Raw genomic sequence first — 72,089 nt, 5'->3', positions numbered from 1 at the left:
TCTTCAGTAATGATTTTCTGCCTTGGACTTCACATAGCACCTTGCTTTGCACCTCCATAACATACTTAGCATGCAACATGGTAGGTATATGGTAGTTCCCTGTGTTGTGTGTCCTAATAATATCAGTACTGCCATTGCTACTGGAAAATAGCATTTCACTGCCTTATTGCTCTACTCATAATCCTTGTGACTCTCTCAATTAAAACGACCTTCCACCATTCCCCTCACTGGAACGTAATCTCTTTGAGAACAGAGACTGTCTCACTTCAGTAATTCTTGTCCTAGAACCTAGCTCAGTGCCTGGCACATAGAGGACACTTGAAAATGATTTTTTCATTTGTTCATTCACGCATTCATTCTCCTACTAGATGATAAACTCCATAAGGGCATGAATTTTATCTTATGTAAACTTTATACTTTCCCCAGCACCTAGCACTACGTTCTGCAAACAGCAGTCCCTTAATAATCAAATGGGATAATATTTGTAAAGTACTTAGTACTGCGGTTGGTAAAAAGTAGGTGCTTAATAAATGCTTATTCACTTCCTTCCCCTTTTAATGTTCATTTAATTTATGTCTCTCCAATTACCAAAAAATAAAAAAGAAATCACTCCCTTCACCTACCTCACCAAATGCCCAAAATTTCTACCACTGAGTATATCATCTTTGGGTTTGGGAAGCAAGACTGATTCTTTGTCAGACCCTGCTGACAAATAATCCTGGAGTTAATGCTTCAGAAATTCAAAAGCAGATTCTGGGAAGATACTCAAGTCAGTCACCCTCAAGGATGGGAGAAAAATGGCGAGCTTCAAAGGGGAGCTCAACTGAGGAACGGGCTGAGGACACAGAGCTCTGAGACAGCTGGCATTTGCCTAGGGCCACTCTTGCTTGGTTTTTCTCCCCCAAAAGTGGTCTGCATGCTAGAGAATTATCGTTCTGTGCAGATTGAGATCTGAACCTACCAAATGTATTTCATCAAGGACTTTGATTTAAAACCTGGGTTTAAAACCACATTTCTGAAGGGGAAAGGTCATTTTCTCTTTTATGCAATGACTCATTGTACAGCACAAAATTGAGTTCACAGATTACTGGGGAGAGCATTTACTAGTAATTTGCAACACATTATCATGTGAGGATCAGATTACCACTAAGGATCCCCTCGTAAAACAAGCCTTAACTTTTATTGCATTTCATTTTTTTTTACCAAAATATTTGTTCTCTTTCTCTGTGTGGATGCAGTCACATGCCCTGGGGAGCACATGGGGGGAAGGGAGTGCAGCATTTAGTGAGGGAAGGGTTGGCATTTAAGCCACTTTAAGGTTACAAAGATAAGTCAGTCCAGTATGTAGTCCTTGTCCAAGGGGATTAGCATCCCAATTAGTGGCGACAGAATGTGGGTGTTCATAGAAGCAGCTGTGAGGATGGAGCACTGGAGGGTGGGTGGGGGCCAGAAAAGCAGGCTAGGAGTTGGGAATTCATTGGCATTACTCCCTTCTATCTTCAGCAGGGCTATGGTTTTCCTGCCTCTGGGATCTCTTGGTTACTCTAGCTGCTAATTCCAGACTCTGCTACCAAAGGGCTCCTGACCAAAAGCCATATTTGCTGTTCTTATTCTAAGCAGTGAATGTACTTCATCCCTTACTGAAGGACTGGGTTTTTTGTGTTGTTCAGTCATGTCTGACTCTTCGTGACCCTATTTGGTGTTTTCTTGGCAAAGATACTGGAGTGGTTTGCCATTTCCTTCTCCAACTCAGGGTGAAGTGACTTGTCCAGGTACATCTGTCTTATCACTTAGTATAAGTGGTCCCCAAATCTTGATGTAATGGGGAAAGTGTTGGATTGGAAAAAAGAAGACCTAGGTTTAAATTATGTCTTTCTCTCACTTGCTATGGGGACCTTGAACAAATCACTTAAGTTCTGTGGGCATGTCTCCTCATCAGTAAAATAAGGTTGTTGAACTAGATGAATTTTATGGTTCCTTCTATATGTGTATGTAGGTATATATGTATTCATATATGTTCCACATATATTACCTTAAGAATTTAAATTAAAATGTATTATGTTCATATTATGTTCAGAGTATTGTGAATGAGTAAATGAATGAATGAATGAATGAAATAGTACATACTAAACACTTACTCTGTGCCAGGCACTGCGCTATGAGATGGAAAGACAAATATAAGGAAACAAGAGAGTATAGCCCTCAAGGATCACATATATGTATGTATGTATAGATATATGTGTGTACATATATAGGCAACATTTAATTCAATTTTTATTTTAAATTTATTTTTAAAAATTCTTAAAGAATAAAATTAGAATTTCTATAGACATAGAAGAATAGAATTATGTATAAAAATTCAAATCTCTTACACATGGCTTGCTTTTCCTTTCAGTACATCACAGAATCATGGAATTAGAGAATTGGAAGGGCCCTTGACGACCATCTAGTTCACTCAGTCCATAAAAGGAATCATCTCTAATAAATAAATAACAAATTGAACATGCAGCTTTCAAAAATTTCCTGTTTGTCTCTGTTTCCTTAGAGCCTTCCTCCTATTCTCTTCTGAGCACTTTTTTACATGCTTCAATAACCCCCTTTTCTTTCTTTTCTTTTTTTTATTTTCTCCACCTAACCTTCTCCAAATGAAAAATAAAACCTTCATATGAACAAATTTCTACATTAGCATATTTAAAAATATGCCTTATTCTTCACCTTGAATCTATTGCCTCTCTGTTCTGAGGTGAATAGCATGTTTCCTTATCAATTCACTGGAATTGCGGTTGGTCAGTTCATTGGACGCAGTACTTAAGTCTCTCACTCAAGTGATTTTGATTTATGATGTTATTGTTATCACATAAATTGTTCTCTGGGTTTTGAATGGAGCCTAGATCCTAATAGGAGAATCAAGTACATCTAGACAAGGGGAGTGGTAGCCAAAGAGGAGTGTTTTCAGCAGGCAAGTCAGAGCCAGTGTTAAGGCAAATTATTAGCATGTGCTTTCCAAGAATGGTAGTGTTGACTTGATTACTGTTCTCAAAGTCTGAGTTAGAAAGCTGAGAGGGTGTGGTGGGGACCAAAGGGGAAGGAAGGTGATATACTTCAAAGAGTGTGGAGATGGTTTCCAAGTTGCTTGATAAATTTGAGAATAAGCAAGATAAGGTGATTTTAGAACCATAGAAGTAGGGAACTTCAATGTTAGCGGTAGAGACTTCAGGCACAGACAAAGTTTGCATACAGAAAAACATTTAAGTCAACTATTAAAGTATATAAGATATTGCTGTTGTTATAGATGAATATTTGGGTGTCTAAAAGGAACTTTGGTTTGATAAAATCTGTTAAAATATGTGTATGAAAAAATGCAACTTTCAGATGGGATTTGAGCAGTTTGGGGCAAAGGATGAACTATGGTATAACTAGAGACTCTAATCACCTTATAAAGATAGTGCCTCATGTGTAGGTTGGTTTAAAAGGGCAAAGAAAGAATATTTATTTATTAAAAACTAGACAAAGAAACAGAGTTTCAAGGACACAAAATGGTTTGGAGAATTGTCTTGGGAACTTAGAGCTGCAGAACATTATGGCTGCTCAGCTCATTTGAATAGAATTGTTTTAAGACTACAGAGGGAAAGAGAAAGGGGGTGGGTATAGAAGGGAAAGAGAAGGGAGAGAAGAAGAAGAAAAGAAGAAGAGAGAATTCATACACACATGTGCAGACTGAAGGACAATCTTTAAAATTCATCAGTTTCATTTGGGTGAGTTGTTATCTTTTTAAGTGAAAGGTGAGTCACTGAAAGACAGTAGGCTCTGATTTAGGTCATTGAAAGATATGGGGGTAATAGGAGGTAGAGAAATACAGGAGTTTGAGGATAAAGAGGGAAGAACCTGGTAAATGAAGGCTGAAGAAAAACACAGTCAGAAAAGAAGCTTGTTAAAGTTGAAGGACCAAGTCATCAACCATCTGATTTGTAATTGAATGAATGAAGGCTGAAATTTCAGGTATTACTTTAGCTCCACCTCAAGTTTACCTAGAGTGAAACTGCTGCTAAGTGTGTATTGGGGACACCCTATCAGTGGGTGGGGGCAAATCTCGTAATTAAGAATTTCATAAAGACTTTGACAAGGAAGATCATAACAGTTGAGGTCAACCTTCTAATACTATTGAAAATGTCAAGGCCAAGATAAAAGATAAGGAAGGCATTTCCCCTGATTAACAAACGCTGATTTTTTTTTTTTTTTGGTGCCAAGCAACTGTAAGATGGATGGACTTTGACTACAACATGCAGAAAGAGTCTACCCTTTATCTTGTGCTGAGACTTTGAGGTAGTGTCAAGAAGAGAAAAGGAAATTTTAACACCACTTCCCCACAAAAAAAAAAAAATAAGCATGAGAGAGAGAGGAAAAAAAATTAACCTTATTCTACTACATGGGTGATGAGAATGTCAAGATTAACCACCTGTGTAGAAAGTACCCTTCTGAAGAATAGTTATGGTAACAATAGCTAATATTTGTATAGCACTTTAAGGTTTGGAAACCGCTTTAGAAATATCCCAGTGAAAATGTATTTAATAGGAATGTATGTGTAGAACCTATATAAGATGGCATGCTGTCTCGGGGAGGGAGAGGAAAGGGAAAAATCTAAGATATACGGAAGTGATTGTAGAACACTGAAAACAAATAAAATAATTTTTAAAAAAAGAAAATTAAGGACAAAAAAAAAGAAATATCTCAACTCATTGTCACAATCACCCCAAGAGGTACTATTGTAGGTACTACTACTATCCCCTTTTTATAGATGAGGAAACTGGTACGGCAGATAGAGTTTAAGTGACTTGCCCAAAGTCATATAGGTAGTGCGTATCTGAATAAGAATTTTAATCCAGATCTTCCTGACTGCCAGTCCAGCATTCCATCCATTGCACTGCCTAAGTATGGAAATAGCCACACCACACATCTGTCACATTTAGATAAGCATTTTCCCTGCCCTCATGGAGATTTAATCTATTGGGGGTACAGATACTCAAATAGTAATATAAAATACTTCAAAAGTATGTGTAAGCAAAGCATTATGTGAGAGTCAGTGGGGAAGACATAATTATAATGAATACTTTGGGGTTTGAAATATACTCAAAGAATCATAAATACTGGAAGGAGGGGACATATGGTATAGTTTTTCCTATAAAGACAAAAGGCAGTAAAAGAAATTTTGAAACAAAAGAGAAAATTAAGTTTGTTTTCATAAAGAAAATGTTATGTGTAACAAGTACTTTTGATATATACATAATTTTATATGTAACATTTGTGAGAATAAAATATTGCTAGCTTTGACATTTTTCCACAGAATCTTTATTCACATGATAAATAACCAGTTTGCAAATGCTGGCCTAACATTACAAATTGTGACTTTGGCACCAGGGAATATCTGGCTCATTCTTATCAAGGGGCTCTAAGACCCTAGAGAAGGCAAGGTATTTCATTATTATTCAGCCATGAAAACAGGCAAGATCCCATACTCCAGGCTTAAAGGAAAGCAGGCAATAGAACTAATGAAAATCAGGCATCATGAAAAAAGTCCTATTCTCATCTTTGATCATCACCTTTCCCCCCAGGGCCAGCTCTAATTCCTGCCTTCTCTTTGTCTGGTATGGCACCACAATTGTTCTAGTCACAAGTTCAAAATCCCAGTTATACTGATCTCCCTCTCCCTTGCCCCTTACATCCAAAGCATTTCCACATTCTGTGTATCCTTTCTTGGAAATTTTCCTCATGCCAGTTGCTTCTTTTCCCTTCCCACTGGCACCACCCTGTTTCAGATCCCCTTTAAGTTTTGAATATAAGCGTGACATTGTCAGAATTTCACTTTCAAGGTATCAGCTGTGAGCTAAATGAATTGGAGAGGGAAAAGAATGGAAGTTGAGAGCCCAGTATGGAAACTATTGCAGTAGTTCTGATGAGAGTTGATAACATCTGACTAGAATCTTAGGGCTAATTTATTCGACAAATTTCTGCCTAGTTGATATTTCCCTTGCCCTATATCTAGCAAAGTTGAATCTCATTTCCATCATCTAGGTCAATCAAAACCACTACCTCCTCTAGCTAAAATCTTTTTCCTGATATCCTCCTAAAACTCTAGTCTCTATCCATCCATTTGTCCAACTTACTCTTCCCCCAATCCTTCCTCTCCATGGTCTACCCTTCCTCTATAACCTCAAGCAGACCATTCTATTAATAACAACTGTCCCATTCATCTTCAGACTCTTCCTTTTCACATACCTTCCATCTCATGGCACTAAATGAAAACTAATTTTTTTTTCTGATGTTGGTATATCTCATGTTCTATATGAGGTCAATGTAAACTTGTTTTTCTAGAAGCAGGTTCCTTTGCCCTTTTGTTTTTTTGTTGATAACAACTCTCCAGTTTAATTTCAACCCACACTCTTGACCAATCCCAATTGTTCTCATCCAATTAACAAATTTTCCTCTCTTTAGTACCTTGACAGTCACACCCAACTTCCTTTCTCTTTTCTTACCAGTTTGTATTCCTTTCTGTTACTCTTCACTTTCTCTGTCCTCCTTTTATTTTAGCTAAAATTCATCTTTCTCATTTTTCTCGAGTCCTTTTCTTCCTCTAACTTGAGCAATTCTCCTTCTCGTTCAGTTTTCTCTTGAACTCTACTAAATTTCATCCTCTCTTGGTCAATCTCTAATTTTCACAACTGCTTCTCTTTCTTATCCTTTTTTTTCTTCCAGACCTTCACCTGCTCCTTTTCTTCCACAAACATCTTCTCACTGAAGTAGGAAGTAGAATTCAGGTCAGTTGGCTCACAAAGTATAACTTCCCAACCTATATATTTCTTCCTCTTTGCATAGCTCTGCTTTGTTTAATCCAATTCATGTAAGTCCAGACCTCACCCTCAAGATGCCATTGGTCCTCTTCAAGTATGATGGACAAGCAACAATGATCCATCCAAATACACACCCTATGTGTTTCCCTTTGTTTTATTTTATACATTTGTCTCTTTTTTCCCCACATTGTTTCTAATGTTTTAATCTTCCAAGAGTGATTTTACCTCAGACATTTTGAAATGATCTAATTATAAATCATTGTTCCTAAGAAGCAAATGTTTTGAGCAGTAACATGCCTGTGAGACTCAGCCTCCCACTGGGACTTATGGATTCACTATTATTACGAGGGAGTCACCCCTTCTGAGAGAGACAATGACCCTGATCCCAGAATAAAGACACCAGAGTCCTCACAGGGATTCCTCAAGTCTGTCTGCAAACATTCTCCTGACAGAGAATGATGAGATGCATGATGGGAGAGTATGGGGCTTATGCAAACAGGATTGAGTCTACCACTTTCTCCTCTCTTGCTTTTCTTTGGGCTTTATCATCTTCAGAGAATGACAGTCTCAGAGTTGGATGTCACCTCAAAGGCCCTCTAATCCCCCCTATACCTTCTACACTAGCCTAGACAACTAGCTGATCATCTAGACAGAGAATAAAGAGTCCCAACGCTGAGGAACTCCTTACTTTCTAAGGCAGATCATCCCTCTTTTGAGTAGCTTTCACTCCAAAGGAAGTAGTTCAGGATTTGTAGAATTCAGTGATATAGGCTTCCTGGCCTTTACTTACTATGTTTAATTTGGTGAATGGAAACCTTGGTGTGCTGCTGCCTTCACCTGAGCCCATATTACTCTCTTTAAAGTAGAAATTTGATTCCATAAAGAAGTAGAGACAGGTAGGTTGGGGGAGGAGGGAAGGAAAAGAAGGGAAGGAAGGAACTCAGCTTGAACAAATAAAAAAAAGAATAGAACAGTTTTCTCCCTCCTGCCAAAAAAATAAGGCATGAAAAGATGTGGAAAAAAGGAGAAGGAATTAATGAAATAGTAAAGGAGTATACTATTAGTTTAGGCTTATGGGAGAGAAAAAGGCAGGTCATGATTTATCTATTAGATGTTAATGGAATTCTAGTTGTAACAGAAGCAGCACTGTATAGGGTTAAGGTTTCTTTGTTTTTAAGCAATGGGGTAAGAGTAAGAAGATCTAGGTTCTAGTCTTTCTTCTACCATTAACTCACTACATGGGTTGAGGCAAGTCAATTTCCCTCTGATCCTCAGTTTCCTCATTTGTGAAATGAAGAGGATGGCCTAGATGATCATTATAAATACTTTAAGCTCCATGATTCTGAGTAGATACATCATAGTCCTACAGAGTGTAGACTGACAATATATAGCACACATAGCAAAAAATGGTGGCCAATTGCTACTGCCCTATTGCTTCTGAGAGTGGCTATTGTTGCTGTCTCAAAGAGGATAAATGACAGTATGGGGTGGAATCTTGACTAGTGCATGAACTGGATCTAAGTGAAACAGAGCTGCACAAAGTTGTTGGCCTCACGCTCTCTTCTACAGTCATTGAAGTCCATTGGCAAGACAAAAGTCAAGATGACTGGCACTAACCCAAGATACAATGGATGACTCTGACATCTTCGATGTCTGACCAAGCTCTAAGCACTCAACAGAGCTTGCTTCAGGTTTCATGGCAAAAGGAAAAAATTGTTCTCATACACTCATTCTGCCAGGGAAAGTCTTCACAGGCCTGAGGTATACATCCCCCTAACTCACCCACAGGTTTAAGGTTGATGGTTCTCCTTAACCTGGTTTGGTCCATCTGCTAAGGGTGTGGCCACTTTGCAGGCAAAAGCTTTTTGGAACTACAGATAAGAGTTGAGGGGTGGGTGGACACCAGCAGCCCCCACACCAGAGATGCTAGTCCTTCCTGAACACCCCATATGCCCCAAGAGTAGATGTACAGTAATATGAGCAATGCTTCCTATTAGTCTGTGAATCCAAAGTCAGTCACCCTGTGACCCAATCTACCCCCAGTACATGCCTGAAGAGTGAAGATCACCAAATCAGCACCCCCAAGCACACTTCTGGAAATTTAATGACCCTTGTAGTGAAATGTCCCTTTTGGGGAATTCAGTTCTAACTACAACTCTACGCTATCTCTGAGGTTTCCCTAGAATTGGCATGCTTGACTTGCATAGAAAACATTTCCAAACATGCTCTGGATCCACTGAATGTTATGATGTGTTAATAAAACTGTCACTTGAAGTGCATTGGAACCATCTCTGGCTTTTGGTTTAATATTATGCTAATGTAGGGTGAAGATACATTACTAGTGTAATCATAAATTCATTTTAAGACATGTTAAAAAAGACATTTTCCCAAGATGCTCACTTCAGCTCAATGTTCCCTAAAGACTAAATATTTTTCATAGTCCCTTAGAGGCCCATAATGAATAATGAAAAATGCAATATGGTACTCTCATGCAAAAACTCAAATATAGTGGGGATTTTATACATATGTGTGCATGTATTATATGTATGTATGCCAACATCAACTAGGAGAATTATATACATATACAAAATATCTGTGTGTATCTTTAAAAATAGACTTTATTGCAATGTTTTGTTTTCATGTCACCTACATTTCCCACAGTATGTCTTTCTCAGCCCTTCCCAGAGAGTCATCCCTTATAATAAAAAAGGTCAACAAAACCAGTCACCATACCCCCAAGTCTGATATTATATGAATATATGTATATATATATATACATATATATAAACACAACTTTGTTATGAGGTCTTTTCCCATCCCTGTTATCATCTCAATGGAATTAATACAACTAGATTTCCAGAGTTTTGCAAAAATAGCCAACATACTATAAAAAGGCTGACATCATATGCAATATGCATATACACATATACACAATACACATATACACATAAGCAAATACACACACATATTATTAGATCTTTCCTACTCCTTTAATTGCTATTACCCTCTCTAGGTGATAAATGGCTTTTCAAAGAAGATTGTTATTCAAAAAAAATACTCATACTTCTATGCAAATTTCCATAGACCCTTTTCCCAAGATTAGAGCCCTCCAAAGAGATCAGATTTACATATCCTGTTGCTCAGGCAAGCATGTGAGAACCTGAAAATAGAGATGGAGGAAAAGAATACCATCAAGTTAAGTCAAAGAACATTAAGTACCTACTATGTGCCACATATCCATCTACTTAACCAAAGGACTGTTCAGAGTCCCTTGCAGTTTTCAGTTTATCTATGGATGGATTTCAATCTTCACTGGCTAAGGAATTTCTACAAGTATCTGATACCCAATATGGAATTTGTTATTTTAAATTTGGTACATCTCTAATTAGAGAGTCTTTTCCCTTTCCTCTTTTAATACTGTTTACAGGCAATGAGGTAGCACAGGGGATAAAGGACCAGGTCTGTCAGGAAGATTCATCTTCCTGAGTTCAAATCTGGCCTCAGACACTTACTAGCTGTGTGACTCTGAGCAAGTCACTTTAAACTGTTTGTCTCAGTTTCCTCATATGTAAAATGAGTTAGAGAAGAAAATGGCAAACTACTCCAGTATCTCTGCCAAGAAATCCCCAAATGATGTCACAAAGAGTTAGACATGACTGAAACGACTGAACAACATAGTCCTACCTGTACCAGCTACTTCAGGTGATTTGATCCACAATCTCCATTCACACTAAGCACAGTGAAGGATAATTTAACTCTTTTGTGTATGTCACTGGGGAGCCACTTAGTCCACATGAATTGAAATTTGCTAAGTGGTTATTTACTAAGTGACCTGAGTCAGCGTTCCTCCCCATGACTAAGCTGATAAGATTACACTTCAGGATTAGCTAACTCACCCATGATACCAACACATCTGGGAGGGGGGGAGGGGGCTGGGGAGGAGGGGGTTACCAGATGAAACAGATGCTCTGTTAGAATCAGTGGGACATTGGGATGCATCAAAATCTCCATGAACACAGTATGCCTTTGATGCTGGCTTTTAATATCATGCCCAGCTGGAGTCTGTTCTTACACTACCCAAGTTTCTGCTGTTTTAATCACAACCAGGAACACGTGGAAGATTTCAGCTCCAGACAGATGGTATGACAAGCTACCAATAATAGATAGCAACTGCTCTAATATTACCATGATTTTTTTTATTTAAAAAGATATATTCTTGTGGAAGTGTTCTGCTGCCTTGATCCAAATCTTGCCTTAAGCAAGATGTCCCAGTATCTGATACCCAGTTCTAGAAATTGAGTATTTTGAAAACTAGTAATGGCACCATGTCTCTCCAATAAAAAAAAAAATTACCAAAAGGAGTTTGAGTCAGATACTTGATGAGTTAGAGAGCTCAAGAGAGAATGATAAACTGAAACCCATCATCTTTGTGTAACAGCAAGCACCCTAGTACACCCAGGATGACCTGCTAGCACAGGTTCTTGGATTTACTTTTCTTAAAGGAAACCAACTTTTAAAGGGTCAACAATCTTATTTAATTACATTTACTAGTTCAAGGGAAAAGTCAGCACCCTGACAGTCAGAGAAAATACAGAGAAATTAGCATAAAGACTAACAGATAGGACTCTGACTGCCTGAATCAAGGCAATATTGTTATATACTTTACATACACCACTAGATCGAGAGAACCTTTACATCTGAGCAGTCGGGAGTCCTGAACATATGACTACTCAGAGTCTCAACTAGGGAATAAAACAGTCCTTTTCACAAGCAAACCCCCAAAGCAAAATAGTAATTCAGAGTATATATACATGTCTCAGAACCAGAAGGCATCCCAACCCTCATAACTCAGTGCCTAATCAACTTAGTACCAAAAGATGTGGAAGCCTTCCTACAAGCTTTCCTCCCTCTAAGCAAGCTCCTCCTTAGGCAAGTCCTTCCCCCAATGGACTCCATATGAGGCCTATTAATGAATGGGAAAGATCTTATTATCACATTAACACTGTACCTTGTCAATATGATAAAGGCGGAAGGTAGAGAAGAAGAGAGGGAAGTTCCTCACAATCACTTCCTTTTCCAACTTCAGGCATATTTCCTAACTTTCATGAGTTTTGAGTTCTTATCTATGAAACAGAAACATATCCTACTTAAGAAGGCAGTGAGCTGTTTTCTGTGATTCCCTTCATTTGTCAGTGCCTTCACCTACCCTACCCCTAAATATCTTTTTATATCCTCTGCATAGCTCTTGTTTTTACTCATTTGTACGCATGCTGTATATCCCATCAAAGTAGAATAAAAGCTCCTTGAAGGGAGAAACCATTGACAAATTGTTTCTGTTTCCCCGTCACCTAGAATATACCTGCAGTGCTGTTGTTCAGTTGTGTCTAACTCTTCATGACCCCATTGACCATAGCCCTTTATCTTCCACTATCTCTCAAAATCTGTCAAAGTTCATGTTTGCTGTTTCCTTGACACTAATCATTTCATCTTCTACCATCCCCTTTTCCTTTTGCCTTCAATCTTTCCCCAAGAATAGGGTTTTTTCCAATGACTCCCATCTTCTCATTATGTGGTCAAAGTATTTATGTATGATATTAATGAATCTTTGTCGAATTTTTGAATTCATTTAAAGTGAATTGGATATTTATTTGTGCAATAATTGTGTAGGGACCTCTGTACTTAACTCCCTGGGGAGTCTTATTGATTTGGGGGGATTTTTTGTTGTTTTTTTTTTTTTAAGTCAGGACTTCTCGTACTTGACTTGGTTAACTTTCTACTCTGATGAAATAAACAGTCAATGTAATCAAAATACATAGGATATAAAAATAACAAAGAATATGACTACAACCAGTTATAGCAAATCAATACTACCATTCGTTGTGGAGAGTGAAAATCCACTTACTTTCCTATTATTCTAATCACTAGCTCCATGATTCTAATCACAGTTCCTATGACAAAACATTTTCCCTCAGTTATCATTCTCCTTTACCTTATCTTTCCCCCTCAGAATGTAGGCTTCTTGAAGGCAGGAACTATGTCAACTTTCTGTTTTTTCCTCAGAATGAGTACCATACTTAGCACATAGTGAGCACTTAGTAAAAGTTTTTCCATGCATTTGAAGAGATGTAAGAAAATTAGAATACTGGAGTAACTAGAATTGTGTATGAATTAGTGTGGGAAGGCTTTAGGGAAGAAATGAACTTTGGGCTATGGAAGAGAGTAATTAATAGGAAGGAGGAGGAATAGTTACATGAAATCACTTTATTTTTCTATCTTCATAAATAGGATACACAGCAGACTAAATTTCCTGAGTGAATTATTTTCTCCTAGAATTTCCAAGGCTTTATGTCCAAATCACCCAATTTTTATATTCTTTAGCTTTTCCCTCTGTCACTAGCCTAAAGAAAAATAAATTCCTTATAGGAATAAGTTCCTCTGAGACAGAAAAGGGGCAGTGAATCAAATTTGTTAATATCTCCTGCCTAATTTCCCATGAGACTGAAATTTTTTATGCTCTGGGCATGTGGACAAGAGAGCGATTTCTAGCCTGGACTACACAACATAGATACAAAGCAGGAATTTCTGATTAATGCACTCCGATAGAAGGATAAATTCAGGAGAGAAAAGTAAGGAGATAACCAAATTCTGTTGAATAAATGGAGAATGGACAAAAACCCCTATAATTTCTGGGTTTTCCTTTTTAATTTTCCTTAGAAAATTCACCTTCCTTGGGACCTGACAGGAAAGTGAACAAGAAAGAAATAACTCAAAGATAAGAGTCGACTATGTGAAATTATATCTTAACTGAGCAGGATCTCTGAGGCACCATTTTTTGAAACAAGGGATTCTATGTCCTTCAAAGAAAACTTTGGAGAGAAGAGATGGAAAATTACAATCTCAACTGAAATAGGAGAGAGTAGAAATTGAAAAGTAAAGAGGGTGAAATATCTATTTTAGAAAAAATTAGGAAAATTGTATGATGTAAAGGTAAAAGTAACATTGGTGCCAGAGTCAGGAAGATCTGAATCACAATTCAGCCTGCAATACTTACTAGCTGTGTGACTCTGGGCAAGTCTCTTAACCTGTTGCCTCCTAATCTGTAAAATAGTGATAATGATACTTACCTCTAAGGATTGTGGGGAGGATAAAATAAGATATCATTTGTACAGCACTTTGCAAATTTTGAAGCACTATGTTGTTACTATTATCATCAAAAGGGAAGACCTAAAATTTTCCATTTTGATTTCTCTAGTTACAGTTCAGAAACACCAATAAGAAGGTCTTTCTAGATTTCCTAGGACTTTTTATTTGTACTTCAGTTCGACATTACTAATTCTTAACTGATTTTGACTTGTCTGCTTGGTTAGGAACTAGAGGCAGACAGCTGGTAGAAGACATAGTCCAATATGAAAAAAAAGCAGCCAGGACAGAATAATAACAACACTACAAGAAAAAACATTTTTCAAGGTAAAAGGACAGATATTTTAGGAGTAAAGTGATGACTAGCCAGTCATTACTGATACAAAAGAGCAAAGAGCTTTTCACAGAGCAGGAGAAAATGGGTTTTCTGGTTTTCAGTTTTCAGTCAATTCAACTCTGTGGTCAAGATTTGACTGCTTATACAGGTGTGATGAATTGTAGTCCTTCCACACTAAACATCAGGGTTTTCTTGTTCTACCTAAGTTCTCCTCCCTTGGACCAATTCCATGTGGTAAAACCCAAATGAAACAGAGAATGATAAACTTGTCTGTATTCACTGCTAAACCAGACGTAGGAAAGATGGCCCACAGAAAAGATATTGCTCACTTTATCACTGTCAGTGATCAACATTAAAATCAGCAATTGTTCACACTTCAAGTGTTCTGAGCTTTTTTATTCGTTGTTTTTCCTTCTAGGGGCCAGAGATGAGGAAGAGAGAGTAATGTAGCAACATGTACAAAGGCAGTTGGTAGAGAGTGAAGGAACCTCTTTCAGGATGATCTGGGGCTTCAAGTTTGGAAACAGAATAAAATAAGACACTCTCTGACTATCCAACAATTAACAAAAGGTTGATTTAGGAATAGTACGAAAAGGATTTTCAACAAGGATATACCACTGACTCAGTTGGGCACAGATACCTTGCCTCCATGTTGGTGATACTGAGGTACCAATCAGGCCCCAAGGAGAGCCATTCTCCCAGTCTCCTGAAGAAAATTACGATCAGCTTCTACTATTAACTGGTAGAGGGTTAGATATTAGCAGGTTTGTTGTTGTTCAGTTGTTTCAGTCATGTCTGACTCTTTGGGATCCCTTTTGAGGTTCTCTTAGCAAAGATACTGGGATGGTTTACTATTTCCTCCTCCAATTCATTTTACAGATGAGAAAATTGAGGCAAGTGACTTTCCCAGGGTCACACAGCTAATAAGTGACTGAAGCCAAATTTGAACTCCAGGCCTGGCACTCTATCCAATGTGCCACCTAGCTGCCCTGGTTAGCAGGTTGCTTGAGACTAATTTGAATTGAGCAGCAGAAACAGGGAGGGTATCCTCAGCCCTTCCATAGCATAGTTTCTTCCTTTTAGGGGTCCAGGTCCCAAAACCCTATCATTAGTATCTTTCCTAAAATGATGTGCCCACGGTAATAACTAACTAGCATTTATATATCACTTTGAGGTTTACAAAGCACTTTCCAAATATTTCATTTCATCCTCACAACAAGTCTGGGAGATAGGTGCCATTATCATCCGCAATTTACAGAGGAGGAAACTGAGGAAAACAGAGGTTAAGTAACACAGCTACTAAGTTTCTGCTTCAGCATTTGAACTCAGGTCTTCCAAAATCCAAGTCCAATGCTTTAAACAACTATACCCCTAGCTCCAAAAATCCTCTGAAACAGGTAGTACAAATATTAAGATCATAAAATGTGATTCCCAGAGCTAAGCACAGTGAACCAGATGTGGCCTAATCAGGGAGGAGTATAGCTAGAGCAGTTACTTCCCTCACTTCGGATATTATGCAGTATAAAACAGAATTAGCTTTCTAGGTTGCCATATTATACCATTCACTCATATTCAAGTAGCAAACACTCACACAGTTGTCATACACACTCTGAATAGCCAGGGCTCTTATATGTTATATCCATAAAGCTGACATTTTGAAACAAAGCATAGAATTTGACATTTACCTCTGCTAAATGTTACTGCATTCTATTTGGCCCTTCAATCTAGAATGTCAAGATCTTTTGGAGTCCTGGACTCTGTTCTCCAACATGTTAGCTCTCCCTCTAAACTTTGCATCATCTGCATACCTGATAAGTATTTCATCTTTGTTTTTATATAAGTCATTAATAAAAAATGTCCAACTGGGCCAAAACACAAAACCCTGAGACATTTAACAAGAGATTTCTTCCAAGATGACATAAAATCATTAATGGGTATCCTTGAGGTCTAGTCATTCAAGCAATTCCAAATAAACTTAATTGTACTATTAGCTGCAGTGTTTCTTCATCTTGTCCTCAAGTATATGGTATAAACACATATATGATATTTATATATTTCTCTTTGAGAGAAATTAAAATTATATCATAATATTATGTGTAACTGATTATTCATTTGAGATCCATCCTTTAAAGTTCTATTTCTGTTAAAACTCTACTTCTAGAAAGGTCAGTCAGACTCTGAAGGGCATGACTGAGTGATAAGATTACTCTTAGACTTCAAGGCACATGCTCCTTACCTAGTCTGGGGGGTAGATGGGGGGGAAACCATCCAACTCAGAAACCTGATTTTTGTTTAGAGTATGAACAGAATCCAGTCAAGGCAAGTCTTTTGCTGGGGAAAGGAACTATTGTCCTTAATCCCCTCCGTAAGAGTTTAAGGATGATCCAGCTTATAAAGGAGAACACCAGTCAGAGAGATGGGGATATAAATGACTTCCTCTATACTAATGCCAGGAGGCTGAGGCTCAGGATCAAACCACATTCTCAAAAAGAAAAACTGAAGACTTTTAGTCTATCTCCTCATTAAATGTTCACCAATCAGGATTGAGTTTCATTTATGAGGGGAATTCCCTATTAAAAGGTACACACATGATTTAAGGTGATTCAGAAGGTTCCTTGGTGTCTTAGGTTACTGAGAGAAACCACTGACCACATATTGGTTATTAGCTAGACTAATTAATAAACTGATTATTAATTACCTGGAAACTGTCTTTGGAGGGTATTATTCACTACGTCCTGATCTCCCAATCTAATCACTCTGTCAAAAGAAAAATGTGATTGTTCTGGGATGAGACCTTTTTGGTATTGCTGTGTTGGCTCTTAATTATCACTGCGTCTCTTCTAAAGGATTAAAAAATCAGTCACTTAATAATGTGCCATAGAATTCTACCAGGAACAGAAGCCAATCTCAGCTGTTTCAGAATACAGCTCCTCTCTTTATCATTTTTTGAAAATTGTAACCTACACCCTTGTCTGATCCTTTACATGACATGGCACCTCTCCCATTCTCTAAGACCTTCAAGAGATAAAAGACAGTAGCACAGAAATCATATCCAGTAGTGCTTTCAGGATTCAGAAATACAAAAGTTAGGAAGCAGAACATGAGTGTCTCTAGGCAGTTCCCATTTATTATCTCCTCTATTCTTTCTGAATAAAATTTACCTTCCTGGAACCAAATTCCAGTCATGATTCATATCTCAAATAAGTATTTATTTGACCTACAAGTACTTCCTTGCACTAGGAACTCTGTTTTATTCTGCTTGTCATCCACATTTTGTGTGTTTGTATAGAAACATCTAAGGTTTTGAGTTTTATTACTGGCTATCTTCTCAGATATAGTTGCCAATAAATTATTGGTTTTGTCTTATTTTAGCTCAAAACTCTTCAAAATACATCAGCATAGGAAAGCCAGAGTATTTCACTGTAATATAGAAGTATCCTATGCTCTGCTCTATAGACATACTGTCACATAATTTTGCAAAGGACCTTCTTTTTAATGATTTTTTTAAAATTAATTAATTAAATTTAAGATTTAAAAGCTGATTATTCTTAGAACCATGTTTAAAATGTCTCAATGGATGTGATTGTCTGGTAGATATATAAAGTATTTAAAATTGCATGAGAGGGCCACATTTTTAATGAGAACTTGAAGACCTGCATTTCATCTTCATATGAATTGAGCCCTGTGGGAAGTAAGAAAGTTCTGTTTTTCACATTCCTAGGTGATAAGGGCTGTGACCTAGCATGGACAGGTTAGAGGTCAGAAACTAATGCGCAGGCTCAAGGAGCTGTGTGAGGAAGAGCCTATAAGAGAGGGGAACATGGAGTCACATGGCCAGGGACAGTATCTTGGGAGATCCAAAGTTCAGAAAACTGTACAAGAAGCCCCATCTTTCTGCACATGTTGTAGTCATCCTGCAGTCTTACTGGGGAAGCTACCCGGCCATTCATGGGGAATGGATGTAAAGATTAATAAAGACTTTCCTGATTTCACAACAGGTATTGTTCTTTGTTTAAGGTGAGTCGGTTTCTCAGTGTTGAGGCTTGTTAGACAGGCTCATTTCTAACAATTCTTGGGGGCTCATCTGGGATCTTTAGCATCAGAAAGATTAGGATGGAATCTTCCTTGTGGGGAATGAGAGCATACCCATTGATTTTTCAGTGGCCCAGACACCCACAGGCATGTTGCCCCTCTTCTAACTGCTAACTTCTCTGAGACTATTTGGAATTGTTGCGAACTCAAGAATGCAGCTAAAACAATGGCTTAAAAGGCTGGAGGTAGCCTAACTCAGGGACCTGAGCAACAGCAGGAAAATGAGTGGCTAAGTACTGCCTTGTCTGCCTTGGGATCTTAAGTACAACCAGTCCTTGGGGACCTTCAGAGCGTAAGTCCTAAGATGGGCAGTGAGCACTCTTAAGATAATGATACCAGGGAGGGGATGAATAATTCTCTGGGTATTCCTTCAGAAGCCCACTTGAAGGAATGTTGGCTATATTCCTTCCCCAGTCTGCTCTGGAGAGAGAGCAGAGAGAAAGAGGGGTGAGAATCTAGATTCTGGGAAGGATCTTTTTGAAATTGACTGGGAATCAGTACGTAAATAGTTGAATTTTGACCGATCTAATCTAAAATTAGTTTATTTCCTAAAAAGAGAGGAATGTATTGCTCTATCTGTTCTGTGTTAGTCTGTGTGTTTGTGAAGTGTACTGTTAAATTGTAAATGCAGTCATGCAGCCAGCCAGAGCAAGGGCTATAGCTGGAATTCTGCTATCTCTTAATATCCCCCTCTCCTTCTTTCCCTCATTACAGCAGCCTCACAGGAGTGAGTGGGCTGGAGAGAGAGAAAAAGATGTTTTACTGGTTGGCTTGATAATGGTGTTAATAGAGTTTGAAAATTTTTAAGAAGTTGTTTTCAAAAATCTTTCTTTCTACATTCTAGACCCTGGCCATATTTTTTGAATGTGAAAAATGAGATAAGGGAAAATGAACCTGAGGCAGTTTCAGGGAAAAGTTGAATTTTGATTTAATGAGATCTCAAAGCTAAAATCTGTACTTTATGTTTAAATTAAATAAATATATCTGATACCAGAAGAGAGCATTTAAAATTGCTAATTCACTTTAGGATTTCAGTTTTTTCTTTTAGAAGCATTAACTCTGTCCATGTGCTCAGACCACGTGGACAAGGGGAAGATTACCCCCTCCCCCCAATATGATTTAAAAGCTGGAATGAGACTGGGAGAGCTTGTCTGGTGGGCCTTGGAGCGGGAGGGGAGCTGGAAGATGGTGTTTCAGCTCTTTAAGGCAGTAGAGCAAAAAAAAAAAAAGAGAGATTTTAAGTTATAAATAAAGTTTTCTTTAAAGTAGCAAAAATATTTGATTTTTAAAAAGAGGGCTTAAATATTTATCATTAGTGATTATGAATCCAGATTTGATAAGATTGAAGTCTAAATCTGTCTTGACAGAATAATAAGCAGCATCTGAGAATGCTCTTCCTATCAGGATTAAGCAGAAAAAGATATTTTTATTCAACATTTATGATGGTAAAGTGCTTAATATAAGGATTGGGTACATGTTAGATGCAACATTAATCTAACGTAATTGTCACACAAATTTTAAATTTGGAGTTTGTTATATATAAATTGGGGTTTTAAAAGTACGTGATAGAAATTTAATAATTTGAAACTTATGTTTGATTATAAATAAGTAGTGAAAATGCTCATGTTTGCTATGTAGTGGTACAGTTAACTTTTCTGCTTTATTTAAGCTAGAATGAGAATCCAGTGCAGATAGTTATGGTTAAGATGTGGAGGAACTGGATAATCTGAGTAACAAGATTGAGAGATTTGGAAAGATGAATAAGGGTTTTGATTGAAAATATGAAAGGCAGATAAGAAGGTTTGAATAGTTCTGGATGAGTTAGTTTCAGGTGGTTTCAGTAAGTAGTAAGGATATGAAGAAGTATTTTAAGAAGACAGAAAAATCATGTAACTTGATTTGATAATTAATAGCTCAATCAAATTTGAGATAACTCTATCTGAAAGGATATCAGGTGACAGAGTGTGCCTATGTGGTGGTAAAGAGATGAATTACTGTGCAAGGTGATATGGAAATGCATTCAGCTGAATGGGTTAATGGTTTATTTTAAGTTTTAAGTAAATTTAAACAGTTTTAGATTTTTAAGAAAATCTAAATGTTGTTATATTAGGAATTGCATTGTTAAATTAATGATGAATTTGTTTTTAAAAAAGCTGTTATGAATTCTGTGTAAGAGTTTCTGTTGTAGAATTCTTATTAAAAATGATAATCTTTTAATATATATGTGTGTGCATATGTGTGTGTATGTGTGATTTTCAAGTCTGTTCCATCTAAGGATGTATTAAGTATGTCTAAAAAGTTTATTTCTGCTGTTAAGAAGGAAGTTCTAACTAAAATTGTTTTTACTGTGAATCAAGCATTTACAAAAGTACGTTTGTAAAAGGAAGCTTATGGGAAAATGCGCAAAGGCCTTGGTTTTATATTTTGTAATTTTTGCTAATTAGGTTCATGAGAGTTTTGTGATAAATTGTAAACTTTTCTTAAAAGAGGAAGATATTTGTTGTATGAAGAAATGTTTGGTAAAATTTTTTGTATGATTTTTGAAAGGCCCACCTATCAAATATAGATTTGTAAGCTAATTTATTATAATAACTAAATGTTTTATGGAGGGGGAGTGGTTTGGAAGATAAGGGACAAGATAAGGGAGACCAGGGATTTTATGGTTCCAGGAAGCTCTGTGATAAATTTTAAGACAATCTCTTGGCCCCATCCCCCTTTCCTTTTGAAATCCAGTCATTATAGAAGGACTCCTTAGGATCTAATCTGAACTGGAGATGCTCAGAGGAGAGATGTTAACTATTTCCTATTGCAAAGGAAAGGAGTGGCCCCAGTCCCACCCAGGGTCCCTAAGACTTGAAAGAATTTAAAATGATCACCCAAGTGGTGTGGCCCCTCACTTTGTTAAAGCTGTAATCTCTTATATAAAGTGTAAACTGTTTGTATGTGGAGTTCCTAAACAAGGAATTTGTGGTGGTGATAAATAATCTCTAGTGATTGGTTTTTAGGACAAATTTAAGATTAAAATGTAAGTCCTGATAAAATTTTTGATTAGTGAAACCTGCCATTTGATAAAAACCTCTGGGACCATTACTTATTGTGTCCTCAGCCTGGGATGGGATCCTTCTGGCTCAGTTTCCCCATTGTGTTCTTTTGAAAAGGAATGTTTTCCCACTTGACTATTTCTGAGTCTGACTGTAAGGTGGAGATGCTATCTAATTAGGTCCTTGCTTTTCATCTTCATGGCATGTTGCTGTAGTCAAAGCAGATAGTTTAAGATGTAAGCACAATGAAAGTAGTGAAATCTTGCTGTTTTCAATTAATTGGGTAAATGATACTCTGTAATGAAAGATAAAATCCCTAAAATAGATGAGGCTTTCTGAGTGTAACGGGAAATCAGGTAAAGAAAAGGAGACCAAAGTATAAACGTGATGTTGTATCATTGTTCCATAGAACAACATTGGGCGTTAAAGTTAAATGTAATTGTATGGAATTGTTGAGGTTAGGGGTACTTGGGACCCTCCTCAAAAAAAAAAAATAGTAACACGCTGGGTCCTGCTCAATGAATTCAATCCAAGTCTTCTTTCTGCCAAAGAAGGTCAAAGTTTGTTATCTTATCTACAGAGGGACTGAGGAAGGAGTTCCTAACTGAGGAAGGGCAGCCCCAGGTGGTCTGGGGGTTCCAGGAATGGTCTTGATAGGAGTGGCTACTAGCCTGGAGATTTGGATTGATAGGGCATAGTGATAGGGAAAAGCTCATGGGCCTCAGGAGAGCCAGATCAAGTGGGGAAAACCAAGGAGTTTTCAAGGTGAAGTTTTCAAGGGCCCTTTTAGACAAATGGGACTAAAACTCTTTTGGGTGAGGGACAAAGGTCCCAACTCAGAATAAGGTCTTTACATGTTACAAAAATCAATTGGGTAAATACAGTTGACTGAATTAGTTACTGAAACTAAATAAGAGACATCTTTAGTTTGGGAAAAAGAATTTCAGTCTAAGTTTCTTAGGGGCAGGTAACCTCTGGTAATATTTGGCAATGATGGAAAAGTTAAATATTTCCATTTTGATCTGAATTCATTTCATGAACATAAGTTAAAGTTAGTGTTTGAACTTATCATACATATAACTCATTCTTTTAGATTGAGCAGGGTTAGAAAGGGAAAGAGTAGTTTGGGAAACAGATGTAGCTGTATTCGAGCAATATCTTATGGTTTTAATGGTAAATTTGATTTTATGATTGTTATTTCATCAGGAACTAGAAAAGTATAGAAAGATATGCAAGCCTTCAGACTTGCTTCAAAAGATGTTCCTTGGCCAATGTGAAATTATAGTCATATCTGAAACTTGATTATTGGAGCTTGCTATTTTAAAATTTTATGGGACTGTTAACTGACTGTTCTTCTGAGTCTAACTCCAGGTATGGATAGCAAGAAAGGCAGTCTGAGTCACTGATCCATGATGCCAGTAAGCCTGTGAGATGCTGGTATGAACTGCAAAGGGGTGATCTCATGGGAAGGTTGGGAGAGCAGTTGTTCAACCTGGGCTGAGGTAGGATTCTCCTGACTTAATTTCCCCACTGACACCTGGCAGATTTTAAGCCTGGTTGATTGCCAAATGACAATCTACTCCTACCTGGAACTGACATGAAGTTAGGGAGATGTTGTTTCCCTGAACTGTCCCTACTCTTAGTAGCAATTTCCAATAATCAAAAGCTTCATAAATAAAATATCAGATCTATTAAACAACAGATTGTTGGTAGGGGAACATCTGAAGTTAAGTCAAAAATTAAGCTATTAGACTTGGGATTTTAGACCAACAACAAGAAGTTAGGGTCCTTTAATTCTTAGTAATAGTGTGGAGACAATCAGGTCTCACAAGGGCTTGTGAGGTTAGCATACATAGTTATTATTATTTTTGTCTCAGTTGGTTAATGTTAAAAGAAAAATGGTTTGTGGTCTATATTGTAAATGCTTTAAAAGAAGCATCACATGACCAGAAGTTGGAATTGTTTCATGAAGTGATATGTATTGTGTAAAATGATTATTTATTATATTTATGTAAGTACTGAAGCCTGGTATTGACTCTTTAGTGAAATCTCATCTTCTTGATGGGGGAAACGAATAGTGAATTCATGTAAAATGTAAAAATTGAGTTCTAATGTGATGTGAATTTCTTAAACATGACAATTGACCGAAGTTCCAATTTTGATTTTGTAAGAATGATAGGAATGATAAGAAACTGAAGCTGACAGAGATTAGGTGAATTCCCCATGGTCACCCAGCTAGTAAGTGTCTGAGGCTAGCTTTGAACTCCAAGTTTATTGCTCTGTCCACTGTGCACCACCTGGGTGCCTCTATATAGCAGGTACTTCTTTTGACTTTCACAAAAAAATTATTTCACGCTGTTTCTACACTTCAAACTGCAGCAAGTAGCTCCATGATACAAATCATCTGTGTCACAAATTTATGCCAAATGACAATAATGGTGGCAAAGGACTCCGGTGTCAGTACCTGAGAATTGGTAAGTAATGGCTCAAATTAGATGGTATTCTCACATGTTACATAATTGCTCTGCTGTTCTTGCTTCATTTGTAGACTGTATGAGGCCCATTTTTCTTGATTTTAATAAGGTTTATTTCGAAAAAAAGTGAATCAATAGCCAATAGTTCTGGCAAGGTTTTGGGCCATCCTTTTACCTTCACCTCCCCCATCCTTTTACATCTGTCCTCTGGGGTAGAAGGTAGAACACGGCCCACAGTATTGGGGAACTCCCTGTTCCGCCTATTATTAGGAAAATATTAATAACTGCCTGTTATTAGGAAACACACAGAGACACAAACACAGGGACACACACACACACTCACACACACACTCACATACCCACACCCACACACACACACAAACCCACAGTCACGCACACGTACACTCACACACACATACACACACTCATACGTGCATACACACCCTCCTCTCTGTTTTATATCCCTGAAGGTTCCTGGTCTGTTTGACCTTCCTTTTCTGTGTCAGGCTCTTCTACTCTCCCAACTCAGACACAGGTCAGTATGCTCTCTGCCTCCAGATTCTTTTTCTTCTTTGCTTTTCTTTTGAAGATCATCTTTCATTCTTCCAAATGCTTCACAGCATTTAAGAGGGGAAATCATTGTTAGACACGAGTCCTGCATAGACAGATGAAGCTTTCATCTTCACCCCTCTTCTCCCCACCACCACCTTGACTCCGCATGCCTGGTATTGAGCACAGAACCACAGAAAACAAAAGAAGGTAGTGAGGAAACTCTACTGCTTTTCAAGCATTTAAGAAAGGGAAAAAAATGTTACATACAAGAAAGAATTCCTAAAAGAAAAATAGTTCTGAGAACCCTAAGCTAGCTAGGTCTTTCAGATTTTCACGTGAGACACATGAAAATATTTCCCCTGGGAATGGTAAGTATCCTTAACACTTCTTAATTTCAATGTATATAAGTGAGGACTTTTCCCAACTTAATTTGTTAGGGCTGAGACAGAGCAGCATGGAAATTATGAAGAGGAGTGAGCAGAATCCTTCCCTGGCCTCTTTCCATACTCACACACCTAGAGGATGGGAAGTTTGCCATAGACTCAAACAATCCCTAGCTACAAATGCTGGTGGGTCTGTGTTCTATAAAAGAAGATAGCGGCTACTGTGTAGTCTGAGGCAGATCGAGGTTTATTTTTCCTTTGTATGTCTGTAAATAAATGGTTTTAATTTTGGAAAACATACATCTGGAGTGTAGTTGTATTGCCAAACAGACAGAGCCTCGTCACAATGTGTCAACAGCATCCAGAAGGTTGTCTGTCTTCCATGAAATTTTGCATAAGAGGTAGCTGGTGTCTTGAAGCTCACTGCCAAGGTTGTCCATGTAACAGGTCACTTCAACGTATGGGCATAGCTTCATTCTTTCAGAGGCAAGGAAAAAAGCATGATCTCCGGGTGAGGGGGCAAATCTCATCAGGAGTTAAGATTACTGAGTTCTTTTTTGTGGTCATGTGAGCTAAGCTTAAGGATCCTTTTTAACCTGTCCCAAAAATAAAGAGCCATTCCCACATGGATAGAGCAGCCCAGTGCCAAGCACTCAGGACAGCTGTGCCTCATTTTAAGCAAACCTAACATATGAAAAATCTCAGCTTACACAAAAGATGAACCAGAGAGTGATCTTCTACTTTGCAAAACTATTCACATATTCACCATGTGATTCCTTTGTGAAGTCAGTCTCACTGATGAACTTACCATATTACTGTACAGAATCATAGACATGGAGTTGGAAGGGCTCTCCAGGTCATCTAATTAAACACTCCCTCCCACCCTCCTCACTTAAGACAGAGGATCTGAGGCCCAGAAAGGTTGAGTGATTTGGCCAACATCAAATAGATCTAATAAACAGCAGTCAGAATTCCAATGTATTCTTCAACTCTGAATCCTGAGCTTTATCACCAAACTGCCTCATTCCTGTTACCGTTCAGTTGTTTCAGTCATGTACAACTCTTTGTGATCCCATTCGGGGTTTTCTTGGCAAAGACACTGAAATGGTTTGCCATTTCCTTCTCCAGCTCATTTTATAGATGAGGAAACTGAGGCCAGCACAGTTAACACAGTTAACATTCCTACTCATTTAATAAAAATTTAATTGAGTACATACATTCAGGAACACATCTGCAATTATACCTATTTGCCTTATAGCTCATTGTCTTAGTGATGACTGTTAGAATACCTATTTATTGCCTATAACAAAGCTTGATTACTAACCCAGGATAGTAATAGTTAGCTAAACTAATTAACTAAAATAGCTAATTCAACACATCATTCTTGTTTGAATCCCAGAATATCCAATTTGTAAATAACTAGAAAAGTCAACAGGTTCAATTCTTTGCCTGCTAAATGAATGAATTTCTTCCACCACATCCCCAGCACTTTGAAGGTCAGTGACACTGTAAGAGAGTGATGGGGAAGCCCTTCCCAGAGGAGGTTATTGCTACTCTTGCCTTGTCTCCAGGAAGGTAAGTGCTCTGGGTTCTCTGGCTACTTAGCTGTGGAAAGGTCTGTAAAGGTAAGAGCTCTGGATTGGGTTTCAAGGGCCTTGGGTCTGAACCTGGCTCTCCTATGTATTACTTGTATCACTACAGATAACTCACAATTTCTCTAGGTCACAATTTCCAGCCAAGTAGAGGAAAAAGCATCAGTTCAGATATTCTCCAAGGCCTCTCCCTTTTCCAGTTCCCTTGTGAATTCTAAGATCTTAAGGTTTCAATATGGGATGGCTAGGAAGGGAAAGCAATTCTCAGCTGCAATCACCAGTCATACAGGAGAACAAAGATGACCAGTTCATGAAAGGTAACACACCACTTCTGTTTCATTGGCAGCTATAGTGGATTTTCTGGAATTATTGCCACTGATAACACTCTTCTCTGCAAATGAGAACTGAGAAAAAACTCAGCTGACTGGATTCATTTAAGCAGTACTAGGCAGGGTCATCAGTCATTACAACATCTTAAGCTCTTAGTATATCAAGCAGAAATACATCAAGTCCAACTTTTTCATTTTACAGATGAGCCAACTAAGGCACAGAGAAATTAATTAAGCACCTTGTCCAAAGTCACATAGGGAGTAAGTATAGGACCAGGATCCAAATGCAAGGAAGGGGTGACAAACCCCCTCCTTGAAGGTCTTTCAAGCGGAGTTTGGAGACTGTTGAGTCAGTTAAAATTGCTACTAATAACCTGTTATTCATAAGTTAGATTATGGGTTGAACTATATGGTTACTGAGGCCCCTTCCAGGTCTCACCTTCTGTGATGACTCTGACTCAAAATCAAAGGCAGAGCTCCCAGCACCGAAGAACGTGGCATATGTATTGGCTCAATGTCAGCATAAGACAGGATCCAGACTAAGCTGGGAACCCAAGGCTAAGAAGCAATGTTAAACTTTCCATGAGACAGTTAGACAACCTAGTGAATAGAGTCCCTAGTTTGGGATTCAGGAAGATCTGAATATACCTCAGACATTTACTAGCTGTGCAACTCTGGTCAATCAACTTAATTTCTTTCAGCCTCAGTTTCCTGTACTATAAAACAGGGACAATAATGATACTTATCTCACAAAGCACTATAAAAATGTTAACTATTACTATTCCCAGCCCTCCCAATTCTCCTCCCAAAAACAGTCTTCTTATTCTACACAGGATGGTCATATGGCCAGTAATCCATTGGTCATCCACATGGCTCTGACTTTCTTTCAGGCATTAAAATATCAGTCCTCTCTCCATCAAAGACAGTTTCATTCGTCACCACTCACTGCATAACAACAATCTCTCTACTTGCTGGCATTCCTTAGCATCCCTATGTGACTGCCATCAATCCATTGCCATCCTGGTTGCTCTAGCAGTGGGATCCATGGAGGGGACTGTCCCTACACACACACACACACACACACACACACACACACACACACACACTCAGTAGCAAAACTGCAGATTGCCATCATTTACTTTTTAAATGGCCACTGTCAGGTACTAGTTGATAATATGGCAGTTCACAAAGTAATTCATCCATGTTCTAATTTATCTGTTACTTGGAGAGGAAATTTGGCTGGGGAAAAAGAATCTATAACCCAAAGGACTTCTAGGAATATCTGAGATTCAAACAACACGCTGGGCTGAAATTTTCCACCACCACAGTCATAGTGCCCAAAGGTTGTTATAAAGAGAAAGAAACAAGCACCTCATTCTGCTCATCCCCTGACAGCTCTCTGCACCTATTCCTTCAGTCATCCTACTTACCTTAGGCATATCATTGAAGTAAGAAGAAATGATTCCCTTCCCTCCTTCCTCCCCTTCTTGACTTCCTCCTGGTCCTTTTCCCATGTCCCAGATCAACTGATTAAGCACATGGTCATCAATTACAGACAACAGGCAAATAAATGGTCATTCTACGTGTAGAAGTTTCCTACTTCTATATGAGTTTGAGTTATTTTTGCTTTCATTTCAAAGTTATAAGTTTTCCCTCAGTCTCATGTTCTTTGAATCCACTTTAGAGGTCTGTTCAGTTCAAATCAATTAACATTTATTAAACATCTACTATGTGCCAGGCACTGGGCTAAGCTGTAGAGTTACAAGAGGCAAAGCACAGTCCTTGCCCTCAAGGAGCTTATTATCTGATAGTGAAGACGGCATGCAAAATAAAGATACACAAAGCAAGCTATATACAGGACAAATAGGAAATAATTAATGGAGAAAAAGGCATTAAAAGTAAGAGGAGTTGAAAAAGGCTTCCTGTTGGAGGTGGGATTCCAGTTGGGATTTAAAGAAAGCCAGAGAGGTCAGTAGTCAGAGGGAAGAAGGAAGAGCATTCCAGGCATAGCAGACAGAGAGAATGCCAGGAGCCAAGAGACGGAGGGTCTTGTCCGTGAAAACGCCAGGAGGCCAGTGTCACTGGATCGAAGAGTACATGGTAAAGTTGTTTATCCGTTATTCTCAAAGAGGACAAGTGACATCGGGAGAGTGATGTCTTGACTTGCAAGAAAATTGGATTTATGTGAGGCCGGACTGTGCAAGGTCATCAGCCTTACCCTTTCCTCCAGGGTCACTGAAGTCCAGGGGCAAGACATAGATCAAGACAACGGGAGAGGGCCTGGGATGCAGTTGGAGACTTAGGAAAGATGTTCTAAGTGGAAGTAAGGTGTAGAAAAACTGGAAGGATAGGAAGGGCCTAGGTTATGAAGGGCTTTGAATGCCAAACAGAGCATTTTCTATTTTCTCCTGGATGTAATAGGAAACCACTGGACTATAACACCTTGAAATTCTTCCTGTGAAGCTCCACAGTTTGGGTCCTCCCTTGCCTTTTTGACTCCCTTTCTTAGTCTCACCGGATGATTCCTTTGCCTGTTCCTCCCACCCTCTAACACCTATCATGAAGGGCCTTATTTTCTTGGGTTTCTGTTTTTCTAACAGTAACTCTCTAACCTAGATAGGTCCTTGACCCATCTCTTACCTGAATGCCATAAAGTTGTATATGTCCTGTTTGAACCACCACAGCCATTTCATCTTAGCCCCATGAACTATTCACATCTGCCTTCTATAAACCCATAGAGCCTCATTCCTTTTTCTTCACAAGTGTCTCAGGGATAGAGCTCGGTTCACTACAAGATTCAGAACCCTCCTCTAAGGTCATGAGAGGTAGTATGGCACAGTTGGAAGAAAGTTGGCCTCAAAGCCAAGGAGAGGTGGGTTCAAGTTCTGCCTGACACCGACTGGCTATGAGATCTTAAGCAAGTTACTTAACTTGGTGCTCTAAGCAATTCAGATAAGGTACAATTAGTACAGGTATTTTTCTTACCCTAGACTTCCCTATACTCATGAAATCACAGGTCAGAATACTACTTCTCCTAAGTCTGATGCTGGAAACTGGATTCAGATGTCCCCTGTGAACCCTGAGGTCAGACTCGGCTATTATCCTTAAGTCAAGTGAGCCTTGTCATGCTCCTACACAAGAGGTTGGTAGGAGCCTCTGCCCTTCATCTGGAGAAACCTCAAGGGAGGCAAGCCCTCACCTGAAGCCAAATTCTGCATTTAGTAGCTGTCAAGAACTTCCACACATTCCTAACTGAGTAATTGTTGACCTCACTGGCTCTCCCAGATCTCAAAACCCCACTACTATGCCCCCATTCTCTAGCTCCAGAAATCTTGCTAATTTCTTGAGGCTCTTGAGATATCCTTCTTTTGCTTCAGGCTTAGATGTATCTTGTTGTCCTAATACTGAGGGACAGTCACTTTTACTGTGCTCTAAAGGGTCATTTTTGATGACTAAACTGCCCTCGGATCCAATTATTGATCCTGGACCTAACACTCTACTCTGCAAAATAAAATAAAATAAAATAAAAAAACAATTAAAAAAGTTTTGTTAGATGAACGAATAAATGAATTTTTATAACTTTTAAATCTAAACAGGAATCTTTAATATTAACTCTAGAGCAACCTGCCACCATCAGTGGACTATAGCCATAGTTTCCAATCCAATAAACATTTATTAAGCACCTACTATGTGACAGGTACTGTACTAAATGTGATATTATTATTATTATTTCTAAAGACATCCATATACCTTAAACAGGGATTATTAACTTGGGGTCCATGAGCTTGGGGTTTTTTTATTTTTATTAATTTTATTTATTTTCAGTGTTCTACAATCACTGCCATATAAATTAGATTTTTTTTCCTCCCTTCTCCCTACCTTCCCCCTCCCTCCTTGAGATGGCATAAAATTTTATATAGGTTCTACACATAAATCCTATTAAATACATTTTCACTACACATACTGTGTAGAAGAATTAAAATGAATATGAGAAATCATATAACAAACCAAAATATAATGTAAAAGAAAATGATCTGCTACATTCTGCTATTGAATTCCATAGTTCTTCCTCTGGATATGGAAGGTATTTTGCCTTAAAAGACCATTGAGAATATTTTTATGTCCTTGCATTGCAATGAAGTTGCAAGTCTACTAGAAAAAACTCTCATACACTGTGATCATTGCTGTGCACAAAGTTCTTCTGGTTCTGCTCCTTTCGCTCAGCACTGGATCATATAAGTCTTTCCAGACCTCTCTAAAGTCTTCCTGTTCATTATTTCTTATAGCACAATATTATTCCATTACATTCATATACCATAATTTATTCAGCCATTCCCCAATTGATGGGCATCCTCTTGTTTTTCAGTTTTGGGCCACCACAAAGAGTGCTGCTATAAATATTTTTCTACATGTGGGACTCTTTCCCATTTTTATAATCTCTTGGGGATATGGTCCTAGAAGAGTATTACTGGGTCAAAGGGTATGCACATTTTTGTAGTCCTTTCGGTACAGTTCCATATTGCTCTCCAGAATGGTTGGATGAGCTCACAGCTCCACCAACAATGAATTAGTGTTCCAACTCTCCCACACCTCTCCAACATTTATCATCTTCCTGTTTTGTCATGTTAGCCAATCTGACCGGTATGATGTGGTATCTCAGAGTTGTTTTGATTTGCATCTCTAATCAATAGTGATTGGGAGCATTTTTCATATGACTTTAGATATCTTTAATTTCTTCCTCTGAAAACTGCCTGTTCATATCCTTTGACCATTTATCAATTGGGGAATGACTTGCATTTTTGTACATTTGACTCAGTTCTCTATATATTTTAGAAATGAGGCCATTATCACAGACACTGGCTGACTTGGGGTTTTTTAATCTATATTTTGCTAACTATATTTAGACATAGGGGCAGCTGGGTGGTGCAGTGGGTAGAGCCCCAGGCCTGGAGTCTAGAAGACTCATCTTCCCAAGTTAAAATCCCTCCTCAGATACTTACTAAGCTATGTGACCTAGAACAAATCACTTAATCTTGTTTGCCTCAGTTTCCTCATCTGTAAAATGAGCTGGAGAAGGAAATGGCAAACCACTTCAGCATCTTTGCCAAGAAAACTCCAAATGGGGTCATGAAGAGTCAGACCCAACTGGAAAATCACTGAATAAAAAAATTAGATATAATTCATATGTATTTTCTTTTCTGCACTTAAAAATGTATTTCAGAGAAGAGGTCAATAGACTTTATCTGCCTGCCAAAGAGGTACATGACACAAAAATGGTTAAGAACCTCTATCCTAAGAGCATATCATAGGACTAAAGGAATCATTTGAGGGATCCCAAAGACTTGCCATTATATTTTTAAAAATATTTTATTTTTCCCCAATTACATGTAAAAATAATTTGAACCTTTTTTAAAAAGTTCTGAATCCAAATTCTATCCCTCCCTTCCTCCTTCCTCTCCCTAAGACAGCAAATAATCTGATATAGGTTATATGTGTGCAATCATGTCAAATATATTAGTCATTTTATGCAAGAAGATGAAGGAATGAAGGAAGGAAGGAAGGAAGGAAGGAAGGAAGGAAGGAAGGAAGGAAGGAAGGAAGGAAGGAAGGAAGGAAGGAAGGAAAGAAGGAGAGAAAGAAAGCATGCTTTAGTGTGTATTCACACAATATCAGTTCTTTCCCTGGATAGCATTTTTCATCATGAGTCTTTTGCGATTGCCTTGGATCACTGTATTGCTGAGAATAGCTAAGTCATTCACAATTCTTCATCATACAATATCCCTATGATGTTCTCTTGGTTCTGCCTTCTTCACTTTTTATCAGTTCATGCAAGTCTTTCCATTTTTTTCTGAAATCATCCCGCTTGTCATTACTCATAACACAATATCCCATTACAATCATATACCACAGTTTATTCAGTCATTAGCAATCAATCTCTCATAAGTCCTTCACTAAAGCCTTTTGGAAGAGCTGAGGAGGTAAAGCTATTCAGAGTCACTTTGGCATACCCTGACACGGCCACCTGGGTAAGGTGACCCACAATACTGTGCTAACAGGTACTGTTTCAGTCTCCTGTATGTGCTGGTCCTTGTCAGGACCCTCAGGGACGATTCAGAGGAAGTCATTTAGGGGTAGCTTTAGATGCTGTTATCCATTGGGTTGGCAAACATGAGTTTCTTTAGAAGTACCCTTGAAATTCAAAGTCCTCTTTCACCCTCTTCTTCAGGTCAATCCTGAGACCCGAGTTGTCTTTCTTCAAAGTCAGGCCCTGTAGAGAGGGCTCAAATACAAAGAGCTTGTACAGCACTTGAACGGTTTCACAGTCGCTGAGTAACACTTGGAGAAGTGGTTTTGTTTGGCAAGGCATTTCACTAAAGAGTATTAGAAAGGTTTTTTGAAGCAGAAAAAATGGTCAGAGGATAGAAAGGGGAAAAATAGTGTTTTGGTTTTGTTGTTGGTTGTTGTTAAGATTAGGATTACCATGTTTTACTGCTTCACTTCTTAGTCTTAATAGCAATTATCCAGCCCCAGAGGGGTCAGTAGACCTGCTAGAGTCCTAGACAGAAAGGGGATCTGTCCTGCTTGCTTCATCACCACCAGATCTAAGAAAGGTGATTGAGAAGGTGATATCATTTGCTTTTGAAAAGTGCATTATTTTTGTTTGTCTGGAAACTATAAATAGTTCTCTTTTCTTCTTTTCCTCCCTCCCCAAGTATTACTGAGCCCCAAACCAGCTAGATAACCACTGAAAGAAATGTAAAGCAAAATCTCTTCCTGTATGTATGTATATGTACATGACACACACATATACACACATACACACGTGCTCTCACGCACGCGCGCACACACACACACACATACACACAGGCCTGGAGTCTAGAAGACCTGAGTTCAAATGTGACCTCAGACACTTACCAGCTGTGGGAGACTCTGGGGTTACTTTAACCTCTGTTTGCCTTAGTTTCCTCACTTGTAAACTAGGGATGAAAATAGCATTTAGTTGCAGGATTGGTGTGGGGATCAAATGATAACAATAATTGTAAAGCCCTGAGCATAGTGTTTGGCACATAGTATTACATTAGATTAGTTAGCTATTATTATTATCTCAGTTCAGTTAACAACAAGTATGGTACAGAAAAGAAACTTAAAATGTGATTTTTTTTTCAGGCCAAAGAAAATGTCCACCAATCCATGGCAAAGAATACCAATTTCAGCTGCTCCCACCCCTTCCATTTTTAGTGCCATTTGCTTATTGGGGCTTTGCATAAAGATCACACCCAGAATAGGAAAACTGTAGCACTCCACTAAGCATAATTTTAAGTTACTAATTGCTACCTCCACCCCAGGCATTAAATGAACATAAATAGCTTCTGTGTCTCCTCCTAGCTGCCCTGGGATATAAGTGCTTAAGTACCTAAAGATATAACCACCATAAACAAACCAACTTGAAAGATGGTTAAAAGCAAATTAAGCAGTAGCTTTCCTTGCCTACTGAAGTTTCCAAGTGCCCCTAAGCCTCCCTCTGGCCCTGCAGCCAAAACCTCTTTTAATAAGTTATACTGAAATAATAGCCATGATCCAGCCTCAAAGAGCATAGGTATTTGGTTTGGATAAATGCTCCATTTGGTCTGCATTTACACCTAAACCCTCATTCTAAAAACAAACCCCCAAATTAAGGAGGCCAATTGAGGTGAGTGGCTGGGCTACAAAGGAAAGGCGGGATAGGTCAAATCCAGAGAGGGGGAAGGGGTTTGCCCTCTCGCTCTTAAGTCTGCTCTGGTTTGGAAAAGAACCACAATTGGCTGTCTGAGACTAATTGTTCTCATTTCTTCATAACTGCTCAGTGTAGGCAAAGGTTGGGGTTTGACTTGGGAATGAAGGCTCACAGTAGTTTTTTTTTTTTCTCCTTGAAAAGGTATTATATTTGTTGTGGAGTCAAAAGACCTGGGTTCAAATCCCTCCTGACAACATCTGGGTGACTTTGGACCTCTGTTTCCTCATGAGTAAAATGAGAAGACTGGACCAGATGGACTTCCATCTGGTTGGACCAAAGGTCCCCTCCAACTCTAGACCCATGAAGTAATCATTTTCCAAACCTTGTGGGAAGTGACTTCTAATCCCCTTTTTGATTTAAAAAAAAATACTCCCAGGGATGAGTGAATTTTTATATATTCATTTGCATACCCGAGCCTTTCAGTTGAAAATGAAATTGATGATAGGGATTCAGCTTAAAAAGGCAGCTCCAACTATCACTAAAATCTGCTGCCCCTCCAAATCAGCTTCTTACGTTTACAAGGATCACTTCTGAAAGACCAAAATGCTATTAGCTCTTAACTGATCATTTCTTAGCACTGTGTCGTCATTGTTTATACTTTGAAGTGTACCATAACCCTCCACATTTTTCATCTTTAAATCTTTCTTCCCTCTTTTTTGAGTGAAAACTCGCCTACTGTGTTACGTTCCGCAGCCACAGTTAAACCAAGAGATCAGTGACTCAACACTGACATCCACTGGTCAGCCTTGAAATGCACAAAACCCATCTCTTCCCCCCTCTGGACAACAGTAAAGCTACCATTGGGTAATGCTAAAAACCCATACCTAAAAAGTTATCTGTTAGAATGGATAGAAGGCAGGCCTTGGGGTCAAGGAAACCTGCGTTCAAGTTCCGGCTCTGAAATATTATTGGCAAATAAACTGGGCAAGTCTCTTAATCCCTCCCTGCCTCGGGCACTAAGATTATAGCTACTTACATCATTGGAGGGGCTTTCTATACCTAGGGGACTCCTCACATCCATCACATTGAAGATTTCCCCAGCCCCTAAAAAATGATTGTTGTGGGAGTTTTTTAGTAGTGGATCATCTGAAGGGGAATATGCAAAGATCTGCCGCACCCTCAACTTCAATTCATTGTATTATATAACTCAGTTTAGTGTCATGGATGAAGACTTCGGTGTTTCACATTATCAGAGAGAGTCACAGTTAGGAGAAACACCAGAGGCTATCTAGCCCAACATATCCTTGAACAAGGTCCTACAGACTCACAGAATCTCAGAATTGGAAAGTACCTCAGTGACCATGAAGGCCAACCCACTCCTGGACAGGAATTTCCCCTACAATTATCTCAATAAGAGGACATACACCCTTTACTTAAAGGCCTCCAGGAAGAAGATCATGACTTTGGGTTCTTCACCTGTAAAATGAAGAAACTGGACCAATGGCCTCTGAGGTCCTTTCCACCTTTGGCACTATGGTATTCTGATTCAATGGCCTCCAGGAAAAGCTCATTCCACTATGGGACAGTTCTAATTGTTAGGAGTTTTTTTTTTCTTATATCAAATCTAAATTTGCTTCTTGGAAATTTCCAGCACTGCTCATCCTGCCTTTCAGGAACAAAACAGAAAAAAATCTAGTCCTACTTCCACATGATAGCTCTGAGACTTCTCTAGGATAAATACATATGCCCAGTGAATTCAATAGATGCTCATAGAGCATGATCTCAAGGTCCTTCCCTTTCCTGGTTGTGTGACTATAGATGCTCTTCAGCTTATCAACAACATTCCTAAAATGTGCCCCCAACTCAACTCTGGACAGAGAAGAAGGCAGTGATAATCATCTTTCTAGTTCCAAATAATGTGCCTCTCTTATTGCAACCTTTGACCACATTAGCTTGTTTTGGGTTGCCATATCAATCTCAAGTTATCTCATCCTGAGCTTTCAGTTCACTAAAATCCTCAAACTATTTACACACAAATTGCAATGTGGCCATGCCTTCCCATGTGGTACTCATGAATATTCTTTTATAAACTCAAAAATAAGACAAAACTGGTTGGATTAATTCCCCCAAAGAATAGGAACATGAATTCTGCAAATTGGATACCATCATCTTCTATAACTTGTTGGCAAAAAAGTCAAACAGCATAGAACCAAGCACAAATTTTTGGAGCTCTCTATTAGAGCCAGCTCTCAGACTGACATCAGATCATTAAGGGCTATATTTCTGGTAGCAGTCATCCAACCAGTTCTGAATCTACCTTACTGTACTATTGTTTAGTCTATATTTCTCCATCTTCTCCACAACAGAGCATGTAAGACTTTGTCAAATGATTCATTGATATTTAGGTAAATGCTTGCAAGATTTCCACCATCTACCAGTCTCTTGACCTTGTCAACAAAGAAAATAAGGTTAGTCTGGCATGACCTATTCTCAAAGAGGCCACGATGGCTATATATGAGTCTCACTTTCTTTTGTGAAAGTTCACTAATGCTCACTTTAATAATATATTACTGAAATTTACCAGAAATCAAAGTAAAGTTTACTGGTTTGTAGTTTACAGGATCCATTCACTTCCTTTTCTTATGAAAACAAGATCAGAGATTCAGAAGTCAAAGGTACCTTACAGGCTATCTAATGCAGCTCTCATTTTAAATGTAAGATGGGTGCTCACACAAGCCCAGTGAGCTACGTCTATTCGCTTTGTCTAAATGCATAGACAGACAGACAGACAGACAGATAGATGATAGATAGATAGATAGATAGATAGATAGATAGATAGATAGATAGATAGATAGAGATAGACAGATATATAGCTCACAGGCAAACAAAACAGGGTAAGAATAAGATATAACCCCTCCCCTAAAGAATCTTACAGTTAACTTAGAAATTGGTAGAGGTGGCTGAGAGCTGTGTCCTAACTAACCAGACAGGTAGGTAGGTAGGTAGATAGACAGATAGATAGATAGACAGACAGATAGATGATATATAGAAAGACAGAGAGATGATAGACGATAGACAGAAAGAAAGAAGGAAAGAAAGAAAGAAGGCAAGAAAGAAAGCAAGCAAGAAAGAAAGAAAGAAAAAAAGAAAGGAAGGAAGGAAGGAAGAAAGCAAGGAAGAAAGGAAGGAAGGAAGGAAGCAAGGAAGAAAGGAAGAAAACAAGGAAAAAAGCAAGAAAGCAAGAAAGGAAGGAAGGAAGGAAGAAAGAAAGGAAGGAAGCAAGGAAGAAAGAAAGGAAGAAAGCAAGGAAGGAAGGAAGCAAGGAAGGAAGGAAGGAAGGAAGAAAGCAAGGAAGAAAGCAAGGAAGAAAGCAAGGAAGAAAGCAAGAAAGCAAGAAAGCAAGGAAGGAAGGAAGGAAGGAAGGAAGGAAGGAAGGAAGGAAGAAAGAAAGAAAGAAAGAAAGAAAGAAAGAAAGAAAGAAAGAAAGAAAGAAAGAAAGAAAGAAAGAAAGAAAGAAAGAAAGAAAGAAAAGAAGAAAGCAAGGAAGGAAGGAAGAAAGAAAGAAGGAAAGAAAGAAGCTACAATAGTGGTCATCATTTCATATACCAAAGAAAGCCTGAAACATCTGAGTTAAGGCTCACCAACAGATGTTTCTCTGCTCTACTGGTGGAAATAGTAGGTGAAAGCTTTAAACTCAGAAAAGCTGAGCAGTTAGCCAGGCCCATGCTCATAATGTCTACAGATTTAATTTGGTACAGGCTCTCCCCTTAGCATGTTGGATGCTGGAGTGTAGTTTAAGTAAGAGCAGAAGCACTTAAGTTTACCATAGATGCCACAAAATTGCAGGAAGCAGGTCTCAATTCATATTTGTTGCAATCTTTGCTTAATTGTTTATTTATGGGTCTGTGGCTTTGGGTTGTCCTAAAATACTCACAGAGTCAAAGACTATGAGTTGGAAGGGATCTGGGAAACAAACTGGTCCATCTTGTATCATTGAGGAATCTCCTCTTTAGACAACCAAAACAAATGTTCACCCAGTCTCTTGTTTGATAAGGGAAGTCCACTGTTTCTGGAAGCAGATTATTCCAGCATGGGATCTCTCTAATTGTAAGGAAGTTTTCTTTACATCAAGTCAACATTTTCCTCCTTCCCAATTTCTACCCATTATTCTTAGTTGTGCTCTATGGGGCAGTTAAATGGCACCATGGCTAGAGTGTCAGGTCTAGAGTCAGGAAGACTGACTCAGACATTAACTGTGTAACCTTAGACAAGTCACTTAACCCCACATGCCTCAGTTTCCTCATCTGTAAAATGAGCTGGAGAAGGAAATGACAATTCATGCTTTACCAAGAAAATCCCCAGAGGGGTCACAAAGAGTCAAACATGACCACAACAATGAGGCCTAACAGAGCAAATTCAATCCCCCTTTTATATTACATATCCTTTTAGAGATTTGGGGATTGCTATGATATCCCCTTGGATCTTTTAATGTATAAGCTGCAAAGGTCCTGTGTGATCCTTACTACAACATCTCGATATTTGAATTGTTTCTTTCTGGCTACCTGTAGTATTTTCTCCTTCACTTGATAGTTCTGGAATTTGGCAACAATATTTCTCAGTGTTTTTAGTTTGTGGTCCCTTTCAGAAGGTGAACAGTGGATTCTTTCGATGATGTTTTGCCCACTGGGTCTAGGACTTCTGGGCAATTTTCCTTGATGATTTCTTGGATGATATTGTCCAGGCTCTTTTTTTTCATCATGGCTTTCTGGTAGACCAATAATCCTTAGATTTTTCTCTCTTGGATCTATTTTCCATGTCAATTGTTTTTCCAATTAGATATTTTACATTTCTGATATCTTTTCATTCTTTAGATTCTATTTCATTGATTCTTGATGTCTCATAGATTCATTAGCTTCTACTTGCACAATTCTATTTTTTATCAAATTGTTTTCTTCAGTTAACTTTTGCATCTCCTTTTCTATCTGTTCAATTGTTCCTTTTAAGGAGTTATTTTCTCCAGTTAGGTTTTGTACTTCCTTTTCCGTTTGTCCAACTGTCCTTATAAATTCTTTTGTGATTTTTTTTCATATTTTAAAAGTCATTGGTCAGTTTTTCTTCTCTCTAATTTGGGCTTTAAAATCCTTCCCAACCTCTTCCAAGAAGGCTCTTTGTGCTTCAGACAAGTTCATATTCCCTTCTGAAGTTTCAGATGGGAGTACAGTCTCAATGCTGACCTTTTTGGTATTTGTGTTTTGGCCCTTATCCTCATAGAAAGATTCTGTGGTCTTTTCTTTTCTGTTTTGCTTCTTACTCATGATAATAACCCTTTTCCTGGCTTTTAATGTAGATCTCTGCATCTGGGGCACAGGGAGTTCTATCTCACAGGTAGTTCTATCTAGTTCTTGTGCTTAAAACTTGAGGTTTTGTGTGATGTGGCCTCTGGTTCTTTCAGCTAGGGCTAAAATGCTGCAGCTTACCTGGTGCTGAGCTGGCTGGTGTTGGAAAGCAGAAGCTAGGTGAAGTCTTTTGGGGTTTCCCTGCAGTTACCCTGGAGCTAGCTCATTAAGTGTAGGGCAGGGGTGGTCTGGCCACAGGAGGTCTTCTCTGCTGAGCTATAGCATAGGCAAGCTCAGTGGTTGGTGATCCCATCTGCACTAGTGTCTTCCCAATTCCCCTGGGGTGCTGATGCACGCCTGGGGTCCTGGTGTTGGCAGTTGCTGGCTTCACTCCCCTGGGGCTTAGGATCTTTTCCTGGTTTGTTGAACTGGGGCTGTCTGGGATAGCTCCAGTCCTGCACTGGTCCCCTTTGGCCACAGCAAGAGGAACCCTCCTTAGCAATCTTCCTAACCTCATGTGCTAAGAGTCTGTTTACCCCTTCTGCTGTTCCCACTGCTCCAGGCTTTTTCCCAGGGAGATATTCTCTGGTCTCATCAAGGTCAATAAGGGGAGGGAGAAGGCAAGTATCAATCACTCTGCCATGTTGGCTCCCAAAACTGGAAAATTGATATCCCTCTTAAGATAAAAATATTATCATATGGCAACAATTGACTGTCATATTATCAAAACCCTAGTCCTTGTTCACTGTCCTGCTTACTTTCCTTTATAAACTCTAGCACAGCAACATCCTTCCTAAAATGGGGTACCTATAAGTGAACTCAATTTTATAGATGCAGTCTGACTGGGACAAAATACAGCAGGAATATTACTTTTCTTATTTCAGACACTGTTTCTCTTCATGCTGCCTAAGATGGTTTATCTTTTTTTGAAGTCATGTAATATTGCTGATTCGTGTTGAGCTTCTAATGCATTAAAACCATCAGACGTTGTTCCCAAAAGTTATTGTTCAACCACAAATTCACCATGTTGTACTTTTGAAATTGAATGTTGGAAAACAAATGTAAAAAGAAATAGGATTTGTCCATATTATATTCCATTTTATTAGATTCAGCCTGATGAGCATGTTATTTATATCTTTATTCTAGTCCAGGGGTAGGGAACCCTAAGTTCTTATGTGCAGCCTTTTAAATGAGTCCAAGTTCTATAGAAGAAATTCTTTTATTAAGGGGATATGTTGTGTAAAGCTTGGATTCAGTCAAAGGGCCACACTTGAGGACCTAGAGGGCCGGTCACAAACGACTTGGAGGCCCCAGGTTCCCCACCCCTGTCCTAGTCAATGATTAAAATGTTGAATAGCATAGGGCCAAGGAGAGCTCTCTGAGGCACTCCAGTTTAATATTAACTCAATAATAACTGCTCTTTAGCTTCAGTAATTCAATTCTTTTTCCAATTGAACTAATTCTGAAATCTACTAATCCACATTTCTCTACAACAAGGATAATTTGAGAAATTTTATCAAATGCTTTATAGAAATCTAAACTAATTTATAGTATTATACCTATAACAGTCTCCTAATTTATCTAATTTCTCCTAATTTCAGTAACGATTTTAAAAAAGGAATGGAGTTAGTTTTATATCACTTGTTCTTTATAAAGACAATCACCACTTCCTTTTCTGAATGCCTACAAAGTGTATCCATTTAAAAACTTTAGAATTCTCCCAGCTTTCAAAGTCAAATTCACAAGGCAATAGTGTGAAAATTCCATCCTTTATTTTCTTCAAACGGGCATAATTATTCATCTCCAGTCCTGTGACATCCCTCCCAGTTCCCATGATTTTTCAACAATCACCACTTAGGCTAGGTCATTTGACTAAGTTATAAACAACTGCTTCAGAAAATCGGTTTTCTGGGAATGAGATTTAGATTTCTGGACCACAACTTAAATATAGAAATGGCATGTTTCTCTTGTCCAAGGATAAAGCATACCTAACAACGGTTAGTTAAAGAAGTCTTTGTCTGGAACCCTGAAAATATAATCTAAAAGAATTTATATCTTAAGAAAAAGGATAGGGAGAAAGCTACCTATATATATCCGTCAAGCAAGATACCACAAAGCCTAAGAATGACATTAGAAGGGTAACAACTGATACGTAGAAGTTTAGAGAAGACACAGTCTAAGAAAGAAGCCCATAAAAATCACAAGGTCTCAAATGTCTATGAATAATTGCACAAAATATAGGCAACAAACAAGATGTATGCAGTAGAGGTCCTAAACCAAGGAGGCAAATTTGACTACTCAGGGATCACTGAAACCTGATAGGATGAGACTTATGACTGGGATATTACTCAAAATGAGTATATCTTATTCAAGGAAAACAGGCTACGTAAGTAGAAAGAGGTACAGATAGCGTGATAGAATTGTCTATCAAGATGATATACACCTACAAGGAAATGCAGTAACCAAAGTAGCAAAGCATGGTGGAGGGTATTTGAGTAGAGACCAATGGAGGTAGAAAACAAGCAACAAAGTCATCAAAGTATATTACAGACCACTTAGAAAAAATTAATAGTTATAAAGGAGTTAGAGAAGTTGTTCAAAAGCCTGACACAGAGGCATGATTTACAGTAGCAGTGATAAGTCTTTAATTTCACGTGTATATTCTAGAGCTCTTTCTGCCAAAAAAAGAAAAGTAACTAATTTCTTGACTTTCTTTAATAATCATTTCATCTTTTAAGAGGTGGAAAAACAAAGGTAATATTTCTTTTCCAGATATGACTTTTACCAGTGAGAAAAAACTCATTGCTGAGTTGGAGATGAAAGGTAGTATGATGGGCCCTTAGAGTTTCTGATAGCAAAGGTTAAAAAAGTCAGGTAGAGTCTCATATGAACTTTAGACTTGGGAAAAGAAAATTTCAAAGGTTCAGAGAATAGAAAGGTAGGATCTCACAAACTAAAATTCTACAGATGAAGTCAAGCAAGGAGGAAAGGGAAATTCCAAGACCAGAACATTGTACTAAACTAACAAGATAAAATTTAATAGATATGAAGTCAAAGTTTTAAATTTAAACAATTAGAATAATTAATTTCATAAGTCAAGATAAGAGAGGCATAATCAGGCAACAACAGAAAAAAGAGCTGGGAATTTTTATGGACTGGAAGAGTGTGTTTTAGCAGCTATTTTAACCTCAGGCTGCATTAAGAAAAGTGTATCTCTCAGGAATAAGGAGGAGATTGTCTTTCTGTTCTCTGACCTTTTATTGGACCACATCTAGCATATTGAATTCAGTTTCAGAACCATATTTTTGGAAGGGCATTTGAGAATATCCAGTAAATGTCAAAACAGAGAGTAAATAGCCATAAGTGAATGGTTAATTGGTTGAAAAAAACTGGTGGTGCTTATCCTGGAGATGACTCAGAAGAAACATGAAAGGTATCTTCAAGCATATGAAAGGCTATAACTCTGGGCCCCTAAGTACCAGGTCAAGAGTCAGAAAGACTCATCCTCCTTAGTTCAAATATAGCCTCAGACCCTTACTAGTTGTGTGAATCTGGGCAAGTCATTTACCTTACCTGTGAAGTGGGCTGGAAAATCCCAAATGGGATCATGAAGAGTCAGACAACTGAAATGGAAGAATTAAAATTCTGCTTAGTTCCAGAGGGCAAGACTAAAAGGAATGAGTGGAAATTTTAAAGAGGAAAATTTAATTTTTTGATATATGAAAAGTCCAACAGATATAATTTCCGGTTAATTAGCAATCGTTTTATTAATTACAGTTAGCAAATGATTAACAAAACAGGTCAATAGCTATCTCAGGGACGAAAACCAAATCATGGAGACTGTTCAAGGCTTATACCCCCTTGGAAAAGTGGGATGGAACAACAGATGGAAATCAACTCTGATGAACAATTAATGAGGGAATGAATATTGTAATTAGGTGGGCCTACTCTAATGTCACAGGAGATCATGAGAGACTCATCTCAAGCCAGACCACTCCCATCTCAGGCAATCTATACAAAAGGATCTAGCCTCCACCCAACCAAGAACAACGATGGGGTAAAAATTCCACCCAGATAAGATGATCTGGGGGTGATGAATTCTTTGGGAAGGGTCAGAAATGACCCTTTTGGAGGCTGGACTTTGAATGAGGAAATAGAAAGGAAAGAAAAAAATACCTTGATTCCCCCCGCCACCACCACCAATTTCATTTGGTATTAATATGAGAAAGAAAGAAATCATTTCTCTCAGTTTGCTAGTAGGAAAAAATTGAAGACAATTGAAGCTATTCAAAAATAGAATGAGCTACTTCAGGAGGTAGGGGAGGTCATGAAGAAAAGGTTGGATATCCACTTGGTGGAGACATTATGGCTGTGACTCTATCTTGCCTAAGAGTTAAAGGCTGCTGAGCATTTCTCTGAAATGCTGTGATTTTGTGATCCTTTGATGACCTCAGTGAAGCCAGGTAGGATCTCTCTGACCATTTCCTGAATTATCTTGCATACTGATCCTCTACTCTGTATTTTTGTTCTTCTCCTTGTCTAAAGATAATTCTCCTTCAGAGAAAAAAAACCACAAGAGTTCTGCTTTCATTCTGTCAGCCACTACCATCATCTTCTCTATTCCAAGCAGCTGTTCCTGTTCTGTTCATTCTTTGACATTCTTTTGGCTCTTTTAAAAGTCTGTGCTTGCAGTCAGGCGGAGATGGAGACGCTTCTGGAAGAACCATCGCTTTGGCCGCACAAGGAGAACCCCAAGTGCAGTTCAAACTTGTATTAGTTGGAGATGGAGGTACTGGAAAAACCACATTTGTAAAACATCACTTGACTGGTGAATTTGAGAAGAAGTATGTAGCCACCCTGGGTGTTGAGGTCCAGCCTCTCATGTTCCATACTAACAGAGGTCCTATTAAATTCAACGTATGGGATACAGCTGGCCAAGAGAAATCTGGTGGTCTGAGAGATGGTTATTACATCCAAACTCAGTGTGCCATTATAATGTTTGATGTAACATCAAGAGTTACTTACAAGAATGTACCTAACTGGCATAGAGATCTGGTACGAGTATGTGAAAATATCCCTACAGTGTTGTGTGGCAACAAAGTGGATATTAAGGACAGAAAAGTCAAGGCAAAATCAATTCTCTTCCATAGGAAGAAGAATCTCCAGTACTCTGACATCTTAGCCAAAAGTAACTACAACCTTGAGAAGCCCTTCCTTTGGCTTGCTAGAAAACTTTTTGGAGACCCTAATTTGGAGTTTGTTGCCATGCCTGCTCTTACACCTCCAGAGGTTGTCATGGATCCAGTACTTGGACGCACAGTATGAGCAGGACTTACAGATTGCTCAGACAACTGCTCTCCCTGATGAAGATGATGACCTGTAAGGGAATGAAACTAGAGCCCAGCGTCAGAGATCTAGTTTTATAGGCAACTGTACTGTGATGTCAGTGGTGTAGTGTGTTTGCCACATTATTATATAGCTGAGCAGAACATGTGCTTAACCTCTGGGATGCTGAAGGAAATGAATGGGCTTCGGAGTGAATGTGGCAGTTTAAAAAATATATAGTTCATATTTTGGACTTTCATATTTAGCTGTTTTGAACCACAATTATGTCCCCTTGAGTTTCAAATATAAGACTGCTGCAGTCCCATCACAATATTCAGTGGTGAATCTTGTTTGTTGCTGTCATTCCCATTCCTTTTTCGTTTAGATCATAATAAAGTTGTATTTCAAATATCTAAGCAAGTGAGGTCTTATCCCTTGTTTACAATAAGCATTTTAAAACCTGTAAGGTCTGTGGGAGATGTGTACCATGTTACTGTTTAAATGGCCTTCATGTTTTTATCGCTGGTTGTTTTAAAAATGTATTTCAGACTTATCAGTAAAATACATCTAAGTCATACATTTCATGAAGTAAAGCTAGGGACTGGACAGGTTAAAAACTTTGTGCTACTGTCAGATGACTGGTCACAACTTGGTAATACAGTTAAAAGGTGTGAGTATATATAATTTAAGACAGTTAAGCTAAAAGTTTTCACACTAGCTAAGTAGTATACCTTACTTAAGGTGGCTTGTGGAAGAAGGGGTAAAGTTGAAGAAAAAAAATCACATGAGTGTTGTACATTTTTCCTGTGTATGAGCTGTCAATAGAATAGAATTTTTAATTTATATGGGTTGAGTATCAATTGAATGCAGCTTTTAAAAGACTCTATTGCTTAGCATACATGGGAATGGTAACCATGCTTTAAAAGGGTGGCTTAAGGTGATTATGGAAGAAAGCTAGATTCTGTTAACTTCAGCTTTGATAAGCTTTTTAAATCCACTGTAGGGCAAAGTATTCTTGTTGGAAAGGAAGCATATTAAGACAAAAGTCATTAACCAGGTAATGATGTGATGACCACCACCAGAATAGTGAGAAAATGGACCATATTCAGTGATGTCAATCTAAATTGAAGCCTTGGAATGAGTTTTGTATTTTGGGTTCTATAATAAAAGTGAAGCATTTAATTTAAAAAAAAAAAAAAAGTCTGTGCTGTTGGTTTTCCCATTCATTGACAACCTCTGTTCATTGTGATCTTTAGTACTCCAATGAGACTTTTTACCCATCCTCAGCTCTCTGGTATCTCTGCATGGTAGTATCTTCCCTTTGAGATTATCATCAATTTATCTTGCATTTTCTTGCTTGTACATGGTTGTTGGTATGTTGTCTCCAACCAGATTATAGCTCCCTGAGTGCAGGCAAGGTTTTTTTCAATTTTTTGTCTCCTCACCACCCAGCACAGCAACTTGGTACATGATAAGCACCTTTAAAATGATTCATTTTGTGGTTGTTGTGAACTGGGGTATACATTTAATTAATTTTAATACTCAGAAGAGTATTTCGTGAGTGAAAGAACACCAGAAGCCGATGACTAAAACCTGTGTCCAGAGTTCAACTAGGGAATGAGTTTTCCACTTTTTTGTAAGAAGATCGGAAGCTATGGGAGGTTAGGAATGATTTCTTTCATTTTCATATCCACTACCACAGTGCACTTCACAAAGCAGAACCTCAATAAATATTGTTCACTGCCTAGTTCTCAAGACATTATATTAATAATGATGAGAACTAATGGATTATAATTCAGACTTCCTCAGGCAAAGTTGATGAGACTCCATTAAAATTCTGGACAGCTGGATGTTAGTTTCTTCTCTGGGGTAATTAGTGACTTTTCTGAGTGTACTATTGGGAAAAATTCATAGATTCATGAGAATGTATTCTTTTATGTGATATTTCTGAAGGTCGAATGAGGGGAAAGAATTGGGAAATATGTGTTTTCCCACTGGGTGAAATGGTGGGAAAAGAGAACCAGTGCCTCAAAAAAAATTAAATGGATTACTTTTTATTTTTACACTAGAATTTCTGAAAAATCCTTTAATGCCTTTTTAAGACAAGGAGCACTTAATAAGGGACAAGGAGAAAAAAGAGGAAAGAAGGCAAAGGGAAAGGGAAAATAGGAGAGGAAAGGAAAGTCTTTCCCAACAGCAGAGAAGTTACTGTGAAATTTGCTTTCAAATTTCAGAATTTCTCAGTAGTTTCTGAATTCTTGGTCACACAATAATTTTTTTTAAAAGGGGGGAACTTTTTTCTCTTTGTGGACATTCTCCCCTCATTTGAAACTCTAAGGTAGTCAGTTTATGACTGATTTTCAATATCAAATGATAATAAAAACAACTCTCATTATAAGAGACTTCACTTACAAGTATCAAGCTGATTTTTGCACTAGAATATTGATTTTCTAAAATGTGGTTAAAAAATTCAGTGATAAATGCTTTGAATAGGAATCCCAAAAGCCTGATAATGGTTCATTAAGTCCTGTTCATTCGAAATAGCCAGAGAACGATTAACAAGTAGATTCACCTCACTTAGTATGGCATTTGATGCACATTCAGAGGACTGTAACTGTATCCCAGTGGCTCACTGACTGAATTACAGAAGATGAAGAGAGTAGGACAAGAAGTGCATTCATTCAGCAGGCATTAGCATTCTAGCTACAATGATTAGCCCCAAGATTATCCATTTAGAAATGGAAGGAATCTTAGAAATCATATAGTTAAGCCACATCATTTTACAGATGAACAAGTTGAGTCCCAGAGAGGTTAAGATCTGCTCAAAGCCACATAAATAATAAATGCCAGAGGCAACCTTTGAACCCAGGTTCTCTGACTCCAAAGTCAATGATCTTTCCAATGTGAGATGCTAAATAAAATGCTCATCACCCTTATACTTCATCATTATCTCATATGCAATCAGTTCTAAGACTATTCTCTTTATTTTCACATGTAAAAATCAACAAATCAATAGGCATTTATTAGGCAATTACTATCTAGCAATGTGCTAAGCACTAAGAAATGATGAACACAATAAATACAGAAAAGCATGGGAAGATTTAGATATACTGATGCAAAATGAAGCATGCAAAACCAGAAAAACAATATGTACAAATACTACAACAATGGGAGAGAAAAGAAAACAAAACTGAATGCTATGAAATCATAATGATCAAGTTTGATCCCAAAAAGAGATGCGAAGATATTTCCCTTTACTTCTTAACTGAATTGAGAGGCCATGGATGTGAACGATTTGATGACATTGGTAAATTTTGCTGAATTTTTTTTATCTTTTTGAATTATTTATCATAAAGGGTAGTTCATTAGAACAGAAGGCAAGATGTGATGGGAAAACGTAGGTAACATAAAAACAAAACAACGCAATTTTTAAAAGAAGATTTTAAAAGATCATAATTTGGGGCAAATGATTATTTAGGAAAAAAGTATCTTCAGAGGTGAAGTCTACATGGCTTTCCCACAGAAGCAAAAAACAATGATTTTGGTTCAAAAGAGAATTAAACTTAAATATATGTTTGAGTATAATAATGTAGCATCACAGATGTTTAGCTAGAAGGGATCTTAAAGGATATCTACTCCAATCTCCTTATTTTACAGATAGGAAATTTTAGGCCCAGAGTAGTTAAGTAACTTGTCACTTTTTTGTGTGGATGTTCTTTAAACTCAAAGAGAGCACCAAGTTTTCAAAAACTGTCTGAATTTTTTTCTTTGTTTTGGAAGATAACGGGAAAAAAACAAACCAAAGGAATAGAAGCAGTTATGAAAATGGCACTAGGGTAAAAAGGGTGGTTTTTAAAAAGTTTTTGAAGAAATCTAGTTTAAAGATATATCAGAGGTAGAAGAAACCAGAAAGCTGTAAGGTCCCTTTCTGCTCTGATGATCTTACCTACTCCCTAAGGTTGAAAACCAAAAGAACTTTGAAAGTTCTTCTGACTTTGTTAGGATCTTAGCAGACCACTTAAGGCACTAAAATAATTTATGGAATAGCACCTATAGGACCTAAAGAAATTAATCAAGATACCAAAGTTCTCTAACTCAGATTTGTTAGCCCAGATAGCTAGAACATGATAAGGGGAAATAATAATTCAAAGATTTTTATACAAAGAAAACCTCCATTATGTGACCTATGACCACACCACTAAAATCAAATCAACAGATGCCACTAGTCACAAGAAGGACTGAGTTTGATCTCTTATCATTATCACCAGAAAAATAACTTGCTGAAAATAATTTGATGGATCCCCTTCATTTACGTAATGATACAAACACAGACAATACAATACACACACACACACACACACACACACACACACACACTCCTTTACCCTCACTCCCTCTTCTAGTGGTGATGGTCCTAGCACAGGGTACAGAATAGCTTGGATGCTTTACAATGTAAAGATTTTATTAGGTTTTACTCAATGCTTTGCATGTGGCCCACCAAGGAAACAAATGCAAATGAAGCCCAACTCAATTGTAATAATCACCGTAGAGACGTTACATTAAAGCCCAGTCACAAGCATGCTCATAATCTCCTTTTTTTCTTGCCTCTGCCTCATACCTGTATCTCAACTACGACAGGTAGCTCCTGCTTTTCATACTGTGACCTAAAGGTCTGATTTGTCTGCAAAATTCCTAATCCTGTCCCAAAACTAAACCTCATCTAATCCCACAGTTCCTATTCTATTCCTTCACTTGTACGTGGTGGGTGTCTGATGTCCTGGGAATAGCTGGCAAATAATTTTAAGAATATTAATGTTCCTTTGGTGTCTTTTTTAAAAACTAGTTACTTGAAATTCTCCCAAGATTACAGGTTATAGGACTCTACGAGTCTTGGAGTTCCAGTAAAGAAGTGTTTTTTGTTTTTAAAAAGAGAACCATTTGGCAAAGTTTTATTTGGGGACTAGAATTTAAAATCTCTTCCTGGCCTGGGATACAAAATAAGACTTCTGCCCAGGAAAATGCAGAAAGGCTTACAAGCAGAACTTTTGAGAAAATTGTCTGAACTTTTTTCTTTGTTTTGGAAGATAAAGGGGAAAAAAACAAACCAAAGGAATAGAGGCACCATGACACCATGGTGAAAAGGATTGTTTTTTTTTAAGTTTTTGAAGAAACCTAGTTTAAAGATATGTCAAAAGTAGAAGAAACCAGGGAGATGTAAGATCTCTTTCTGTTCAATATCCTGTGAGCTTAACAATCTCCTTATTTTGAAAATAAGGAAAGTGAGGCTTTGAGTCTGTCTTGGTGACACTAAGGAATCACACAAAGCATACCCAAATCAGTTTGTTTGCTTTTAATTCCACAAGGGGCTCCCCAAATACCTGAATACACTTAGATAGCTAAGGATAACCTTGTTCAAAAGGAAACTCCATGGGAAAGAAACACTGATTAGATTTGGGAAGAACCTTAGAGACTATTGACCTCATTATTTCACAGACAAAGAAAGTGAAGCCCAAAGAGTGCCTATGATTTGGCCAGCACTGATCACACTGGCAGTTGGCATTTGAGGCAAGATTCAAATCCAAGTCTCCTGATTCATAATCCAAGTCTCCTAGACGAATACAATGTTTTCTCCACCCAATAATGCTGTCTCAGTTTCAGTGACTTTAGTTTGAGAGTAGAATGTTTAAAATGTAAAAGCAAAGAAATATATTACCATCTACTTCACTCCAAAAGGAGAGGTTTCTTTCTTAGAAATTCATCTTGGGTAAGAATATTTTTTCACTCATTCATACATTGAACAGTTAATGGATTCAGATGGCTCTGGAGGAGAAGTGAGGCTGGTGACTTGCACAGTCTTCCCTCACTCAAAACAAAGTAAAAATGCAAGTCATGTCATCATTTTTCTGATGGCATGGTCTTCTTTGGCAAGGAAGGAAGAACACAATGCTTGGTTTTAGGCTAAAGAGAGTCATGCAGGGAATTGGAAATAATATCACAAATGGAGCTGTGGTCTAAGTCGTTATAATTTTCACTCCAGAAATTGCTTTCCACTTGACATAATGTTACTCCATTGGTCAACATATCCCCTGGCAAGTTAAATACAATAAGGTGATTTCCCACGGTGTCTCATAAGGGTAGAACCTCAACTGTATAAAGAACTGAAATCTCCTGAAAGTTCGTTCTAGTTCTTCATTGGACCAGTGAATGCATGATCTTATATTCAAGAATGCTCACGGAAGGGTTTCTCAGATGAGAAAGGGGGCTCTTTAAGGGAAGGACACATAACACAAGATGGAAACATTTAACCAAGAAAAACAAATTGATTTTGTGGATCTCCTACAAAATAATTATACTTAATTGGGTGCTCTTATTTGAAAAATCCACATTAAAAGGATAGGATGAGAGAAAAAGAATACCTACATCTAAGTGTCTTTGAAACAAAGATTTAGTTGAGCAGAATGTCAGGATTCATTTAAGAAATCACAGCTGCATAAACAATGTTTATTCACTTCATGAAGAGAATTTATAGCATTTGTCACGAAAAAGTAAACACTTTAGAGGCTGTGTTTGTGACACGATGTCATTCTTCATGATATTTTGAGCCAAAAGGCACAATAGATCAATGGAAGAAGATTTCTCACGATATTTGGGGGTAGCAAGTACTTTTGAACTTCAAACATTTCCCGTTTCTCATTGTGAAAGGGGACCTGACATTTGGATGACATCCACACTACCGACAGGAATAGCTTTCAGTTGGGGCTGGAGACGCCCCCAGATTGATGATATTCCGTGGGGCCATTCTCACCACATACTCTCTGGCCTATTTTCTAAAAGAGAGGATAGTCTCCTGTTGCATCATTAAGATAAAAGAAAAGGCTGAATTTTCCAAAAAATATCAGTAGCATAGATGCTGGTTCTCAGAACTGCTCTCTCCCAGGTCAGGGTGTTTTGGACCTGCATAAACCACAGAAATCTTTTCCCTCCAAGGACCATGAAAAGTAAGATGTTTCATCATCAGCCATAGTCCCCAGTCTTACAAATATTTTCAAAGGGGTAGGGGGAGAGGAAGAAGGGAAAAGAGAGAGAATTCAAACAGTGTAAGATTTTTAGTTTATTTGAATGTTTTGGCAAAATTTACATTAAATATCCCAAGAGATTCTTAAATCACTAAGGCTTGGTGGAATTTCAAAGAGCTTAATAATGTTTTCTTTTTAATGACCTTGACCCTAGAATTTCATTCTGAAAAAGAATAATAGGGAAAGAAAGGTTCTGGAAATTTTCAGCATTAACTAATGGTACCAAGATAGGGATACTATCAAGCATTTTTTAAAAATTAAATATTCTCCAATGGGGGGGGGATGGTGTCTTCAATTTGCCACTAATTACAACAAAGATTCAATCTTCATTTTGGAATATCAGACTGTTTCCCTATTTGATAATGCTTTCGTTGAAGACCATGTAAAACCATGACCTTGCCTACTTACCTGACCAGTCAATGGAACAATCAATCAAAAAGTATTTACTAAGCTCCTACTATGTGCCACTCTATCTTTCTGTCTTCTCTCTGTATACACACACACACACTCATAGTATGTATATACATATATATAGCATATATATGTATATACACACAGAGACTATATATAAACATACATATGTATATGTATATATACAGAAAGAATAAAGCAATCACTACTTTTAATGAGCTTACATTCTACTGAGGGAGAAAAAAGTACATATAGACATATATGTCATAAATATAAAGTCAATAAATACAAGTACATACAAAGTAATTAAATCTAATGTAGCTTGGGAAGGTGGACAATATTTGTTGGGGAAATCAGATCATAGGCATCGTAGGTCATGTAATCATAGATGTAGAGCTGAAAGGCCCTCCAAGGCCATTTAACACAACTGCTCCCTTTTTATAGAATAGGAAACTGAGGCCCTGAGAGACAAAGCAAATTGTCCAAAATCACACAGGTAGTAATTCTCAGATATAAAAATGGATTGCCCAAATCCTCCGACTACAAAGATAGTGCTCCATAGGCTAAACCATAGGACCTTCTCAGAATCTAGACACTACTCAATGCGATATAGTAAAACACATTAAGCACCTACTGTGTGTGTTATACTGCACTAAAGACTGGGGATCCAAAGAAAAAGCCTACTTTTTGGGTGTTTTACAGTGTAATAAAGGTGCATCTAGCCAACAGTCCCAGCCGGGGAGTATTGCCAAGGGAAGGAAGTCTGACAGATGAGATGGGGCCAGGTGTAATGAAACTCAATCCCAAGGTATTAATTAAATTTTTTTAACTTTTTAAATATGTATTTTATTTTGGGGCAGAGCCAAGATGGTGGATTAAATGCAGGAACTTGTTAGAGCTTTCCTCCCAAACCCAGCAAAATACCTGTAAAAAGTGACTCTAAACAAATTCTGGTGCTGCAGAACCCACAGAATGATGGAATGAAGCAAATCTCCAGCTCAAAACATCCTGGAAGGTCGATGGCTTCCCTGGGAGCAGAGTACAGTCCAGCATGGGCCACACAGGCACAGACAGGACCTGAGCAGGCATGGGCAGGGGGTGGGGGGAGAGATGAATCTCTGGCACCTTTGGAGATTTCCAGACTTCACAATCCCAAAACACCAAAGACAAATTGGAAGGCTAGTGGAAAAAACCTATGGGACCTGTGTGAGAGGATAGAGTGGTCTGGCCCCAGCTCCAGGGCAGTGGAGGGGGTAAAGGAGCCCATGGCAGCAGGGGCAGGGGCAGTAGCAGAGGCAGCAGCTGTTTCTGGAGCTCCAGGCCCACAGATTGCGGCTGACAGTACACCCCCACCAACCTCACTGGAAGCAGAAAACCTTGACAAAGAGCTCAAAAGTCAAGTAAATGGCAAGGGAAATAAGCAAAAAACTGGAAAAAGAATCAGACTATAAAGTCAAAGCTCCTACATCCAAAGCCTCCAAGAAAAATATGAATTGGTTTCAAGCCATGGAAGAGCTCAAAAAGGATTCTGAAAATCAAGTAAAAGAAGTAGAGGAAAAATTGGGAAGATAAATGAGAGTGATACAAGACAATCATGAAAAACAAATCAACAGCTTGCTAAAGGAGACCCCAAAAATGCTGAAGAAAATAACACTTTAAAAAATAGACTAACCCAAATGGCAAAAGAGATCCAAAAAGTCAATGAGAAGAATGCCTTAAAAAGCAGAATTGGTCAGATGGAAAAAGGAGGTCCAAAAGCTCACTGAGGAAAATAATTCCTTAAAGATTAGAATGAAGCAGATAGAAACTAATGACTTTCTGAAAAATCAAGAAATTATAAAACAAAACTAAAGGAATGAAAAAATAGCAGACAATGTGATATATCTCATTGGGAAAAAAAAACTGACCTGGGAAATAGATCCAGGAAAGACAATTTTAAAATTATTGGACTACCTGAAAGCCATGATCAAAAAAGGAGCCCAGACATCATCTTTCAAGAAATTATCAAGGAAAACTGCACTGGTATTCTAGAACCAAAGGGTAAAAATAGGTATTGAAAGAATCCACTGATTGCCTCCTGAAAGAGATCCCAAAAGGAAAACTCCTAGGAATATTGTAGCCAAATTCCAGAGCTTCCCCAGGTCAAGGAGAAAATATTGCAAGCAACCAGAAAGAAGCAATTCGAGTATTTTGGAAACACAATCAGGATAACGCAAGATCTAGCAGCTTCTACATTAAGGGACTGAAGGGCTTGAAATATGACATTCCAGAGGTCAGAGGAGCTAGGATTAAAACTAAGAATCACCTACCCAGCAAAACTGAGTACAATCCTTCAGGGGAAAAAATGGTCATTCAATGAAATAGATGACTTTCAAGCATACTTGATGAAAAGACCAGAGCTGAATAGAAATTTCACTTTCAAACACAAGAATCAAGAAAAGCATGTAAAGGCAAACAGGAAAGAGAAATCATAAGGGATTTACTAAAGTTGAATTGTTTACATTCCTATGTGGAAAGATAATATTTGGAACTCTTAAGACTTTTCTCAGTATTAGGGTAGTTGGAGGGATTACATACAAATAGAGAGTACAGAGTAAGTTGAATAGGTAGGGATGATATCTAAAAAAATAAAATTAAGGGTTGAGAGAAGAATATATTGGGAGGAGAAAGAGAGATATAGAATGGGGCAAATTATCTCTCACATAAAAGAGATAAGAAATAGCTTTTTCAATAGAGGGGAAGAGGGAAGAGGTGAGAGGGAAAGAGTGAATTTTGTATTGTATTGGCTTAAGGAGGGAATAACATGCACACTCAATTTGGTATGAAAATTTATCTTAAAGTACAGGAAAGTAGCCCTTACAGGAAAGTAAGTGAGAGGGATGGAGGGATGACAGAAGGGAGGGCAAATGGGAGGAGGAGGTAATTTGAAGTAAATACTTGTGAGAAGGGATAGGGTCAAATGAGACAATAGAATAAATGGGGGGGGCAGAATAGGATGGAGGGAAATAGTCTTTCACAACATGACTGTTATGGAAGTGTTTTGTATAACTACACATGTATAACCTGTATCAAATTGCTTGCCTTCTCACTGGGGATGGGTGGGAAGGGATAAAGGTAGAGAAGTTGGGATTCAAAGTTTCAAAATCAATGTTAAAAATTGTTTCTTATATGCAACTGAGAAATAAGATATACAGGCAATGGAGTGTAGAAATCTATCTTACCCTTCAAGAAAATAAAAGGAATGGGGATAAGAGAAGAAGGGATAGAAGGGAGGGCAGCAGGGAAGAGAGTAATCAGAATGCATGCTGTCTTGGGGTGGGTGGAGGGGAGAGATGGGGAGAAAATTTGGAACTCAAAATCTTATGGAAGTGAATGTTGAAAACTAACAATAAATATTTTTTAAAGTGTTTAAAAAATGTATTTTATTTCCAATTCACAGAACAGAACAAGCATTTCCCTAACACAGTACAATGAAAAAGACAAGGGTGGCACAGCCGGTGTGTCTCAAAGGGAGCACATAAACTGATGTCTTGACTTATAACCCATGCCAGACTGTCTCCTCACACGCTATTTATAAAGTACCTATATTGAATTGAAATTAAATTATCCAGAGAAGTGTGGTGTTAGTTTTTTTCAACCTGAATGACAACTTAGAATATTTAAGCAGCTGGTTTAAGTAAAATCCTCTCTCAGAGCAAAGAATCACACTGAATGCTGGAGTTGCAAGCAGCCATTGAGTTTGCCTGTTCCAACCATCTCCTTGAATAGAAAATGAAAATAAGACCCACAGAAGGGAAGTGATTTGCCTAAAGTCACAAAACTACTTAGTGGAAAAAGCCAAGACAATCTCATAAATCTCAAGATTCTCAGATAAGTGATTATTTCTTAGTCAGTTGTTTCTAAAATTTGCCTGTGAATGGTCTTGAATAGAGAACAATCACAGAATTATAGCTGAAAGGGATTCTATAGATCATCCAGTCCAATCCCTCATTTCATGGATAAGAAAGCAGAGACCCAGCAGGTAGTAAGCAAAAGAGCAGAATCTGAACTCAGACCCTTTAACTACAAAGTCAGAACTCGTTTTATCCCCTTCTTCCCCATAAGGATACACTGAAAGTTTCTTCACATCTTGTGGTTTTTTGCACTGACATAGATGTGTTTTTCTCCCATGTATGCTAGAAATATAACTACAAGGCTGGGTTCAATGATCTCTAAGTTCACCGATCCCATCTTAAAAGATACAATCAACAGATAGGTAGAACATGTGGGCATATATAAATATGTATGTTGCTCTTATTGAGTAATTTTTCAGTCCAGTCATGTCTGACTCTTCTTGACAAAGATACTGGAATGGCTTGCCATTTTCTTCTCCAGCTCATTTTACAGAAGAGGAAACTGAGGCAAACAGGGTTAAGTGACTTGCCCAAGGTCAGCTAGTGTCTGAGTCCAGATTTGAACTCAGGAAGATAAGACTTCCTCATTTCAGGTCTTGTACTCTATCCACTTTGCCACCTAGTTGTCTGAGAGAGAGAGAGAGAGATATGAATGGATACATGTGTATGAATATATGTGTATATATTCACATATATACTTGTATACACATACAGTGGTTTTCTGAGATACTATTGCTGTTCAAAGATAAATTCTCACCACTGGAAGAATAGGAAGGAAAGAATAGAAGGAAAAAGGGAACTGAAAAAGTTCTAGTCCAGGGACCAACAATATTTTTATATGGAAGACATGAAAAATTATTTAAGGCCCTCACTGTACATCATCTTCCTAGACAGTCTATACAGCACTGTGTGAACGGATCCACTATTGACCCTTCCAGAGTGAGTATTCTTTCATGTGGTACCTTTTATGATATCAGCAAGGCTATAATAATAAGATGGGGCAGAAGATTGATGGAAGTATCCAAGCACTGCATGACCCAATAAAAGCAATACTTTGAAAATCATTCAAAATCAAATTAAGAAACTTAACTTGTTCCTATCTACAGTCTCTGCTCAATTCCTTGGAGGGACCAGAAAAGGTTTGAAATGAGTATCTCAAATGCTTCACATGCGATAGTACAAACGAAATTCTTTTTGGTATGAAAATGGACATTTAAAGGTCCAATTGAGATACGAGTGCAGAAACTAAATGGTATCACAAGTTATTTAAAACATTTTTTACTCTTTTTATGTAAAGCATTGCTTATTCTTATGGTTACTTTTATTCTATAAATATCAAAATGTTTCAGCATGACAGATGTATAATTCAAAATCCACACTTAAGACTGATTCAATTGTGTTCCATCCCTTTGTTTTCCTGGCCTCCAACTCCCATCCCCTTTTGGTGGAGAGGCTGAGGATAAAAGCTGGGAACAACTTAGTCAAGGATAATTGGAGAAAGAAGAAGCTGTCTAATCTATACTTGAATAATTAGGAATTAAATCCCCTATAAGTGAATTTCATTTCCCCCCATATGACAAGTATAGTTACAATACAGGTTGGTTATAAAGAGGATTTGTAAAGTTGTCCTTAACTGGGTGTTCCTAAACAATTGGGAACAATAAATAATTTAGTGCCATTGAAGGTTAAGGCTCATACTGTCCTGTAAGCTCAGTTGGTCTTGGGAAGTAGGTGTGAAGAGATTTCCATTGTTTTCAGTATAGTCTATGAAAACTATACTCTCCCCAGATACTGTTCAGCTCCTATAATACACTTATCCTGTGTTAATTTCACAATATGTTTTTCCCTGTTTGGTTTGAAATAGGGATCCCAGTAATATTTCCCCACATGAAACAGGAATCTTCGTCATGTCTTTTTTATATGAAACTCCTTAAAAGTATATTTAAAGTTTTCCAAAAGACAATAATCCATATTGAAGCTTCCATTTTTTCCAAAAAAGGATAAAAAAAATTTGAAAGCATTTATTATATATAATATATATGTATAATATATTCTTTAAATGAGACAGAACTACTGTATGTGAATTTTCTTTATATTAGAACATATCTGGTAAAGGACCTTATAAGCAATGTTTCAGACCCTCAAAATGTTTTATAGTCCAGTTGTGAGCATCAGGAATATGCTTTATAAGTGAAAAGGCTGATGGTGCCTTTATTCTAGCTAAGTCGGTGTCACCACTATAATATTTTAAGGGGTCTCATGTGAATATGAAATATGGGAAATCACTTAAAAGGACAAAGTCACATTTGGAAATATTGAGATCATAATGTGTGTGATATTACTTGGGAAAGAGAAATTCACATGTGGAAATGCACTCTATTGAACCAAGGTAAAAGAGAACTATTATTTGTGTTTTCATTCACAGTTTCAAAAACAAAATTTTTGCAGAAATCATTTTGTACCATGAAATGATTACATGGTGGGGATGAGAGGGATCATAGATCATCTCATAGAATATCTACTCTAACCCCTTCATTTTAAGATGAAGAAACTGAGGCCCAGAGAGGAACAGTAACTTATTCAAGGTCACATAGACTGCTAGTAAGTGGAAGAACTAGGTCCCTTACCAAAGTTTTCTAATTCCAAATCTGGGTCTGTTTCCACTCTGCAACACCTCATTTGGCAGAAGTATTTATCCTTTTTCTTCAGTTATCCATTTCAACAAAAGGTACATTCAAAGTGGTAACTAGCTGAAATTCTACCTGGAGTAAATTTGGTTCTGGGTTGAGGGTAGCAATAAGCTAGCACTACCTGAAGTGGCAGATGGGAGCAGTTATTTCCCCATTCTTACATAAGACTGTGAGATGATGCATGATATCATCACTTGAAGCAGTGACTTCAAGTTGGAAATAGATCTGCCCCAGAGACGAAACGCTTCTCTCACCCCCACTCCTTGAATGTTTGTGGCCAAGAATAAAACCCAATATTCTTCCCATTAGCTAGAAATCTCATATTTGAGGAGAAAAAAGATAAATGAGAGTTTACTCTTGGCCATCCCCACTTCTTCTTACCTCCTAAACCAGTCTCATTTCAATGCAGATCCAAGACCTAAGATAAAAGAGACCTAGCTTGTTAGACCAGAAGAGCCTAAATGGGGGTAGGAGGGAGTTGGTTCATTCAAGAGGCAAATCCATGACTGCTCTGGCAGTTGTCAATGAAATGAAACAGAAGTTTTCAAACCGTGTGATAATGCTTTCTACCCTCTCAAAATGTTTTATTTACCTGTCTATGTAAACAGTGGAATCTCTTTTCCCCTTTCTAATGTAAGCTCCTTGAAGAGACACAACTTTTTGCTTGGTCTCTATATCCCTAGCTCCTTGTACAGTGCATTGCACACAGCTTAACAGATGCTTGTTGAATTGGATTGTAGTTGATCCTTATGGCAAACATTTGGGAAAGGTATAATTATCTCCTTTTTAGAGATAATAAAACTGTTTGCAGAGAAATTGACTTGCCTAAAGTTGACACAGTTGGTTTGAGTAGGAGTTCAAACTCAGCCCTTCTCTATTCTTAAATTCCAGATTTTTTTCTACTCTAACTGTGAAGTCACCAGGCTTTTCCTAGGTCATTGTTTTAGTCTCCAGAAGTCCACTGCTCCCCGAAAGATTCTCTGTCTCACCCACTCTCGTTTGCCATTGAGGAGAAAAAATTTTTTAATTATTTAAAATTTTAAAAGTCTTACCAAAGCAAATAATTGGAATTTGAGAATATACCCATCAATTGACGAACAGCTGAACAAGCTGAGGTATGTGATTATGATATAGTACTATCAGGCTATAGAAAATGGCAAGCATTATTTCAGAAAAACCTGGGAAGGATTATATGAACTGATAGCAAATGAAATGAGCAAAACCAGGAGAACACAGTTAACAGTGATACTGTACAATGATCAACTGTGAATGATTTTAGTCATTCTCAGCAACACAATGATCCAATATAATTCCAAAGATAAAAAAAAATGCTATCCACCTCCAGAGAAAGAACTGATGGAGACTGAATGCAAATTGAAGCATACTTTTTTTTTTACTTTATTTTGGGGACAGGCAAGTTGCAATGGTCATTTAAATCATGTAATGGTAATTTAAATGGGAAGATCTTTCCCATTCATTAATAGGCTCACGTGACCTGCCTGGGTCACATCTGTGGCAGGAGGAACTTGCTGAGTAGGGTAGAGCAGGAAGGGTGGAGAAGACCTGAGGGGAAGTTGATGAAAGCAGTTAGGGCAGAGGCAGGCAGGGACAGCTAGTCTTGTGAGTGTTTGCTTGTGTACTGACTTCTGGGTTACTATGATGCATTTGGCTCTCTGGTGTCTGAATAAATGTTTTTTCTTCTGCCTTCTACATGGAGCGTCTGTTATACTTTGAGATTCAGAACTATGCCAGCATATTCATATTCACCATCAGTGCTGTGAATATTGCCTTGGCAATACAGGGGGTTGTTCTGTTTTCTTTCATAACATGGCTAATATAAATATGTTTTACATGACTTCACATGTATAATCTATATAAAATGGTTTGCCTTCTCAAGAAGGGGGAAGGGGAGGGAGGGAGGAAGGGAATTTGGAACTAAAAATTTTAGAAAACAAATGTTGAAAATTGTTTTTACATGTAATTGAAAAAAAAATAATTTTTCAAAAAAGAAAAAAAGGTGTTAAGGGAATATAAGGAGGGCAGTTTTGTGACTTTCATGATAAATATAATATGAAGTTCATAGTTTCATATACAATCTATTTTTTGTTCTTTTCTTATGTAATATTCATATTTGTTCACAAATGTTAAATCCACAGTTTTATAAAAGGGGGAAAAAGGGTCTTACCAGAATGAATTAGAACTGATTCCAACAGATCTATTCAATGCAGCTCAAGTCCTCTCTTCTCCCAGTCGTTTCCCATAGAAGCCAGAAGTCATAATTAGGTGGTTGGTGTGAAAAAGCCCTGAGGATTTTAGTGAACTGCAAGAAGTCATCAGTGTGATACAGAAGCCAAAAAACAAACAAACAACTGGAATCTTGGGCAACATTAAGAGAGACATTGCTTCCAGGAATGAGGTGATGGTATTTCTGTAACCTGTTGTAGTCAGATCCTTATGGAGCACTGCTCTGTTCTATGTGCTCTAGGAGAACATCCAGAGAATGGCAGCCAGGATAGCTGGGGCCTGGAGTCCATGTCTTATAGGGATCAGTTAAAAGAATTTGTCCACTACAATAATATTTATAGCAGCTCTGTGGTGGCTGAGAATTGAAAATTGAGGGGATGCCTCAATGTGTGGTATATGAATGTAATAAAATACTACTCTTCCATAAGAAATGATGAGCAGGCAGACTTCAGAACAACCTGGACTTACATGAACTGGTGCTGAGGGAAGGGAGCAGAATCAAGAGAACACTACACAGTAACAGTTACATTGTGTGATGACTGACTTTGATAGACCTAGCTCTTCTCAGTAATGCAAGGATCTAAGACCACTCCAAAAGACTCATGATAGAAAATGCTATCTATATCCAGAAAAAGAACTATATTTCTTCTTTCTCATGGTTTCTCCCATTGGTTCTAATTCTTCTTTACAACATGACTAATATAAAAATATGTTTAACATGACTGTATATGTATGGCCTATATCAGACTGCACTCTGTCTTGGGGAAGGGGAAAGAGGGGAAGGAGAAACTTTAGAACTCAAACAAGTGAATGTTGCAAACTAAAAATGAACAAATGTAACTTATTTTATAAAAGCAAGGAAAAAATAATTTGTCCATCTGTTTCTGCTGCTCAACTCTATTTATTAAATATTTATTAAGTTCTATAATATTCAGGGCAGCCAGGTGGTGCAATCAATAGAGTGCCTGGCCAAGGGTCAGGAAGGTCCGAGTTGAGACACTTACTATGTGACCCTGGGCAAGTCACCTTTATCCTGTTTCTTCCCTGAGCTGGGAAAGGAAATGGCCAAACCACTCCAATATCTCTGCCAAGAAAACTTCAAAAGGGGGTCAGGAAGAGTCGGACACAACTGAACCACAAAAATAATATTCAGGGCAAGGTGCTAAGTTCTGGGAATAGGAGATCATATGCATGCATAACAATAAAATTTTATAATTCAAACATGTATAACTAGAATGCCACTTGGATAAACTTAGTGTGGTGACAGTTGTTAGGACTTTCTCCCTCTTGCAAATATTCTAAATAACTTCATATGTATTTGGTATTTACTTTTCTGTGTGAACATATCGTATCTCCCACCCCACTCCCATCTCTGGCTGCCAAATTAAGGACAAAGAACAGTTTCACTTGGGGTTTGGTATCCCCAGGACCTAGCACAATGCCTGGACCATAATGGTCATTCTGAGCACAGTACAGTATTTGGGGGGGGGGGGGGGGATGGTGCCAAAACCACAGAGCATTTGTCCTATAGGAGTTGTGGGTCATTTAACCCATAAAAGATGTGTCCAATACTGCTCCAGCACCTGTGCCCTCCTCCTCTGTAATGTGTCACGTGATAATACAGCAGCAGTCATGGAACACCCTTCTCCCTACAGGAAACCTGAATACAAAATTATGGTGACCTCCAAGCTGAGGTTAACGTCTATTTGAAGTAGATCTGGCCAGTGCTTTCCCTCCCCTCCATACAATCTGTCATCCAGCTGTACTGGCTTATTTATTGTTTCTTTTATGTGACACTCTATCACCTATCTCTATGCCTTCATGGAATGAATGAATAAGTAAAAACCATTTATTAAGCATTTTAAATGTGCCAGGGGAAGCTAGAAGGTACAGTGACTAGACTGCCAGGCCTAGAGTCAGGAAGATCTAAGTTCAAATGCAGCTTCAGACAGACACTTATTAGCTATGTGACCCTGGGCAAGTAATTTAACCCTGTTTGTCTCAGTTCACTCATCTGTAAAATGAGCTAGAGAAGGAAATGGCAAACCACTCTAGGACCTTGGCCAAGAAAATCTGAAATTAGAGTCACAAAGAGTTGGAAACAACTAAAATGACTGAACAACAATTATATGTGGCAAGGACTGTGCTAAATACTGGGGATGCAAGTTAAATCTAAGATAAATCCTTGCCCCCAAGGAGCTGACATTCTAATGGGAGTAGAGGGATACCACTTATGAACGGGTGTCCAAGAAAGGGAGTTATGGTCAGAGAAATCACAAAGATGGTAACTGGAACAATAGTACAAAATAGTGTTAAGATACATTTCCCAAAGGTGACAATAGTAACGTCACTTTCTCAGAAAAAGAAGGAAGGATGGAAGAAATAACTGAGTGGCAGTGGGACAAAAAAATGGCTGGAATGGCAATGAGGCCTCAAAATCCCAGGGAGTTCAAAGTCCTGTGGTTTAGCTCCTTCCAGGGACGGCTTCTGTTGGTCTGGTTCTGAAGGTGGGGCAGTGGTAGCAGTAAGACCAGAAAGAGGTCTGTTGAGGACAGGGACTATTTTCACTTTTTCTTCATATCATCAAGACTTAGCACTGTTCCTGGCACACTGTAAGAACTTTACAAATGTTCTGATTAATTTATTCTGGCTGTTCACAAATGGGATTTATTCTATGAGAAGGACATCTTTGAATATTTTACTGGGTCAACTGCTTACCAAAAGCATGCTTTAAGTATTTATTTGGCAAACTTGATTTTTTACAAGGAACCCATTGCAAAAGTGTATAGGAAGGAGACAAATCAACTGTTTGAGAAGATGACCAATACATCCAATGGTCCCAGGTTGCTTATTGACTCTATAATCCATTCTTTTTATTAATGTTCTCATCGATTATTCTATATTTACAAATCATGAATCACAGATTAAAGTTGTGGGTGACCCAAAGGTCACCATCCTATGATAACCAATTAGTCAACATGAACTGTGCTAAGCACAATCCTAGGGTATTGTATTAATATTCTTATTAGAGGGGGCCCCCAAAATCATCTCCAGAATTCCTTCTTTTCCACTCAGCAGTATGTTATGCCCACAGCAGCAGTTCAATGATACACTGATGGGAAATACTACAGGGAGGTGGAGAGTAGAAATGTAGTAAAGATATATCCCAGATTTTCCAGAATAGAAGATTCAAGGGGAAAAAATGTATACTTCCTTTGGGAAAGGAATCTCCTTTCTTAAATGCATGCCTTGGTTTGGGATTTGGAAAACATAGGTCAACATAAATTAAAAGGAGATAAAATATATCTTAGGAATCACATATTTATAGTGACCCTCTGATTAAAACCAGGAATATCTAGAAGCAACTGTATTTTTTTGTCAATTCTTCCTCAACTGCCTTAATTTATCTAAAATATCACCTTTATCAGTTAAAGACACTGACAGGATTCAGTTAGTAAGATAACTAGTGTAATAGATCAACCGCAATAATTTTCCCAGCCGTTCCTTTTTGGTTATATAGCCAACGAGTATTTGGCCTTGTTAGACATGACCCTGGAGTTTAGTTTCGTGGGTGCATAACTTTTCTGATTCGGCCTATGGGCATCCATCCCCCCAAATAAGGAGGCTTGCTTGGTGTAACACTAAGCTCAGGGCCGTGAACGTACTTGGCCTGGGATGCTGTAACATTTTGCAGCAAAATTCAGGGTGGTAAGGAGGATAATGAACATAATTGACTCCAATATATCCCCATTTACTCTAAAGGCCACAATACCACTAAATAAAGAGCTGACCCACAGCTTTTCATGGAAAATTCAGCAACTAAGCTAAGGGAGAAATAGTGAACTATGTGCTTAATTGAGAGACCTGGAAATATTCCTGGGGCTGCTGCAAAGAATTGTGAAATTCCATAATAAAGTGTCACTGAGGCACCACAGAGGCAAATTAAATTTAATTTAAGCTGAAAAGCAAGTTCAACTGCATCAAAAATATTATTGTCATCATCTTCCAGGGATTACCAGATAGAAAGTTGAATGGAAAAGTAGTGTTAAGTCTGTGGCTGCCCATCAGATTCTTGCTAAAGACAATATTCAGTTGAACTAGGGTTGTTACAAGGGGGATATAATTCTAAAAAAAGGATCAAATCACCTCACACTGTATTACCTGAGGTCAATAAATCTAGAATATTGAAGGATAGATTAAAACCTTGTAACCAGGATTTGGGAAAGTTAATAAAAAGGTATACTGTAATGGAACTAATGGTCTTATTAAATCTGGCAGTCACAAGGCAGTGCAAGGGGAGGGAGGGAGAGGACAAAGAGAAAAAGAGAAGAGGGAGAAACTGGGTAAAGGAAAGGGAAGGAGGGAGGGAGGTCTTGCTTTCAACAATTCTGTCTAGGTCTAGTCCATCTCCCTCCCAGAGAAGGATCTGGAAGCAGCTCAGAGACTCATCAAATTCTTCATTTGGAACGGACCATAGAGAACATCTATTCCAGCTCCCTCACATTTTATATTTCCTTCCTCCAGGAAATGAGACCCAAGAAGGAAGATTGCCCTAAGTTACCAACATTAAAATTTTCAAATAAACAGAAAGCAGAGTTCTGGAGACTAAGAAACATTCAATCCCATGTACAAAACAGAAGTATAATATGAACTTTGGCCATTTAGGAACAATGAAGCGTTAGGTGACAGTAGACTACTTGGGACTGTCATAAAAAAAAATCACAGGGCATCTCTCTCAAGCCAATCATTGGAGCTGTGATGAGGGTATTGAGAATAATGATAGCAGGAATAATAATTTGTTGATGTTGTTTTTTCAATCATCTGAAACCCATCTGGGGTTTTCTTGGCAAAGATAATGGAGTGGTTGGCCATTTCTTTCTCCAGCTCATTTTACAGATGAGCAAATTGAGGGCAAACAGGGCTAAGTGATTTGCCCAGGGTCACACAGCTACTAAGTGTATGAGGCTAGATTTGAACTCAGGGAGAGTTCAAAGTAATAACAATAGCTAATATTTACATAGCACTTACTATGTGCTAGCCACTGTGCTGAAAGCTTTACAATTATTTTCTCATTTGATCCTCACATGACCCTGAGAATAGCAGGTGTTATTTTGATCTCCATTTTACAGATGAGGAAACTGAAGCAAACAGAGGTTAAGTGACTTGTCCTAGGTCACACAGCTAGTAAGTATTTGCAGCCAAATTTGAACTCAGGTCTTGCTGACTCCAGGCCCAGCACTCTGGGACACGGATCGACCTAACCTCCCCTAGACAAAAGAGAGAAGTGGTGAGAGAAGGGAACTTTGGCTTTGCTCCCATCAACTAAGAACCACAAGGATACTGAGCAGGGCCTTAAGGCAGCAGACTTTCATGCCCTGTACCAGAGCAGAAGTAATGTTGATTTGGTTAACAGTCCCTGAGAAAGTAGGGGAGAACTCAAACAAGGCAGCAGGGACAAATCTCTATGCTCTAGTTCCGTCTGTTGGTCAAAGTAGGGGTCAACGGAAGGAAGCAACTGATGCACAATCAACAAATATTTACTGTGCTAGGTACTATGGGGGGGGGAAGAAAAATAAGACATTTAGCAATGTGACCTTCCCAGGACCTTATAATCTTGTCTATCTTACAGGAAATAATTAGAGAAAAACTAAGCAGAACAATAGAAAAGAATCCAGGGTTTCACAGCTGGAAGAGTCTTAAGAGAACATCCAGGACAATTCCTTTACTACTAATAATAAGTAATAAAAGAACTTTAAGTTTTGCAAAACACGTTACATTATCTCAGCTGATCCTCACAACAATCCATGAAGAAAGTCCTATTATAATCTCCATTTTACAGAATATAAAACTAAGTCTGAGAAAAGGTAAGTGATTTGCCCAAAGTTACACAACTAGGAAGTATCTGAGGCAAGGCAAAAGACAAAGTGTTTATTAAGTGCTTAATACAAGCCAGGCATTGGGCTAAGCTATGGAGACACAAATACAAGTAAGAAAACAGTTCCTGTCCTCAAGAGGCTTACACTCTAATGAAGAAAGACAACACATAAAAGGAAGTTGAAAGGGGAAAAGAGGAAGGTATTTATGCAATTGGGGTGTTGTTGAAACCCAGAGTCAAAACAATATCCAAGAAGAGAATGAAGGTTGGCCAATCTGAACTTCTTTCCAAAATGGAGGTGTTGGTGGGAACTCACCAATGGGAGAAGGGGACCTGCATGGAAGAGAGATGTTCCAAGGTAAGGCTACAGGTGCTGAGAAAGTCCCGGGATGAGGTAGCAGTTGAGGCATGGTGAGAAAGTCTACAAAGTCAGAAGCAAGGCCAGGTCTTCTTGGCTCTTAAGTCCAATGCTCTCGAGGAAGTTAAAGCTTAAGAGAGTTTGTGATTTGGTCAGGGTCATCAAGATGGCAAAGTATCCGAGCGAGGATTTGAACTTAGGTCTCTTACCTCAAATCTAGTATTATTTCCGCTGCATTACTCTGCCTCCAGTACTACTGGTAACAACCAAAAGTAGGTCTCCAGCAATAGGTCTCTTGCTAAGAGATTTACCTATATTGTTAGAGCACAGTGGGTAAACTACGGCCTTGAGGCCACATGTGTCTTTCTAGGTCCTTGGGTACACAGCTTTTTAATTGAGTCCAAGTTTTACAGAACAAATCCTTTTATTGAGAAAATGTGTTCTGTGAAATTCAGATTCAGTCAAAAGGCCACACTTGATGACCTTGAGGCTGCAGGTTCCCCACCCCTGTGGTTAAGAGTATTACAGAGGCTGAGACACTATTTGTCTATGACTATTAGATAGATTGCTTTCCTGGGTAACCTCTTGAGTTATATAACTGTCTCACTGCTTGGCTGACTGTCACTCAGCAAATCAACAATGTTGTCACAAACAAAACATTGGGAAATGGAGTTTTCAACAATTGTGCTAAATTCTCACAGACTTGGAATCACATTTCGATAGAAGACTTTCTCTGTTCCTCCCACCTACATGATGTCTATGGTACTACTCATTAGAACTATGTCATAACTTACCACTGACAAGATCAAAACTTACTGAGGCCACAAACTAACACAACAAAATTCTGACCAATGTGGCTCCCTAATATTTCAGTAAGTACAATTCTCATTTGTGAGAATCACCTAAGGACTAAGTCACATTCTTTGTGATGGTCTTAGAATATTAGCAAGGCTGGTATCTCTAAAGGAACCTATCACTGTTGTGACTGGGATTGCTGTATTTGTCTTTGGGTTTCCCAGGAGAATAAACTCACCTATTTCCCCCTTAGCTTTTGCTGGATTCTTCAGCTGCAAGGAGTTCCAACACTGGACTTGTACACAAAGAAGAAACAGAAACATACAAATCACCTACTTCCTCTTCAATGCTCTGCATCTAATTTCTAGGGTCCAGGGAAATTTGTATTTCTACCAGCTATACTCTGTAAGCATCTCCCTTTTCAGAAGGGAAAAATGAAGCAATTTTCATATCAAAGTCATCTTCCAGGCAAGCAGAAGAAATAAATGTTGTCTCTGTGACTGATGGCCACTCTCCTTGACAGTCCATCTTTAATTATCACTATTATTAGCATGGGACAGATCAGAGCTTGTCTTCAAGAAGTGACATGTACAAACCAAGCCACATCTAGATATCCTTTCCATCAAGTCAACCACTGTGTGAAGTAAATACACTTGGGGAGATGAAGGCAAGGCTTTCCATCTCCAGGAACAAACAGAGGTTCATATCTTTGTCTTTAGGACAATACTAAGTGAAGCCAAGACTATGAAAACATAATTTTGGCTTTTCAATAGTATTTGGGGATCACTGATGATGAGTACGAGAAGCCAGCACCAACACTGACAATGAGGACTAACACCATGCACTGCTTCCTATTGAGTATCCAATGAGACTAGATGTGATTTGAAATAGGTATCCAAAGAACTGCTGCTCACCTGAGGTAGATTTTTCCAGGGGGGGGGAGGTATGTGAAGTTAAAAAAAAAAAAACAATTTAAACCAGGGAAACCAGTCCTATTAAGATAGGTTCAAGTAGAGTGTTAGAAATGCATATACATAAAAATATTCATAGCAGTACATTTTGTCAGTGAAGAGCTAAAAAATTTTATTAATTTATCAATTGGTGAAGGAGGAAAAAAACCCACACACACATCCCTATGATATCCAATAGCTAACATTTACATAGCATTCTAAATCTTGAAAAAAGATTTTCACAACAACCATTTGAGGCAGATGCTATTATCATCCCCATTTGATATAGGGGAATAACATTAATAATTATTTTTAATAATTTTATAGATTAATAATTTTCTGTTGATTTTATAGATGAGAATACCAAGATTCACCAGAGCTAACTGACCTGCCTAAGGTCACAAAGCCAGTATCTGAGACAAAATTCAAACTCAGGTTTACCTGATACCAACTCCAGAATGCCATGGAATATGACTGCACTGTAAGAAATGAAGAATATGAAAATTCAAGGAAGCATGCAATGTCTTTTATGTGCTGATGCAGAGGGAAGCAAGTAGAATCAAGAAGGAGCTACGTCAGTGACAACAACAGTATAAATGGGAATGGACACAAAAACCAGAACTGAATTTGCGGCCCCCAAAGGGCGATGCAATAGGGCACTATTCTCCGTTCTTGGCAGAAGTCGAGGACAATGCATGCGGAACATTGAATGTACTATCTTCATCGATGGTTGCAATATCTGATTTTGCCAAACTGCTTCCCCCTACCACCACTCTTTTTTATTCTTTCTCAGATAATATGGTTAGGGAACTATATGGAAATGAATCTGATGTGTAAAAAAACAGTAAAGATATAGAAAGAACTTTTAAATGATTGCAATAAAAAGAAAATTTATTAATTAATAAAAAATGAGACTGGGCTAAAATAAGAAAAGAATGTTAGGAACAGAAGGGGCCTTCTATTGCTGAAACCATCTAATTCAATCTTCTACTGTTACAGAAAAGATGTAGAGAGGGGGAAATGATTTGGCCATGATCTCACACACACACACTGGACTACACACACACACACACACACACACACACACACACACACACACACACACACACACACACACACACACACACACACACACACACACACACACACACACACACACACTCTGGACTCCAACTCAGGTCTTCTAACTCCAAAAAGTTTTCCCACTATACCATGCTGTTCATCAATCGTGATGAATTAAAGCATCCGCTTGTTGCAACACTGTACTTTCTTCTGTTCTACACATATTTAGTTATTTGTATGTTGTTCCCGTCATTCAAACATAAACTTCTTGAGAGGAGAGACTAAACTCGTCTATGTTTGTATCTTCAGTGTTTAATAAAAATTTCCTAATTTCTTGATACCTACCTCCCCAGCCCTTAGAGCATTGCCTGGCATACAGTAGGTAATTAATAGATGTTTAATGAATTGAATTAATTTATTATAGTGGCAAAGAGTCTGAGAAACTGGTCAATAACCATCTCATTCTAGGACTTCAGGAGATTTTTAACAGGGAGAAATTAACATAAGTTAATTTGCTAAAAATCAGATGATCAAGCTAGTTCAAAAGCTCCGAAAGCTTTCAACAAAGTGAAAGAGATCATTATGAGAAAACTTAAAGGCAAATATTTAGGACATTCTCCCTAAACCAGGGATTCAGGGGATTGCTTTTCTGGGGAAAGTTAAAGAAACAAGAAATTATAAAGCTCCTACTATGTGCCAGGCACTGTGCTAAGTGGCTTTATATCTTGCTTGATCCTCTCAATAACTCTGGTAGGTAGGTGCTTTAATTAATTCCCATTTTACGGTTGTGGAAACTGAGGCAGGGGTTAAGGGACTTCTCCAAGGTCACACAGCTAGTTAAGTCTCTGAGGCTTGATGTAAACTCAGACCTTGATTTTTTTTTTATCTTTATGGTTTCTAAAAAGTAGTCTGTTCCGATAGAATTATTTTTCAGAACTGAACAAAGTGACTTTCCCAACTACCTCTATAAATTAAATAGAAATTCCTCTATTCAGCACCTTTATAACCTGGTCCAGTTTTACTAAAGATTATTCCTTTGCATGCTCTTCATGATTCAGTGAAAATGGTCTGCTTCCTTTCCTCTCCTCATTCATGCCACTCCATCTCCCATCTCCTTGCATTATCCCTTACTGATCCCCATGTCTGGAATGCAGTCCCCACCTAACTCTCCATCCTCTTTAGAATGCTCAGGTTTTTTTTCCAAGACTCCCTTTAGGCACCATCTTCTTAAGTAAGGTTTTTTTGATCCTCTCAGCTGCTAATACATAGCAGGCACTTAACAAATGCTTATTTAATTGAGCCCACTGCTATGACTTTGTAAAAGCTGTTAAATTCATGAGCCTCAGTTTCCTCATATGAATAATGAGAAGGTAACAGTGGATATCTGAGCTCTTGCTCTAGGAGCCTAGGATTCACTGATGACAGAATGTTGACTCAACGACATTCTCTCCGCTGTCACTTTTTCTAAATTCTAAAAGAAATCACCAACACTGCTGTGGCTAGAGTCCTGTGCTTTTATTGACTGTAGACAAGAACAGCCAACAGCTACAAAGCTTTGATATTTGACTTCCTTTA

At 38.1% G+C, this 72,089-nt stretch overlaps 1 protein-coding gene across 1 annotated transcript; it reads left to right on the top strand.

The window, feature by feature from the left end:
• The first annotated feature begins 44,624 nt into the window (after positions 1–44,624).
• Positions 44,625–46,360, top strand: LOC140508867 (GTP-binding nuclear protein Ran-like). The gene has a single exon (XM_072616787.1). It carries the CDS (start codon positions 44,717–44,719, stop codon positions 45,158–45,160), a length of 444 nt encoding a protein of 147 aa, XP_072472888.1. The 5' UTR covers positions 44,625–44,716; the 3' UTR covers positions 45,161–46,360.
• Positions 46,361–72,089: the final 25,729 nt, after the last annotated feature.

The sequence above is a fragment of the Notamacropus eugenii genome, chromosome 5 (assembly GCF_028372415.1).
Source record: "Notamacropus eugenii isolate mMacEug1 chromosome 5, mMacEug1.pri_v2, whole genome shotgun sequence".
In the NCBI taxonomy this organism is placed as follows: Eukaryota; Metazoa; Chordata; class Mammalia; order Diprotodontia; family Macropodidae; genus Notamacropus; species Notamacropus eugenii.
Note: the sequence above shows the minus strand (reverse complement) of the source record. Positions and strands in the feature narration are given on the sequence as shown.

What these genes read in the sequence shown, in the direction of transcription:
- LOC140508867 (XM_072616787.1), top strand. Translation starts at nt 44,717, where the DNA reads ATGTTCCATACTAACAGAGGTCCTATTAAATTCAACGTATGGGATACA.